Source organism: Camelus ferus, chromosome 13 (genome assembly GCF_009834535.1).
Source record: "Camelus ferus isolate YT-003-E chromosome 13, BCGSAC_Cfer_1.0, whole genome shotgun sequence".
In the NCBI taxonomy this organism is placed as follows: domain Eukaryota; kingdom Metazoa; phylum Chordata; class Mammalia; order Artiodactyla; family Camelidae; genus Camelus; species Camelus ferus.
The window spans coordinates 44,808,916-44,881,004 of NC_045708.1; the positions used below are offsets into that span (position 1 = coordinate 44,808,916).

The 72,089-nt window shown below is 44.3% G+C and overlaps 2 long non-coding RNA genes across 2 annotated transcripts; one reads left to right on the forward strand and one right to left on the reverse strand.

The window, feature by feature from the left end:
* Nucleotides 1-1,483: 1,483 nt before the first annotated feature.
* On the reverse strand, nt 1,484-27,346 carry LOC116668040. Its single transcript, XR_004325096.1, has 3 exons — nt 27,272-27,346; nt 18,326-18,330; nt 1,484-1,494 (listed from the first exon to the last, which is right to left on the reverse strand). It is a non-coding gene; the product is annotated as an uncharacterized LOC116668040 (long non-coding RNA).
* LOC116668043 lies at nt 5,787-23,970 on the forward strand. The gene is made up of 3 exons (XR_004325099.1): nt 5,787-5,853; nt 11,527-11,532; nt 23,960-23,970. It is a non-coding gene; the product is annotated as an uncharacterized LOC116668043 (long non-coding RNA).
* Nucleotides 27,347-72,089: the final 44,743 nt, after the last annotated feature.

The following is a 72,089-nucleotide window of genomic DNA, read 5'->3' on the forward strand; positions in this document are numbered from 1 at the left end:
AAAATATAGGGATTAAGAAGCATCAATTTCTCACAGCACTGCTGCTCTTTTCTTCCCCCTCCCCTCACCCAAACTCTCTTGTCCATCAGTGCAGTGCTCCAGGGAACATGCCAACACCTGCTTCTACCAAGAGACTCTTCGGAGGTGCACACACAGATCTGATTGCATGGGTTCAGTCACACCCCAGATCTCTCCCTCATTCACTCCCTGAATGCTTGTATTTGCCAAAAATGATGCCTGTCACTGGAGAGCTGGAGAAGCAGCCAAGAAACGCCCACCATCACACTCACGGCCTTGGCCTCCTTTCCCTGCCCCCTGCTATGTCTCAAAGAGAAGAGGTGCTTCTGGATATGGACTGGCACCAGCTTGTCTCTGACCCCTCACGGCTTTCTCTTCTCACTCACTATTAGGACTTTCTGTCTCCCCATTTCTCTGTTAACAGACAATGCTGTTTTAACTGATAATTCCCAAAACTGTCATTCTGGCAATGAATATGGCAGTCCACGATATCCCCTTAAAGAGGTGTACTACTCTTAAAAAGAAGAGGTGTATTGGGTAGATTCTGCTCAAAAAGGGCGTGAAGCCTTCTCCCTGCCATTTGGGAAATGAATAAAGCTATGGACTTTGTATGGACATGAATTCCAGGCCCAAGTCTGCCACTAACTTGGCTGGTGTCTTTTTCACAAAGCCATTTGACTTCTCTGAGTTCAGATGCATCCTGCGACACACCATCCAGATGCCCTATAGCCATTGGGAGCATTGGAAGTTGACAGTTCTCGGCTGAAAAACCCTCTGGATTTTTTTCTTGGCTGAAACACCCATGTAGCCGAAAGCTGCATTTAATGACTGGTTGGTCACTGCAAAAGTACAAAGGCCTGGCCCCCTTGACCAATTTGGAACAGTTCTGCAGGGCCATGCCAGCTTCCGGGTTCCCTGCAGGATTAGCTACGCCCTTGTCGGGACTGCATGGGGTTTTAACTCTGCCCAGTCCTCCTCCTTTTACTTCCCTGCAGGTGTTGATCCCAACAGCCACCCCATAAAATTCTTGCACACGAATCTCTCCACAAGTCTTACCCAAGACTCAGAGTTTGCCACCCACCTGGGATACTGGTCCTTAGCTTTCCCATTGATCCATGACGGGGCTGTGCTAGACGTCTCCGTTCCTGTCCGTAAACCTGAGTAAAGCCCAAAGGCCCAACTGCCAGGTGTGTGATATAACCATCAGAGGCAGCAGCAGCCGGGTCTCACGTGCCTCTGAATCCAACTGAACTACAGAACCCAGGATACGGCGCTTCAAACGCTATGAAACAAGTGTTCGTGGCAAACAGAGACACTAAATACTAGGGTCTCCGGGTTGGAGCCCTGTCTCTGCCACTCACTTGTGGGATGACTCCAGGTGAGTCTCTCTGCTGGGCCTCATTTTCTTAATCCACAAAGTAGGAGGTTTTGTCATGTTTCTCCCTTCTCCTCATTTTAAATAAATACATGTGCTCTCTGCTTTGAAAAGAAAAAAAAAAAAGTTGATCTTTGGATACATCAGTCTCTCAATACGAACCAAAATCACACACTAGGTACCTAATTAAGTGTGACTCTGAATGGCGCCCTCTGCAGGCCTGGTCCTTGGAAACCTGTGGTCTGAGGCTGGCTGGCTGACTGTACAGGGCCAGACAGACACAGCCTCCCTGGATCCATCATCCACAAAGGAGAAACCTGCTGCGAGCTCAAGCTTCAGTTTATAAGGTTCTCGTGTATTGGGAATTCTCGTGTATTCTCGACGGGAATGGAAACTAACATATATTGAGTACCCGCTGCGTTCCTATCACTGATTTACATACTTTTATGTAGTTAGTTCATTCAGTTCTAACAACACTCCCTCAAGTTAGGCCATTGCCATCTCCACTTTACAGATGAAGGCTACAGAGGACACGACAAACTAGAGTCACGCGTGGGGAACGTGGAAGGACCAACGCTAGAACCCACCATGGTTCCATCCACGGTGCTAGGAGTGTCTGGTCCTTTGTCTTGTCAGCTAGAGTTGGGCTCCTTGACAGCAGGCCCCATGTTTCTCTTATTGGTCTCCTAAGCACCTGGCACCGTGGCAAGCCTCTGTCATTACTAAATGCATGTTTATAACATGAATTAATTAGACCCCCTGACGTCCCCACTTGCTCTTTCTATTACACTGTCATACAATCAGCCTTGCTTCGTCACCTCTGAATTTTTCTAAAATGATCAATCTTGAGACAGAAGATCAACCCCAAATCATGAAGATGTAGCTTATTACAATCTCCCCACTTACAGGGGGCCACCAGTCATTGGGTCCCTTTGGGATTCTGTACCTGGGTCACTGGCTCCAGCACTGTCTCTTTGCATGAGATTGGCTCGCTTGGGCTGGCCGAGCTAGGGCATCCATTGATTATTCCTAAAAAGCCATTATGTTTCTGAAAGCCGTTACATTTCAAGGTGGTTTAAATACATCCATCTCGTCATTTTTAACCATGCCCACAAAAAGCATCCTAAAGATATTTAATCATTCAATTAGACTAAATGAGGCCAAGGTATACGCTGCTGCCTCAGAGGTTATCATACTTAATAAAACATACTTTATAAACCCCATGAAGGCTGTAATTAAATTTACAAGGAGCCCTCCGCATAACGTGAACAAAGGATGTCTGAATCTCGTGTGGGTGTGTGTTTTGTGGGTGTGTGTGTGTGTGTGTGTGTGTGTGTGTGTTTTAAAGTCCTGTTCCATAAGGATTATAGCTCCCCTGCTGTTTGGAAAAGATAATTTCACTTGTAACACTAATAACTTGAGCAGGGGAGAAGCTGGCCTGGTGAATGGAATGCACTTCACTGCACATCTTGGCTCAGCTAGAAATCGGAAACAGATGGTCCTTGCGGCTGGTTTCCCACTCGAGCCAGCGCGCTGCCAGCCTGTGGTCTTCAGTGAGCTGCTGCTGGCAGTCTGTGACTTGAACATAGTAGGGCAGTGGCAAAAGAAATCAAATCTCTTCCAATGAGCAGCAAGTTATAATGAAATTTGACAGATCTGACATTCTATACCCAACATCTAGTTAGAATATATTAACCTTTTCGTTTTCTTAAGCGCCTTGCCTAGAAGTTGCGAATATACTTATTAGAAGGTTGGGTTGTAGGCCTTTTTTTTTTTTTTCTTTTTTTCTCTTTTAACAGAGGGCAGAGGGTTTAGCCCAATCTTGGGTGGCAACTGGTTAACAGAAAACGCAGAGAAAATAAAAGTCAGAGAATCTCTAAATGGCAACGAGGCCCAAGAACGGCCGCTCAGGAGACAACCAGTTCTTTGCAGGGCCTGGTGGGTGAATTTCTGCTGAAAAAAATTATCAATATTTCTCCTGAGAAAAAAAAAAATACATAACCTAGATCAAAAATCCGGGCCATCTCCGGGCATATCATTAAAATGGATGGGGCTGTCTGGACCCCCTGGCATTTTCTTCAATTCTGCCCTTTTCAGCTTTACAGCATTTGCTTCTGCCATACGGTGAGAAAACCATGCCAGGTGACTTGGGACACTTTTTTTTTTTTTAAGTCACCACACTCATGCCCAGTAATGGTGAGTACCTGTGCAGAAGACTTCACTCCTTTCTTCCAAAAGGGCTAAATCTCCCACCGGCGACTTTGGCATTTTTCTGGGCTTTGGAGATCTAGGCTGGCCGTGCTTTTGTGTAGATTCTTCCTCTGATTTGGAAGCTTGCGTGTGAGTACACACTCGTTTTCAGTGTTAGACAGTGATGTCCTGAACATCATTTTAGGATTTTCCACCTGATTAAGGCTAGAGAAAGACCTAGGTCTCTTAATAGTCTATAATCCCCTCTTCAATACAGGCTTTTTTTTTTTTTTTAAAGTCTTAGACACCCATTGCCCTAAACTGAACTTCTCTATAGTTTCAGCAACATGGTACATTTCTAATTTCATTATTTCCAGAAGCCCGGTGAGTCAAGGCCATACCGATTTATTAACCCCAACATCCAATGATACAAAAGAAATTGTTAAAAATCTTCTGAGAGCTCACTAATTGGAGCAGGAAAAGCGTGGTCTTTTTTGTCAAACAGACAGAGTCAACTCTGCTAGTCCTGCTTTAGTTTGTGTCCCGAGGCAAGGCGCTTACCTTTTTACCCTGATCTGCACATTGAAAATAATCATACCAACCTCCAGGGGTGTTATGAAAGTTAAACGATTTATCAAACCTGAAAGCACCTTAGAAAGGGTCTGGCACAAAGCAGGTGCTAAGTCCTTCCGTGGCTTAGGAGCAGTACCCGCGTGGTGAAGCGCTGGGGTCATCACTCCCAGGCTGGGATCCTTCTTCCGTCTCTAACTCCAGGCCCCTCAACAAGTTGCTTCAGCTCCTAGAGCCTGTTTCCTTGTTTGTCAAATAGGATTAATGATAGATCCTACCTCATAAGGACCTATCTTAAAAAAAAAAAAAAGATCTTAGAAGAGCGCCTGGCTAAGAGAAAGTACTCAATGCATGTTAGCTGTTATTATTACACATTGCATTCAAAATCGAGTTGCTCTTCTCCTAGAGTTTCAAATGTACTCATGGCCCTAGAAACAAAGCTTGCAAAGGAGGAAAAAAAATTGTTGCCTACTTTGCAGAAGTTCCTGTTAAATGAGTGAAGGAAGAATGGAAGGAAGGACATACGTTAATTTAAGACAAATAATAATATAGTCAGTCTATGTGAAATTATCAGTGGATGATACATATAAGGAAGACATCAGGAATTCCAAGTTGTGAGAGGTCACTGAGGACTGGCTTCTTGAAGGAGGGTGTTGACTTGGAAAGGCAAATGTTGTCCTGGAAGGGGCAATGTTTCAAGCCAAGGTAAATGAAAAGGCTGTGTAAATATGAGAAGAATGTAATCACGTTTCAAATCGACGAATATGCTGTGCCTTTTCACTATCTATCTTTTCACCATTTGGGGAGCCCCTACCATTTGTCCAGCACTGAGCTTGACCTCAGAGCTCCTGAAACAAACAAGACACAGCCCCTGCCCTCAAGGATCTCAGAGTCTGAGAGGGGAGGATGACTGGGAGGCAGATGGTTCCAGGAGAGGGTGCTAAGAGCTGAAATAAGCAAGGTACAGATTATTATAGAGACCCCTTTTTTGAGGTTCTCCCTCAACAAAGTACTAATAATAACATAATATCAATAACAAAATAATAATTGCTTGAAAACTCATTACATATCAGGAAGTAGTGACTTTATGCATATTTTTACTATAAACTAACTATACATACATATATATTTAATAACAATTGCTATCTTCATTTTTCTGATTAGGACACAGAGAATCAGAGAGGTTAAGTAACCTAGGGTGGTCACACAGTTAGTAACCAACCAAGGCAGGTTATGGGCAATTGGATTTCAGAAACTGCCTTTCCCACGACTCTACTCTCCAGCCTCTGAAAGTCATTAATATTCCACTTCATTTTGACTTTTAGCAACATATGACAAAACCCAAAACCTCTCCTTGGCATCGTACACCTGTTGGCAGCAGAGTGTTCAAGGCCTTGATCCAAATGCACTGCAGCAAAGACAGATGGGAATCCCCCATCCCCTCTGCTCTCCCAGGTTGTTCCTATTCAACCAAGGTGGGGGCAGGGGGGTAGCTGATTTGGGTAGCATTAGCCATGACAGCCAGAAAGAGGCTGGAAAGTGACTTGTTTTATTATCCCAGAGGCTTCATTTTCTGAGAAAACAATCCCCTTTCTAGGGTTCCCCCAAAGTCCCCCAGACCATATTCCTCATCCATGCCCAGCAGCTTAACCCATCACTTGACTTCATAGCTACGGAGATTCCTACTTCTTATGAAACATGTTCAAAGGAAGTAAGAAAGCCCAAATCCTGCTGGGCTCATTTCTTGATGAGAGTGCTGTTTTTGCCTCAGATTCATTCACGTGCCGTGGGAAGAAGTATTCAAATGACAAGAGTTAAATTCAAAGCATGTAGCCGCTTTCTGTTATATTTTTTTTTCCTGTGACTGAAAGCAAACCATTTACATGTTTGTTTCCAAAAAGGCATCTGTCAGCAATCAAAGGGGAAAAATGCATAAAGCAAATGCAATTGTTTGGAGTAGCATTTCCTGGATCATGTTAAATGCTTGAATTGCTCCCCATTATGCTCACCAAATAATTTCATTTCCCACAATAATTGCAATATTTAACATGTTTTATTTAATCTTGTTTTAAGGCTATTAACAACGGGCCACACTGTGAAAAGACTGATTGCTATATGGAAAAGGAGAGTTTCCACCAGCCTCTCAGAGAACAATGATAAAGTTAAATGCACCTAATTGTTCTGGGTTTAAAACATTATTATCCAATAATATTTCTCATTTCTTTATTCAAAACTACTGTGCCATCTCCTGTAAAATCCTCGCGGGTATTTCCATCATTCACAAAGCGAAATCTGGACTGCGGTTTACCTCATGCCCCATTCATTCATAAATACTGGGCGTGCATAGGGTGTTCTGAGTCTCAGAAATGCAGCGCCTCGGATAAGAGACACCTCCAACTTCAGAGGCTGCTGCGGGACCAACTCAGAAATTGGACCCACAAATTTGGACCCACAAATCCAAAAATATCCACGTGCCTTTATGCCTTGGGAGAAGGCTGAGGAGACTATAAAGCAAAGAAACTTTGGTTTTGTCTGCTTGTCAGAGGCAAGTAGGAGAGGCTGAAATGGAACAAGAGGTCGATTCAAAGACAGAAATGCCACTTCATTTCTTTTTCCCTTTTATCTTCTTTTCCCCGGTGTACGCTATTTTACATTTATATAGAGTTTTCAACTTGTTTCTCTCTTTATTCCTCTAAATGGTAAGCTGAAGAAAGACTAGGTCATTTTAATGACGCTGCCGTTACACAAGGCAACCACCATTTTGACCGGCAAGCTGTGGGCAAGGTCCTGGCAGAAGGTCCGTTTGCTTGTGGACACTGAAGGTAACTTAGGATTCCCTGTGCTGCCACAGACTCTTTCTGAATAGAGAGGTGATGCCAGCGTAATAAAGACTACAAAGACGCTTCTAAGAGGAACGACAATAACCATATTTGATGATCATTCCCCATACCACTTCCTACCCCCCATATTATTAGAAGAAATGCCATCAAATGAGGGATGAGAAGGAAAATAAATGCCTTATTTATTGTGTTTGTGGTTCAGTCTGTAGAAGCAGTCTGTGCCTCATGCTTTAAATTATAAAACATTTCAGGTGCACCTGGATAAAATTTGCTTTGCTGAAATTATTTTTGTCCAAACAGCTGTTTACCTGATGCTAAGTGGTTAAAAGAACACCAGCTAAGGAAGAGGTCAGAAATTAGAAAGCAAAAAAGCCACCAAATTTAACCTCTTCGGAAAATATCATGTGTCCTGAATAACTTCATCTAAATATTTTTCAGTTGAATCATTATTATTCAGTCAAAAATGTGATGAGAAAAATCCGCTGGATAGTTGGGCTCTAAATGCACACATAGTTCAACTGCCCTGGAAAATACTGTAGATAAATTCTCTCATGCTCCGGAGTACCTGAGTAGGAGACCTGCTGTGTAGAGAATTGTAATATTACTGCTAGTTTCTTGGAGATCAAGAGATCACTCATATTCAAAAAAAAAAAAATGGGATGTGTTTGGTACACTGTTCTTAAAAAGGTATTTCTGCTGTTCCTAATTTCACATGATTAGAAATGATAAAATGTAATACATACAAGACATTCTGCCTACTTCTTCCTTCTTAGTCCTAAAGTCAAATGACTTGAAATTCAGCAGTTACTTGGACTTCTCAGTTAAATAAAAAAATTTAAAACATCATTTACAGTCATTCTTATTGGTAGGTCCATGTTGTGGTTTATTTTTCCAGCTAAAGAGAGGATGTGTGGTTAAAAACCCCTGTGACAGAAGATGGCTTGGTTACAGTAAGGAAAACAGATGCAATTTTCCCCGAATAAGGAAGTACTCATGTCAAGTGTAGCCTGAATTGTGTTAAACTGGATTGATAATGACTGATCAATTTATTTACAAAGAATGGAAAAGCCCAGAATTAATTTTTTGTAAAAAAAGGTACATCTAAAAGGAGAAATGGTGCCTAGCCTAGATTAGAACTTGTGAAATATCAGTAATGTCTTTACTCACAGAAAAACACACATCAAAATACAATACCAAAGCTGAACCAAAAATCAAGGGACTTGAACACCATCCTCTCGTGTTTACGTTCCTTCACCATCAAATCAACTAATTATTTTTTTTTAAATCAGGTAAGGAAGGAGAAATATTTTTCCCTGGGTGTTTTTTTTTTTTTAACTCCTTTAAAACCTGTTTAGCTGTCCCCAGATTTAGTTTGAGACTTTTCGCTTTGCTTCCAACGAGATGTGTAAGACAAGAAAACTGAGCTAAACACTTTTTAAATGCACAGCTCACGTTCTTGAGAAAAGTGGCTGTGAAAAACAGATACTGCATCAGACTTAAAGTTGAAGACGCGGGGGGAGTAGGAAGGAAAAAAAAACAGCCCAAAACATCGCATGATAGTCTCTAAACAGTTCCATCTGTCAAGCAGAAATTTTAGGCTAATAGCCTGTGGCGATCTCCCTCCGCAGTCCACTACCTGCCTTTGTCCTATTAAATCTCTTTATTCTCCTTAAAAAAAAAAAAAAAAAAGAGGGGGGATTGGTTGTTGGAAGGAAAGGAAAAACCTTGCAGACCAAAATCATCTGAGTGATGAAGCCCTAATTTTAACTGCCTCTCTTTGATGTGTAGCAGTGGGTTCTTGCTTTTTAAAAAGGAGAGAGAGAAGACAGTGCTCGGAGCAGAAGACTTTTCATCTCCACTTCACCTTGCCACTGGGTCTGTGAGAGATTGGTTCATTGTCAAGGAGATTTTTTTTTTTACCCATGATTCCATATGGTATGGACCGGACTACATGTTGCCCCACATGCCACTGCAAATGTTTTCTCAATTAGGTGTCTTATCTCCCGTGAGTTAGCATCAGATGAAGCTTGCTGACAGCGTAATGGCAGGGAAAGCTTCCGACGGTTCCATCAAATGGCAGCTCTGCTACGACATCTCGGCCAGAACTTGGTGGATGGTGAGTTGGCAGCCGGGCTGCTTTTTTTTTTTTTTTTTTTCCCTTTTCTATTTTCCCTCCCTCTTTGACAAAATGTCCCAGACCTCACATTCATCAAATTCACATTTGATTTTTTTCACACTCTTCAGTGAGGCAGCCTCACACTGCTTCCTCTTGCCATCCTCTCTCTGCCACTCTGCGACTTGAGTTCCCAGGAATGCTGGTCCTGGTTTTCCATGGGACAGTGTATAGGAGTTGTTTGGGTTTGGGTTTTTTTTTTTTTTTTAATTTTTTTTTTTAAAGAGTATCAGAAGTTTTAAGGTAGAGTTGGATATTTTAGGCAAGCCGGTCTTGGGGTAAAAAGATACTTGTCCTGGCCCTCAGGTTTTACTCCCTTTTTCTAGCTTTACATCCCCTTTACTTTTGTTTTCAGGGACTGTGGGGTGCCTGGTTTGTCCTTGGCTGTGGTGTTTTCCGAGGACGCGTGCTGGACACTAGGGAGAAGTAAACCCTGGTGGGTTCCGGTCCTGCCCCATTAATTGGGTTGTCTGAAGTCACCTATGAGAGAACTGTGGTCCCCACGCCCTGTTTTCCATCCAGGGACCCACAGCTCTCATCTAACTTCTCCCCATTTGTTTATGTCAGGGCAGGTCTTAAGTCTCTGAGCAACTCTAGCGCTGAGTGGAAGAGACCCACACACGCTATCTTTTCGATATTCTGGGCACAAATAAAGTTTTAGCAAAGTCCCACCATGCGGCCGCAGAACGAGTTAACTCACGTGTCACGGTCAACCAGGCCAGACCACCTTTGACATCTGTGATCTATAAGAGGTGGACGGAGTCGGGAGGATGCACAATGGCTTATTGTCATGGGAGACGCAAGTCCTGTGAGGAAGGGAGTCCTCAAATCATTACCGCCCTCGTTAGGGTGGTGTCCGTTAAGGATTAATTCGTTAGCAGTGCATTTCTAGTTTTCTGTAATTATTATTCTTGCGGCAAGCGTGAATTCTTCCAGGGAGAGAAAAAAAAGTTTGCCGCCAGGACAATGAATGTATTATCCATTCCTAACTGGACCGTGAACTTCAGCTCATTTCACATAGATATCAGTTTAAGAAAAAAAAGAGAGAGTGGTGTTGAAGGGGGAGGCTGGCGAATGGAATTACAAGACGGGACATGTCGGTTTCATTGTATGATCTGTGGGCCGAGTCCTCCCTTCCCCTTCCTGGACCAGCGGTGGTATCATTTTGGCAAGTTTTAGGAATTCTGAGGACTGAGAGACTATTACAAGTGAGCTTCCGCAGGATTCTATCCGGCTGCTTCTTGGGGTGCAGTGTGTCCCTCCTAAGGATCTTGAGTTAAGGTGGTTGTGGGTATGTGTGTACATGTGTGTTTTTCACTTGCAGTTGCTTAACCGGACGTTAGAAAGTTTACCAGTGATTTCAGCACAATGTTACTTGCAGCTTTTGGTTAACTGGACTAGCAGCAGACTATTCACTTCGATCCTGAACTTTTATTCAGGGCACTTGTTTTCCCATTAGCGTTTCTGCCAGCAAGAACAAGGTTTGCTTGTATGCTGTGATGTTTTCTATTGCCTCGCCTTCTACAGCTTGCTAAACACTAGAAATGAATGTACTGATTGGTTCAGCTATTATTTTCTAAGCTAAGTTGTAAGTTTGTTTTTTTTTTCAAACTGCACGCTGATGTCATATTCTGGGTGACATTCTACTTCCTTGTATTTCAAGAGCTCATAGATTTTATAGACTGTTACTTTTTATGGCAAATTGTGTCATCTTTTTTTTTCTTTCTTTCTTGCAAAGATCACCAAATGCTCCTCTTTTTCTTAACTTGCAAAACTGTCATTTCTTTTATGTAAAATTTACTTGGAAGTTGCTTTTCATTTAAAATTATTTTACAGATGTTTTACCGCAGGGAAGATAAAATATAAAAGTGGTGGAAACATTTAGCAATACAGTTGACTGAAAATAAACAATGCTGTAAGCTCACAGGCTGCACACTACAGGAAGTTTCTCAACTTCAATACTTCTAGAGCTTTTGCTTTGAAAAGGGGGCGAGACATCAGAGTTCTCTTTCAAGAAGTTGTGGAAGTTACTATAGAGGATAAATCAATTTTTTTAATTCCCCTCCAAGGTGTCCACACACCGCAGCATTTTAGATCTGTCAGTTACAAATAATTTTGATGTAACTTTCAGTTCCTGATGGGAAATTGAGGACTTTGGTGAAGGGGGAGAGGGTTAATTAAAATTAAAACAAATTTTGCATTTTCTCCTAGCTCTTGTCTTTCCTTGAATAGCATTCATTCCCTCTCCCTCCGCACCCCCACCTCCTCATTACCCCAAACAATTTTCCCCAACCAAAAAAAAAAAAAAATTTAGATTTGTCCCTAGCTGATATGCTGCTTTAACCGAAGAACAGTACAAGATCGGAGTTTCACACTAAAGGCAAATAAAGCTTTAAAATTACCTCATGCGTCATCTGGCGGCACAGACTCCGGGCGGCATAGTGGGAACCTCCGGCTTGGTCCTCCCAGCATACAAAGGCAACTCAGTGAATGCCCCCTCCGCCCCGTGGAGGGTCGGCCTCAGCTGCCAGCACCAGGATATGCAATTTTGCTTTTTAATGAATCGTAAACAATTTGTATGGCAAATGAGTTTGTTTGTTTTAGTTTGGGGGCATATGTTGGACCAGGTTGTAGACAGCCATTCCCTACTCCAAAATTTGGGGGGAGAGTGGAGAGAGCCCCGGATCATTTTTAGTTTTCTAAATAATAAAGACCCACTGGAATGAAAGAAACTGGTTAATAAAAGACTGAGAATAACAACCTCTCGCCTCTCCCTCCCTCCCCATCCCCACCCCCTCTCCTAACGCACCCTGGCTTACAGTAGGGTTCTAACTGCACTTTTTGCCAACTAACTGAAGGTCGGTCGGCTAAATTAATCGTGGTTTTTTAAAGTGTAAAATTTAGCTTTGTCTTTAAAAGGCTACTTTTGTTTAAGAAACAAGAGTTTTAAATTGAGAAACACTGAGAAGGGCCTTCTCTTTCTTTCTTTTTTTTTTTTTTTTTTTTTTTTTTTGGTTGAAGCTAATGTTGTCTTGAGAGGCTTGGGTATAAGAAATGCTAAATACACTTTTGATATCAAAATGGAGCAAGAAAAAGGTCTTGACATCCAAAAGTCAGATGAAAACTTTTACTCCAACCCAGGAAGTTGTGAGCAGCTGAGACGTTAACAAGCAACCAGGGTTCGAGCATGTACATTTTAACAGTAATTACCTTTGGCGCTGCCACTTATGAGAAATCTTTTGATATCTGAGCCACTTCTCTAATGCTTTAATCATGCAAATCAAGAAATAGATATTACGTATCAGCTTCATCTAGCTCTGCTGTGACATCTCTATTTGAAACCTTCCGACATAAAACTAAGGAAAAAACCCTTGTGAAATTTTCCTTCACCCCAAAGGAAATGGGAGCACCCTGGATGCCTGTATATGCTTCAAAATATAATTCTGCCCCCTGGAATTACCCCCGTTCCACCCACGTGGCATTAAAATAAAGGCAGGATAAACATTCTCCTTTTCTGAATGATTTACTGATAACAGGGTACTATGGGACTATTTTTATGTGAATTATAAAAGACACTTGTCTTGCTGCTTCAGTCAAATTTAAAAACTCATAGTGACTATGAAGTAAAGGCTATGAAATTATCCTGCAGCTTCCTCGCCCCTTGCTACATTCCCGAGCACCTATTTTGGTAGCATTCTCTTTAGAAATCGCCATACAATTTTTCAATGAAGAACTCTCCATCACTTAATCCAAATTTTTATAACTCAGGTTTTGTATGCCAGGAAAATACTTGGGCAGGAAGGATATGCTATGCCTTATAATGTAAATGCCTTTTAAAATATATCTGTATATAGGGGTGTGTGTGTATATATACACACACACACACACACACACACAAGGTACTTCTATGAAATTGTGTTCAACAATTCCTGAAAAACCTCTCAACTCTAGCCTACTTCCCAAATGACTGGCAGCCCTAACCACTGCAGACCCAAGAACTCGCATTTCATGCAAACCTTTTGTTGGTATTTGCTTGGATTCACCTCTTATGTTGTATTTATCATTGCAATTTTTTAAATGTTAATTCTCAACTGAACGGCTTTTGTCGGTGATCCTTTTCCATAGTTCTTTGAAGGCATTGCCTAGTGAAGAATTTTCTATGCCTTTGCACTAGTCCTTTCATGATGGTGATTAAAATGACTTGGAATTCGCTATAACGGCTATAAGTGAAAAGAATTAAAGTGAGGGAATTCAGTAAATAGTAAATCCTATCATATTCTCAGCATCCAGTATTTTTTTCAAAAGAAAGTGTCCATGATAAATATATTTACACAAGTTCTGTTTCAAGCATTTATATACTTGAGCTTATTTTTAAAACACACAGTTGTCTTATTTTTTAACCACCATTATCAATATGTGTGACTCAATTAATATCCAAGAATATGCATTAACTTCAAAGGTCTGTATGTTCCAAACATTATTTTCTCACAGTATTAGCAATAATCAGTTGAATAAAGTAGTATTTTTTTTCTCCCACATCCATTAAGACATTATCCTTATCATTTTCTTCTTGGTTAGCCTTATACAACATTTTTCAAAGGACCATTTACTGTGCTTTGGAAGAAGCAGATACATTAAGCTATGTTCCTCTTTTTTTTCTTTAAATCAAATTATGATCCAAATGTACTTCATTCAGGAATGTGATTGGTTACTTAAGCTAGCCTATGTATTTCTCCTATCTCTTTAAAAATCTTGATTTCCTGTTATTACGCTCCTATTTTTCCTGTGAACTCTAGACAGTAAAATAAGTGCTTTGTCCTTACTTATTTTCTAGTTGATTTTCCTTCACCTGTCCTGAATATTGTCAGGAATGTTTCTAATTTAAAACCAAAAGAATCAGGGGCTGATTAGAAGACAGGAAATTGGAGGATTAAACTGTCTGGTTGAACTTCCTTTACTTATCAGCACTCAGTAACTCACACTGGATTACAAACTCAGCAGGACAATTTTTACAAAGCATTGTTCCTTCTGGATGTTTACATATATACAGTGCATGTGCGGGGTGGGGGTGTGCACGTGTGTGTGTGTGTGTGTGTGTGTGTGTGTAGATACATGTGCGTGCTGTATGTGTCCGTGTGTGCATTCATGAGTATGGAGACAAAACAACCAGCAGCTGGTAGTTATAAGTCGATGCTTTAAAGTGGGATAGTTTTAAACCAAAGGGGCATGAAAGTTCGTTTAAAGACTGTAATCCCGGGATATTCTCGAAACTTTCTTATTAAAACAGTTCTGTGCAGCCAAGCAAATAAGGAGATACTATAAGGGAGAAAGCAAGATGCACTATTTTGGAAATAGGAAATAGATGGCGGCCGACCTTACCTAGCTCATCTCTCCTTCGTTCTGCTCCAAATTCCCAGCACTCATATTACTGAGTAGAGAAGGTGAGTGAGAGGGTTAATCCATAAGGCTTCCAAAGCCACTTTGCGATCCCCTTGGCATAAGCTGAGAAGGGACTCTCTCTTCCTGGGCCTGCAGGTCAGAATGTTCCAGGTGAGTGTGTATTGCGAAATGAGTGTTTGGCAGGGAATGAAATAGCAAATCAGGGCAAGAGGGTCCGGGTTCATCTTAGGCCATTAGATCATTTAAATTTGAAAATAAATAATAAAAACAAACCACTGACCTAGATTTTTACTGTGCCGTGCACATTTGCAGAGCTGTGTTCTAGAAACCATGCTGAGAATTCCTTTTCCTGACCTCACTCTGCTCACCTGCCTTGCCCTCAATAAATCTTTGCTGATTTGGCTTAGGAGAGCTCTGGAATAATATCTAACAGTTTTTCCTGCTCCCGATTGAAATGGTGGATTTTACTGGGAAAAACTGATGGAAAAAATGGAAGAGATGATCTGGCAAAATGAGTTGGTCAGTTAAACCGATAGATCTGGGAGTTGAAGTGTAGGGGCTTGTTCTGGTAGTCCTTCATTCATTCAGATATGTTCTGAGCCCCTGCTAAGGGCCTGGGGCCGAGGTGAGGCGAAAATCAGCAGCTGTTTCTGCCAGGTGCAATCATTCAAGGTTTAAAGGCTCTAGGAAGCCAACCTCTCCATACCTAACTGCAAATTTCATCCTAACAGCAAACAATGGTACAAACTGTCTGCTAGAATCTGTCCTAGTGCTTTACATATTTTTTTTTCATTTAATCGTCACCATAAACTGTGAAGTAAGCATTATTGCCCCACTTTACATACAAGGGAACTAAACTTCTGAAAGGTGGCACACTGCCCCAGGATGGGTACACACCAAGAATGAGCTGCTCAAACTGCATGCCCCTTGGCTTCATCGTGGACCACACTTGTCATAAACAAATTAATTCTTCTAGCATTAGAATGTAATGGCATTCAGAACTTTACAAGATGAGGATCATCCATCCATTTGTGTGATGGCATTGTGGGGGCACAAGTTTGTTTGCTAAGAAAATAGTGGCCAAGAAATTACAGTGTGTCAAAAGCAAGAAAGGACACTGGTCTTGGGAGTCCCAGTCCCTGTTCTGGAAGAGTTGTACCAAAAATAGTTCCCATTATGCTGCAGAAATGTTTTGTATCATCACCAACTAAAGAAAGTCACGAGAGACATGAGAGACTCATGCAAAGGAGTCACATTTTCATCAAAAGATGGATGGGTCAGGGAAACCCACGGTGTTGAAGTTCTTGCTGAATATTAGGGACATTATTTCTCTAAGCAATGTAATCTGTATTTAGCAAATATTTCACTTGCAGTTTTAAATAGAACATACCAGTTTTAAAAGGCCATCCTTCCAAAGAAAGGTTTCTGGTGCCTCTCTCTCTCATCTTTAAAAAGCAGAAACACCAACACAGAACAGTATTGCTGTTTAATATTTTCCTTTGCCACAAGAATCACCAATTAAAGGATTGTTCCACCATAGTCTTCTGTAAGAGAAGTTACAGTGCAGGATATATATTGCATAATGGCAAAGATCTTAATATGCTCCCTACAAGTAAACATCTATTTTCCAGACAACTGCTGACTATAAACAATATGTCTCAGCCAGAGCTCTTGAATGGTGCCACATGTTGGACAGATTTTTCTAGTCCTCATAATCCAAGTTTCTTTCGTGATCCTTGATGCGTACAGGCTACTGCCCTGCTGACTGTTGGAAATGGATGATAATTGGGAATAATGACCATGTCAGAGGTGGGGACGCCTCATCCTGGGTGGAGCAGCCCTCCGCAAAGTCGCAGCAGCAGGCGGGCTCGAGGGTGGGGAGTCAGTGCTCCTGAACAGAACCAGACATTCGATGAGTGCAGCAGACCCTTCTCACCTCAGCAGGTACCACGTTATGGGTGCCAGCTCCCCATGTGACCCAGGTGTAGACAAGGTCTATACCCATCCTAAGTTGGCCCTGTCTGCCTCCCCCAACCCCCAAGTCGTCCTCATCCACCCTCTCCCTCCCGGATACATGACTCCAGTCCTGCTGATAAAATGCCTTGGCAGCTGGGTTTGATCAGCCCCCTTCCCATGCTGAAAAGATAAACATTGCGGGCTTAATAATTGACTTCACCCGTTCATTTAAGAATCAATTAAAATCATCGTAAATTGCTTTGCTGTGTTTTAAGAAGAACAGTAGCCTGGATTCTCATTTTTTGTAAGCGTGTGAGAAACAACCTAGTAACAGGTGCTCAAGTCTGGACTCCCTCCGACTGAAGAGGAGGGAATCCTTGAATGCTTGAAATCCATTGCCCAACACTGGGGTACAGGTGGAGGCAGGACTGTTGGTACACCTGCCTAAGAAAGGAAGGAACAGGGTGGTGCTGATGTCATTTCTCAACTGAAAAGTCAAGAAAGAACAAAGCTTCACACAGGGGGCCACGCAGACATACTGCTTCAGAGCAGGCAGGTCAGCCTCGCAGAAGACAATGAGGATGTAATAAATTAGTGGGGATAGCAGAGTCTGTGACAAACCAGAGAGAGATACCTATTTACCACTAAACAACAGGGAACACAGCACTGTACTAACCAAACAAAACGCATCCGCTACCTGGGGGCCTAAAGCTATTGAGCAGAGACTGTGGATCAGAAGATAGAGTGGGATTCCAGCATCAAAGTGTTTCATTCCACAGAAAGCAAGGAACTTAAAGGCAAATACCCCTGGGGAAAAGATCACAGCTACATAAACCACAGAAACTCCACTGCAGGTTCGGCCCATTCACATCTGATCTTTTACTCCTGGCGGGCTTTTGTGAGTGGGAGGAGGCAGGCAGAGGACCATGTGAGTATCCAAAATCAGGGAAAGGGCCCTCACGCAGGGAAGGCGGTGAGCAGAGAGGGGAGCTAGGAGATACTGGAGGACGTGGAGGGGACGCAGAGATGAGAACTTGGTGGTTGCACCAGACCTGCCTTGCTGAGCCTCACCTGCCCACCCCAATTCCCTCGACTCTAGCCCCAGATTTCTCAAAGTGGCCTGGGAACCCCTAGGCTCTCGTGGGCTGTGAGTTCCAGAAAAGGATTCTTCACTAGCACACGCTGTAGGTCCTCATGCCCTATTTTCTCCACCCAGCAAATCTACCCTCCTGCCAGGCCCAGGACAGATGAAGCCATCCCAGGCTCCCGGAGGTAAAATGAGTCACTTCCCCACCCCTCCCAGCTCCACAGCCCATTGCTCACAGTATTAGGACACTGATGAAATAGTTGGAGTTTTTCTGTCTGCTCTCCAGCCCTACTGTGTGGCTTGGCCCCAAAGTCTCAGTCTTATATTACTTTTTAGCTCCAGGAAAAGAGAGAAAAGGCGCATGGGAAGTATCCCAAGAGAGTGGTTTTGTGCAGCTCAGTCGGCGGCTGCAGGATTGAGAGCAATTAGGACTCAGTGGGCCTTCCACGAGTGTACTTCCCATCCCGAGCGCAGGGGATCAGGCAGCGTTTTTGCGGAGATTTGTCCCTGCAGGTGTGTGCACTGCTTGCCATGTGTAGGGACGGGGACCAGCCAGCGCTCCGCCCAACTGTGAGCTAATCCTCAGAAGCCCCAGTGACCCCAACATCATTACCTCTAGGCCCCCAATGGGGAAACTACGTAGAGAAGCCAGTAAGTAGTTGGCGAAATTCTGAAGCCTACCCTGTAGTGACCCCAATATGCCCAGCCTGCCACACTCTGACTCAGGCTCAAAAAAAAAAAAAAAAAAAAAACAAACAAACTTGTGATAATTCAATGGGGACAAAGTTTCACTCCATTTTATAAAGGAGAAGGGGGAGCCCCAGAGTCTAAAGCTCCCCCAAAGTCAAAATCATCACCAAGCCCAGGTCCAGGACTTGAGTCTTTGGTGATCCTTCCACTAAACGCCCACTGCACTTACTCAAAGGGGTATGGCGCTGTTTCATTAAAAACAAGGGCCTCCCCTCCCTCACCCTCTGAGAATTAGAGCAGATTTTGGTTGTTTTCCTGTTGTCTGTATTTTTTTTTATTTTTGTGCAAGAAACGTGTATTTTTTATTTATAAAAATGATATCTAACTAAATCATACACACTAAAGCTATTCATTCCCGTGGATGTCATGAAAATAGACGTAGCACCAGCCACAAACATGCAGGGACATCATGGGAGCCTGGGCTTTGAGGACGTGCATAGTTTCAACGTTGAGTGACACCCACTTATTCATCAACTTCGGTACTTAACTGCTGAGTTGAAGATTTCCTTTCCTCTAATGGGGCATGTGGTCCCTTCCATCCCCAGTGTGGCGTAGCAGTCAAGAGCACAGACTGCGGATTCAGGTGGGCCCGAGTGCATCTTGGCTCTGCTTTGGATGGACTATATGACTGTGGACAGTGACTACAAATTTCTGAATCGAGTTCCTGAAACTTGGAAGTACAATCATCACAGTGCCGTTGTGAGGATTAAATGAAACAATGCGTTTTGCCCACGCCAGAATCCCGGGAGGCATTCTAACACCTTCCTCTTGCTTACTCCACGTATCTAACTCGAGAGATCCCGTCGAATTTACCTCCTAAATAATTTCTAAGTCTTCCCACTTTCTCCATCTCCACCACCCTCCCCCAGTCCGAGTTACCATCATGTTGGCACATATTGGCCAGTGGTCTCCTAACTCGTCTCGTTGCATGCATCTTTGCCCCCTGTAATTTATCCCTCACACTGAAGGCTAAAGGATCTTTTCAAACACAAGTAATCTGTGATTTCAATGGATTACCCTTGCTCTTAGATTACACAGTTCGGCGTGCTGTTGCCTCCCCAAGCCTGTCGGGGGCCATTCTTCTTCTCCCTAAATGTACTCTAGCAGTGAGTGAACCTTCTTTTAGTGCTTTGAAATCTCCAGAATGTCAGATCTTACAGTCTTCTCCTTTCCCTAGAACACATTCTTCTGTAGTTAACATTTCCACTCCTACCATTCTCGATACAAACATGGCTTTGTCAGGACGCCACCCCTGTCCCCAGACAGGATCTGAGAACGCTGCTGACTGGCTCTCGGAGTCCTCCAAGTCCCAGCAGGGCACTTAGCACTGTTGGCAGTCACAAACATACGAGATTATTTGATTGCTTCTTGTTTCTTCCAAAAGACTGTAGGCTCCATGAAGGATAATGATTTGCTCATCTGTGTTTTCTTGTACCCAGAACAGTGCCTGGCACATAGTAGGTGATAAAACTTCATTCAGTGAGCAAATGAATGGTACAGGGCCCACCATGGTGAGCAGTCTTCATTATTATTATCATAATTAACATTTTACATATACAGAGAGGTATTTAAAAGTAGATATAATATCCTTTCAAGAAAACTCATTTCTCCCTAGCAAAAGGATTAGAGAAATGGAGACTTAAATTAAGAGCTGAGAGCCTCAACCAGGGCTTGATTCCTGGCTGTTTCACATCTTAAGAGTGAAACTTGGCCATGTGATTTCACATCTTTGATTGTTGAGGGTTAAATGAGTTAATGCCATTGATGTGATTAGCATGGTGCTTGGCATACAGTAAATATTTAGTAAATGGTTTATTATTACTATCATTACTGTGGATAATCCCAAATCTTCCTCTAATTGTATGGTCTTTAGAAAGCCCCTTAACCTCTCTGGTTGTCAGCTTTATCACCTGTAGAGTAAGAATGCCAACCTCGAGTGGTTCACAGGGCTGTTTTAATGATCAAATAAATCAGCAGGCGGAAGAGTTTCTCTGAAACTTACAAAGCGCAAAAGACGCGTAAGACACCACTATTGAGAAACCTAAGAAACACAGGTTCTAAATAAACACATTCAACCCAAATTCTCATGCTCTTTTCAATATCTTATCATCACGATAGCCTCTATGGGGAGAATGAGAGTCTGGTTCAACACACCTACTCAACAGTGCCTTCGAGTAGTTGATACCTGAAGGTATGGGCGTGAGAACAGAGACAGTGCCGTTTAAGAACATGCGTTCTAGAGTGACAACGCCCGTGTTGAATCCCGCCTCCAACCACCTCCCAGCAGTGTGACCTCAGGCAAGTTGCTTACTCTGTTCATCTGTAAAGTGGGACAGAGGATAATACCTGCCTCGTAGATGGCTGGAAGGATTAAGTTGTGTAATCTGCGTGAATCACTGAGAACAGCACCGGACGCATGATACACACATAATAAGCCTCAGCTGTCATTGAGACTGTGATCATTTCTGCTGTTACCATCATCATCACCATCCTGTGATCTCCTGAATGTTGACCTCCTGTTGCTTTACAGGAGATCAGTATTCAGGGGTGCAGGAAGATAGCAAGACCGTTAAACGATATCTAACAGACTCATTCCTCCAAGATGGTATATTTGGATTTAGAGACAAATGTGTTAGATTAACCTGGCCTATCAACTCAGTTCGGGCAACACAAGGACCATGTGGCTCAGACACCTCAGAAACGGAGAGAATTTATGAAAGAACATCCTACTGACAATAGCCTCATCCCATGCTGTGGGAATCACACATTTTGTGATAAAACTTCATGCCAGCAAATGTGCTCCCTTCTCAAGATGTAATTCCATTTCCCAAGAAAATTCAGTGAGAGAGGCCCACAGAAGAATTCCTGTGTCCCTTGAATTCATGCTGAACTACAAGCATGCTTTCTGCCCTTGGAATTTGTCACATGTTCGGTTCAGCCTAACAGCCTTTACTCAATAGTTTCCACAGAGCAGCAGTGACCTCTTATTCCCCTGGGAGAGAGAACCATGGCCTGTGTACAACTACCTCACGAGTTTTATTTATTACTGCAGGCCACAGTGAAAAACAGTAGCAGTGTCTCTTTATCCAAGAAAACTACATTTGGAAACCATAAGAGTATATTCAATATTAATATTAAAAATAATAATAATAGACAACGTGTATTAAGCACATCTGTGTGCCAGCACCTCTACCAACTACTTCACTTGCCTTGTATAAGTTTGTTCCCACAATAGCCCTGTGAAATATTCCCATTTTACAGATTATAAACTGAAATGTTAAGGAACTTACCTAAGTTTAATTCCAAAAGTCAGTAAGTGATTGACCTGGGATTTCAACCCTGGTCTAAAATGCATGTTCTCAACCGCCTGACTGTACTATCTAATTTAATGTGTTGTTACATTAATGTTTGCTGTTTAAACTTCATATCAGCTATTAATCATATTAATATTTTTCAGCATGGAGAATAAGAACCATGGAGCTGGCATTGAGACCCAGGGCTCGAGGTTGTAGCACTAAAGACCTTCTGAAAATTGTAATAATCAAGCCCCTTTAGGTGCATCCTTGGTACTGAGTCAATGGAAAGAATTGGAGAGGTCTTTTTTTTAATTGAGTTATAGTCAGTTTACAATGTTGTGTCAATTTCTGGTGTACAGCAACATTTCTTCAGTCATACATGAATATACATATATTTATTTTCATATTCTTTTTCACTGTGAGCTACTACAAGATATTGAATATATTTCCCTGTGCTATACACTATAAACTTGTTTATCTATTTTATATATATCAGTCAGTATCTGCAAATCTTGAACTCCCAGTTTATCCCTTCCCACACCCCTCCCCCCTGGCAACCACAAGTCTATATTCTATGTCTGTGAGTCTGTTTCTGTTTTATATATAAGTTCATTTTTTTTTTTTTTAGATTCCACATATGAGTGATATCATATGGTATTTTTCTTTCTCTTTCTGGCTTACTTCACTTAGAATGACATTCTCCAGGGACATCCATGTTGCTACAAATGGCATTAAATTGTCATTTTTATGGCTGAGTAGTATTCCATTGTATAAATATACTACAACTTCTTTATCCAGTCATCTGTCGATGGACATTTAGGTTGTTTCCATGTCTTGGTTGTTGTAAATAGTGCCGCTATGAACCTTGGGGTGCAGGTGTCTTTTGTGTGTGTGTGTGCAGGTGTCTTTTTGAATTAGGGTTCCTTCTGGATATATGCCCAGGAGTAGGATTGCTGGGTCATATAAGTCTATTTTTAGTCTTTTGAGGAATTGGAGAGCTCTGCTTTTAAAGGGCTTCTAACTAGAAGTCCCTAATTCAATCCTTCCCAATATTCTGATACTTAAGCTACCAAAGAAGACAAGACTTCTTAAAAGTACTGACAACTGGTTCTAAGAAATTTCCCACTGACATTTCTGGTAGGAAGTTCCACTAGCCACACATCTATGATATTGAATAGAAACATACAATTAGTGGTCCATGAACTGCTCTGCTCCAAAAATAAAATAAAAGTCCCACAGGCACATGGCAATAGTTAGGAAGATCTTTTGTCACTTCCCCTACCTCTTTCTGCTAATTCAAAAACACAAATTCTGCAGCACATGGAGATAGCTGTTCCTCTTTTGCCACTAAAATTTCTGCACTCACTGAGATAATGTAACTACTGCAAAATAATTGAATAGGGATGACAGAGAAGCTGGTGGTGACACAATGCATCCTCAGAAATGTGGTCCCCATTTGTAAAACCCAAAAGACAGGGGAAGAAATGGACGATGCTCCAGGGTCCTTGCATGCTGGGAATTGTAGGTCTATGTATTTCGTTTGCTCTGTATATTAGGGAGTCAGGCATGGGATAAGAAAAAAATTCTTGTTACAGAACAGCAAAATAGCCAAAAGATGCTAATGTGCTGGAAATCAGGCCAGGACATTAATCTGATATACAATAGAGATCTGGGAAGAGGATTTTGGCAGAAGCCAACTGGAGAGCAAGTGGTGCCAGGAGCAATACACGCACCTCATATATAAGAAAAAGCCAGGTCCAGCTAGTTCTCTTCCTATCTGAAGATGGATAAATAAAAAGGAACATACAAAATAGAAAACATTAAATGCTGCTGGGCAAGAGTAAAGGGAGACTCAAAAAGAAAAACATCTGAAAATCATAAAGATAGAAACAGAAGGAAAAAACAGAACAATTTGTACTCTAAAACAAGAGAAGAGAGCTATTAGAAAGAAAATATGTGATCAAATAAAAACTAGAGGATAAAATTTTTAAAGAGCTAGACAAAATCACGTGGTAATTCAAGAAAATTAGCAATATTAAGTCTACTGCAAGGCAGATTTAATAGTGTGAAAATTGATCCAGTAATTTCAAGGGCAAACTTTCAATAACTTGCCCAGACACACACAAATCACACTGAGTGTAAAATTTATATGACAGAGACTAACACCTGTCCCCAGAAACCGAAGGTCCAAGTCAAGGATTACAAAGATATTTCCAAATAAAAGAGAACAATTGGACAGGAAGCAATAATCAAAGGCCATAATAGAAGGAAAAACAACTCTCTGAACTAGAGGGGAAAGAAAAGGGAGCACACGTGAGATATTTATAGGCTGAGCCAAATTCACTATATTCCAGGCAAAGATCATGAGAAAGCCATGCCTACCTCGCTCACCTGCTCTTCAGGACAGGAAAAAACATCATCTACAAAAGTGGATGGGAAAGGAGCAAACATTCACTAAATGCCTGATCACATAGAAGAGATTCTAAATTCCATTTAGAATTCAAATTGTTGACCCTGAGAATTAGAACAATATAAACCTAAATCTGGCTGTTGGAAATTAAAAATTAGGTTGAAAAGAGAATAGATACCTTCTCAGTTACTAAGGAAACAAAAAACACACATAACATTCTGTATTTTCAAACCCCCAAAGCAAAAGAAATGGCAAAAAAAAAAAATCAAAATCAAAAAGAAAATAAATTGTGTTGAACAAAATGACAGAAATAACAAAGTCATCTAATGACTTTAAATACATATGATAAAAGGCACACGTTAGGAAACAAAGATTCTCAGACCGGAGTGAAAAAGATAAATCCATCTATCTGCTGCCTCTAAGAGACACACCTAATACAAAAGTGTCCACATTAAAAATAAAAAGAAAGGCAAAGAGTTATTGAATAGGATGAAATTAAACATAGAAGAGACAATATTAATATCTGGCAAAGTAGGCTTCAAGGCAATAGTAATTAAACATGGAAAAATAGATTACTTATTTATGTTTACAAACTGAAGAATCGCATAATGAATCTACAATAGTAATTAATCCCTTCATGCAGCAATTAACGTAATATCAAATGATATAAAGCAAAAATGCTCAGAAAATTAAGGAGAAACTGACAAGAACACAATCTGTGTATGTAATTTTAACGCAGATTTATCCACTTTTTCTAGTTCAATTAGAAAAGCCAGAAATAATAATATGGATATTTTAAACAAATATAATTAATAATATTAAGGCTACTAGATGATGTTGACCTCCTACACACACAGCATATGCCATCTTTAAAAGCATTCGTAAAAGCTCTACAAAAATGTATTATGTCATGCAGGTGTGTGGACACCCACAACAGTAAATTCTAAAAGTAGAAAGTACACAGACTTTCTTGTCTAGCCATATATAATGAAGCTATAAAGTAATATCAAAGAATAGTCAACACCATACTTAATGGCAAAACAAGAAGCATTTCCATTAAGATCAGTAATGTAAACGTGCCCAAAATTATCATTATTTTTTAATGTCCTGGAAGTTCTGACCAACTTAAAAGATATGAAACATAAATACAAGGTATAATTATTGAAGGAAGCTAAAAGCATTATTTTCAGATGACCTGATTAAATATTTAGAAAATCAAAAAAAATGTAAAAAAAGAAAAACGGTTGCAATTAATAAGCTAGAGTACGTAAGTGACGGCCATGAGAGAATTATACAGAACAATGGCAGATGAATGACATAATGGGAAATGACTCCATTGCCAATCGTAACAAAAACAAAATCATGAAACACCTAGAAGTAACCCAGCAAGTAGTATGCTCAACCTGGATGAATAAACTATACATCATTGCTGAGAAGAGTTTAATAAATATATCCCCAGTGTGCGGCTATAACATGCTACATCCTAAAACTGCAAATGTAAAAGTTTTCTCTCAAATTAATTTATAGGTTCAATGCCATACGTGCCAAAATCCTAAAATATTGCAGTAGTTTGTCTGTTGCTTTGTTGGAGTTTATTGGAACTGAAATGTCAGAGAATAAACATTTTTACTTTCGATTTCTATATAAATCTGAGATGATTACTATCTTCTTCATTAGAATGAGGTGTTATTATACCACGTTTCAAGGATAACGTTATCACCAAATAAAATGCATTAAGTTTCTAATGTGGGAGATACTTGACTCATTGAGGATAGGAACTCCTAAGAGGTATCAGAAAAGACTGAGGCCTCAGAAGGAACCAGGATCGTGGAGGAAGTTATTTCATCTTCCCAGGGTTTTTTGTTTTCTTTAGTACCTGGATTATATCGTATTTGTTGGAAATCTGTGACATAAATTTAATTTTCTTTATTTTATGGATAACCTTGTTGAGATGCAAAGAGATTCAGTAATTTCCTGAATGTATGCAGATCACAAATAAGAGGTATGGATGAATTTTTCTCAAACTGGAGAAGCTGCAGGCCTCGATAAGCCAGCAGGAGCACTTCCTCGGTGGGCGCGAGCTCAGTAGGGAATGCTGGACCTCACCCACCACCTTCCCAAGAGCCACATACATCACATCACACGAAGTGGGATCCTTAGCTGGTCAGGTTGGGGTCTGGGCTGGAGTTCAGGCTAGGTTTCAGATCAGGTTGAAGTTAGGCGTACAGTGAGCAGGGCAGTTGAAGCTGGATTTAGGGTAGGGCTAAGGTTTGGGCCCAACTTAGTTTTAGATGCAGGTTTAGACGTAGAGAAAAAACATCACACACTCCTGGACAAAGGAAACAAGCCATTGTATTGGAAGAGGGCTTCATTCAGTGTGGCCAACATGAAGCATGCAGTGGGTGTGACTGATCTGAGAGATCTGCATTGGCAGGAAGCTGAAGATGGTTTGTAAGTGCCAAGGAATTATTTTAAATTTTTAAACGGAAAGTGATATGATGAGATTTATCTTGTGAATAATAGCTCTGGCTACTGTGTGGACAATGGATGGAAAGGAAGTAAGACTGTGGGAACAGAGGCCAGCTGGATACATCTCATACCTTCTCTGACCAACCTCACATCCCACTGTATTTCTCACTCTCTCCTCTGCACAGCCGTAGCAGCCTCCCTGCTGTCCTGCCATCGGGACCATACACACTTGCCTCAGGGCCTTTGCACTTGCTTTTCCCTCTGCCCGGAATGTTTTTCCTCCAGATATCTGGAGTGTATTTCCTTTGAGATGTCTGCTCAAATGCCATGTGACAGGTCCCTTCCCTGACCACCCTAGCTAGATTAGATACTGCCCATACCCAAACATACTTCCTTTCCTACTTACCAATTTTATTTTTCTTCCTTGTATTTTTCACCATTTATTTAGTGTCTGTCCATCTCCACTAAAATAGAAGCTTTAGAAAGTCAGGAATATAGTCTCCTTGACTGCTCTATCTCCTATATCTCGAAAAAATGCCTGGCACATAGTAGATACTTAATAAATATTTGTAGAATAAGTGAATTTTGAAAATATTTATTGAATGATCATGATATGCTGGTACCTTCTAGTAGGGGACACAGACAAGGGAACGGATAATTACAGTTCAATGCAGCAACTAGAATGATAGAGAGTTGCACAGAATGCTAAGAAAGAAGCCAAAAACTGAGTCTGGGACTATCAGAGAACACCTGAGGAGGAGAGGGACCTGAGCTGGACGGTGAAGACCAAATAGAAATTCAGCAAACTGAAGGGGGAACATGGTAGAGAAGTAAATAGAACCTGTAGAAACATCAGGAAAGAAGAGCAGGGAAAGCATCCAATGTGGTCCATCCAATGTAGTTAGAGCAATTTTTCAAGGACTTGGCAAGAGATGCACTGATGGGGTAGTTAGAGGAGGGAGGATGTTAAGGAAATGCTCTTATTTTCAATTGGTGTTTAATCAGCAGTAGTTTCACTGGAAATTTCTGTGCTCCATCCTCTTGTCCTACTCGGTCTTTAAACCAACCAGTCAATTATGAAGTCTCTAAGGAGACTGCTGTGGAAAGAAACAAAGGGTTGAATAATTTTTTTAAATGAACATCCTTCCCATCCAAAAATGTACTTGCTTTGAAAGTGTAACCCTTAAAATGTTGACGTCTTTTTTCTAAAAAGAAGAACACGCTCAGGCTTGGAAAAGTTTCCATCTAGAGAACATTAATGTTCTCTATAGACCTTTTGCCTTTCCTGAAACAAATTGCTCCCTTCGGTTGATCCTCTGGGCACTCGTCACTGTCTACAAAAATATCTCAGTCAATCGGTACTTTTGGAGAAGGGCTGGTCTACTTGATTTTATTTTCTAGGTAGCTGAGAGTTAACCCAAAGGCCCTTTTGGTTTCCACTCTGGAGGCTAAGATTTCTTGTCAGATGTGATAGCATTCTTTCCTGCCTCAACAGGACATCATGCTGAGTCTGTTTAATGCCTGAGGACTTGCAGAGCTCACCCGCATTGTTCTGAGCATAAGTTAATGACTTTAAATTTAGAAACAAGAGGAAATTTACACTGGGAGCTATGTGAGCTGCCAGGCACTGACCTGACGTTTTCAAACACGTTGACCTATATTCTTTCAAATGTAAGTGTGGTTATTCCCATTTTCCAGACAAAAGAAATAAGGCTTCACAGAGTTCATAAATTGCCCCGTATCGTAAAACTTCCCCAAGATGGTCTCAAATCCCATGGTCTTTCCTTTGAACCTGAGTTGGGGACCAAGGCCCTAAAAAGTAGTTCTAAAGAGTTGGGGCTTTCCCTCAACAAACACCCTGAGGCCCCAGATTCAGCCAGGCAGGAGCCAGCAGGTGTGCTTTGAAATATCTTCCCTGTGGTGTTAATATACCAAGTAACACTTTTGAAAGAAAAAAAAAAGGTTTCAGTTGAAGTCCTTATGGTGGCCTCTTATCCTATGACAATAATTAGAAAGCAAGAGAAAAATGAAGACTTCCACTGAATTTAGTTCAGAACAGTCAGGTGTTTATTTTACTTTTGGACGAATTCTCTTGTTACCACAGGTCCTGCGGATAAAAAGGAACCTGCAGTGAGCTAACCTGGAATAAGACAAAGGTGAATTTAGGTTGCAACCATCTCTGGAAGACTTACTAAAGGACTGCAGTCTCTCAGCTGCAGATGGGGCTGGTGCTCTAAATTCTCCACCCCGACTCTGCGGGACCTTGTGTGCTGTGATGCAGTTGTGGATTGAGTGCTCGTTCGCTTCTTCCTTCCTTCCTGCGTTTGTGTACTGAGTGCCTGTGATGGGCTTTGGCATCAGTGAGGAGCGTAGATCTCTCTACCACCACATCATGCCCCTGTCTGAATACCGTTCTTTCCCTTTACCACTGTCTACAGGGACCCGAGGGCGTGCCACACCTCTCCTGTACATCAGCATTCTGAGCAGCTGAAGGTGCCCAAAACTCCGCCTCCTGAAAATGGGGGCAACTACTCCATTTGACCTACTTGCCTGCCTCCCTCTTTCCCTTTGAGTCCCATGGCAGTACAAACTAAATAATCTACCACTCTACCTTGTTCACATTATTTCCTCACTCCTCACTCACAGCTGGGAGGTAGGGATTCACCAACACACTCTATCTGAGGTGCAGAGTGTAAGTTCTTTCTATTCTGAGCTACCATCTGGGTGAAATGCCACCTGTGGGCACGTGTGTCCCTCACCTTGTGAGTGAGGGAGTTTACCACATTATCAGCCTTCTTTCTTGAGTCCTGGTGGAGTCCCAGGGTTGACTGGGTTGAGCAAATGTGAAAGTTTGAGTTGGTTTACTCATGCCCTGACTCATCAGGGAAGAAAAGAGAAGATTCCAAGAAAAAGGAAGAAGCAATTGGAAAACAGAGACTTAAGGCTCCAAATGAACCACTTCACTTTTCAGAGATCCACTCATGCATTCTGTTATCTAAAGCACTTTAAATATTACAGAAGATTGTTCTTGTCTCCCAGTCCCCAGTCCAGGTGCCTAAGTAACCAACCAGCACCTTTCAAATCTAGTGCTTGCTATCTTTGGTGATTTTTATTTTACCTAATCTTAACTTGAAATGTCTTCTCCTGGGCTTTCCCTCTAACTTTGGAAAACAACATTCATTGGATGTGCCACAAGGAGAACTGTTTTCTCCCTTTGGGGATGAAATCCGCATAGGTCACCCAGTGTGTGTGTTTCACGTCTCCAGCAGCCATCTCCAAAGAGCACAGAGAGACAGCACATGCGTCCTCCACAAGCCCCCTGAAATTATTACAAGAATACTTCTGGTTATTTTAGGAGCATCTTTGTTTGGGTACAGATACACCACGTAAGACCTCTAAATGGCTAGAGATTGTGCTGGTCTTTATTATCTTAAGCCAAGTTTTGTCAAAGTATATTCTGTGGAACACTAATTCCTAATTGTGTGAAGATAAAAAAAAAAAATTCTGTGTTTGAATAGATTAGGAGTCTGCCTGACCAGCCAGAGTTACACTTATTTATTGACTGCAGAATTTCACAGTGCTGTTGTGCTTGTGATTCTCCAAGAACAATTTTGTAATATGCAGCACCTCTCTAATCTTGCTGTGTGCCCTGGGGCTGTTACTTTACTTTTGATAAGCCTCCAAAATTAGAAGTTTTGACTAGATTATTTCTGGTACCTACCATCTTCCATCCCTTAGGGTCTATGACACCTCTTCCTTGAAACAAAGGTTTCTCCTAGAAATATTGCCTATCACTTCCCACCACTATCGAATAGAAGTCCCTTCCCCGATTCCTGTGTTCCTGTGGTCCAGCAGGACGTGATGGAGGCTGTCTACTGGGGAAGATGCAGAGAGAAACTTTATAATCACTTCCAACTGGGGGAGAGGGAGAGAGAGAGAGAGAGGGAGGGAGGGAGAGAGAGACTGCTTGGAACTGCTACCAATCGTGATAATAATAAAGACTGTGGCTCTTTTTGTTCCTTTCCATCCTTACCACTGTGGCGATGATCTTTATCTGAAATTACAAACATTTTCTGTGACAATTTGCTTCCACCCAGCACATCTGGTATCTGGCCAGAAACTGTAAATTGATGCTCCCCACTCTAGTGTCTGACTTGGGGAAGGGGATGGGAAGATGGGGGGAGCAGAGGAAATGTGGCTGCAGAGACAGACCCCGCTGAGGCATGTAAAATGCATGCTCCCCTAATAGGAAGCAGAGCAGGCTGTGATAGAGACACAGGGACGGAGAGGAGCAGCTCCTCCTCGTCGTGGGGAAGGGGAGGGGGGAGGAGCTTTGGTGCCCAGCCACCAAAGACTCAGGACCCAGCAGGCAGGCCTGGGAGGGTGGAACAGGAGCAGGGTTGCCTGATAAGATAGCGACAGAAAACCAGGAGATAAAGGAAGTCTGGCCCGCAGCAGCTAGTCTAGGAAGCAGGCAAGGGATCAGCTGACATGGACGGTGAAGGGTGGCCGATGCCGGGCAACCAGAGCTCTCAGTACCGGCGGCAGGGCTGTGAGGGGCAGGGTGGCCTGGAGCGGTCGGATGGGAGCACCGTGGCCTTGCCAACTTCCAATCAAGATGTACATCTTTTACTTAAAGGGAAACCAGTGAGGCATTCAGCCCACCAAGCTAGTGGCTGGTTGGCCAAGAAGTATTTAACCTTACAGGTGGACAGATTCTCCAGGAGGAATTTGGCACAGGAAAAATGGCTATTTATATCAAGGCGTGGTTATGGAAAAAGAGATCAGAAGGAATTCCAGCCACCCCCCCCACCCCCGCTCTCATTACTATAGAACTTCACACTGTTAACTAAGAGCTTCCCATACTTTCATTGACTCATTCAACAAGGACTCATGGAAAACCTATCGTGCTCCAAGGCTGGCATGGAAAGGCCACAGACTGAGGACATGTGCCAAGGAACAGGACACTGGCCCTGGTCTTAAGGAACTTTTAGCAATTTCCTCACATGTGTTGACTGGACAAAATTTCTGCCTTGCTTCCTTCCCAGGTTTATTGTAAGAACCTTAGTGGATGTGGAAGCAATGCTGTGAAATACTGAAAACAATACAAACAGAAGGGAAGTATTATCATTATCCATGTAATTTGAAGTTCTGGGAATTTAAGTCTGAGATAACCAAAATTCAGTTCTGCTCCTTTGCTCTGGATTCCTACGTTTTGTAGATTCCTAAACAATCATATTGAGTCCCAGTTAGCATGAATGAAATGAGTCTATGTCTTAAACAATCATTAGGCACCTGATTTTGCCTCCTGTATTTATGCCCTCATTGTAACTAGGGAGGAAGTAGCTAAGGGCGATGTCCTTTAAGTCAACCTGGGACAAAAGGTATTTCTCTGCCCGGCATGGAAATGATGTTAAAAGTGACAGGCAGAGGTTTAGGGGAACTACCACTCTAACCCAGAGACTTTATGCTCCACACTGAAGACCTGCTCATATTCAAAAGGCATTCAGAACAGAGACTGGGAACTCGTGGCCCTGTGTGCCAGGCGGTGGGACCTACCGACAGGCTCAGGAAATGTCACACCTTTGGGTCTGTGCAGCTGCCGTCTACTTCTCCATCCCAGGGAGCCGGCCAAGGGGCCATCAGCACCCTCACCAAGCACACTTTAATTTATTAAAGTATCATGGAAGATTAGTCCTGTCCCAAGGTTACAATTATTGTCACACTTCTAGCCCACTGCCCACTGACCTTGATGATAGGGTTTTGTAATTGCAGTAAAATATACTTGATACATATAACATGAAAATTATCACCTTAACCTTTTTTGAGTGTACAGTTCAGTGGCATTAAGTACATTCACACTATTGTGGCAACCATCAGCACTATCCATCTCTAAAACTTTTTCACCTAAAATTTATATGATTCAGCAATTCTACTCCTGGGTATTTATCCAAAGAAAACAAAAACACTAATTCAGAAAGATATATGCACCCCAGTATTCATAGCCACAATATGGAAGCAGACTAAATGTCCATCAACAGATGAATGGATGAAGAAGATGTGGTAAAAACACGCACGCACGCACACACACACACACACACACATACATGCACAACGGAATATTACCCAGCCATAAAAAAGAGTGAAACTTTGCCATTTGCAACAACATGGATGGACCTGGGGGTGCCTTATACTTTGTAAAATAAGTCAAAGACAAATACTACATGTTTTCACTTATATGTGGAATCTGAAAAATAAAACAAATGAACACTTATAACAAAACAGAAACAGACTCACAGATACAGAGGACAAACTAGTGTGGGGGAGGGGCAAAATAGGTGAAGGGGATTAAGAGATACGGACTACTAGGTATAAAATAAATAAGATACAAGGATGTAATGTACAGCACAGGGAATATAGTCAATATTTTATAACTTTGTATGATGTGTAATCTATAAAAATACCACATTACTGTGTTTTATACTTGAACCTAACATAATATTGTAAGTCAACCATACTTCAATTTAAAAAAACTTCAATCCCATTAAATAAATAGTAACTCCCTGTTCTTCCCTTTCCCCAGGCCCTGGTAACCACCATTTTACTTTCTGCCTTTGTGAATTATGACAATTCTAGGTACCTCATATAAGTAGGATCATAGAATATTTTTCCTTTTGTGTCTTGCTTATTTCACTAAGCGTAATGCTGTCAGGGTTTATCCATGTTGTAGCATGCGACAGAATTTCCTTCCTTTTTGAGGAAGAATAATATTCCATTGCATGTGTATGTCCTAGTTTATCCATTTATCTGTCAGTGGGCATTTGTGTGGTTTACACCTTTTGGCTACTATGAATAATGCTGCTATGAACAAGGATACAGAAATATCTGTTCAATTTCCTCCTTTCAATTATTCTGGGTATTTACCTAGAGGTGGAATTGCTGGATCATATGGTAATTCTATTTTTAATTTTTTATGGACCCACCATAGTGTCTTCTACAGTGGCTACAGCATTTTACAGTCCCAACCGCAATGCACAAGGATTCCGATTTCTCCATAGCCTCGCCAACACTTGTTACTCTCTGTTTTTCTGGATAATGGTCATCCTAATATGTGTGACTGGTTATTTCATGATTTGATTTGCATTTTTCTAACAATTTGTGATGTTGAGGATCTTTTCCTGTTTTTTGAGGATAGATTTTGAAGTAAGACTCTGCTTCTTCTCCAGAATTTCCACCATTCACTGCCACCTCTTTTAAATGAGAAGCAAGTCTCTCTTGCGTTCCTCCTCCAGCTGCTAATAATGTGACTTTCCCCATGTCGTCTCTCACCCTGGGGCACCATCCCTGGACCTGAGCATGGTTTACTCAGGTTAATATCAGTGTGTTTGCCTCCCATGAGTACACCCAGACTAGAGGGGCAATGAAGGCTGGCTCTGTGCTTGGGAAAACTAGCCACTATTTTTAAAGTTACCCCCAATAATCTATTGATGAGTGAACGTGTTTTCAGAGAACCTGGAATCATTTCATTTATTTTTTTCGTTCAGTAGTGTGTACTTGTGACCAGCACTGTCCTAGCCAGTAAGAAGACAAAGGCAATTATGATACAGTCCCTTAGGCTTTTGGAGGGCTTGGTGACAGTTGGGTGACATACCATTCACCCAGAGGAACAAAGACCGCCTCGGAGAGCCATGTGTTATGCATAATTACCCAGCACAACAGCTCTTCATGAAGAAATGATTTTACAAGTCACTCTTTTATTTACTACCTCATTCTCTTCCTATTTTATTTAGGTCATAGTAATCCACACAAATAATATTTTGTCCTTGGACAGTGTCAGCAATGATTGAGAGCATGCACTCTAGAGACAAATGGACCTAGTGTCCAAAAGTATTTCCTGTGTGACTATGAGGAAGTTACTTAAACTCTCTGAGCCTCCGTTTTCTTGTCATTTTTAACAGATATGAGCTTATAGTGCTTAGCACAGTGCGTGGTGTGTAATAAACACTAAAAAATGTTGGCTTTATTATGAGGTAAATGCATCCCCTTGTTCCTTTATTTGTTTTTAATTTTTTAACTTTTTGTTTTTGGCAGGGGAAGGGAGGAGGAAGGTTCTGATTCAAGTTTTGTTGTTGTTTTTTTTTTTTTTTTCCTTCTATGGCTATAGGATCCTCCTAAAAATAAAAAGCCAAGGTCTTCCTGAGCCCCCCTGGAGTGTCTCCATGTATTTCCCATGGGGCCAGGTCTCACTGGGACTATGACATATATTTTCATCAATGTGATTTCAGCAAAATGAATGTTTCCCCCTTAGATACGCAAACCTGAAAAGCAAAGTGATTATCTTGCATAATTCCTGAAAACTTCTTTCCCCCAAGAATCCACTGTGTCAAATTCAGAAAGGGTATGACTTTCTGGTTGTAGCAAACTGAAGACATACTTCAGAGGACGTGAACCTGGCAGGAAGTTAGTGATTCTTAAGGAAACCCCCAATTTGGGACCAGCTTGAGGTCCATTTTCAGTGGGCAGCCTGCTCGCTGTGTGTGCCGACTTGGACCTCAGGTTCCTAAGCAGGTGTCCTTGGTTTAAAATTTAGCAGCTGAGAACTTAACCTGAAACTTTGCCCTGGGTAACTGCTGTGAAACACACCTGTCTGTGTTGGATTTAAAGTTTGGGCTACTTGGGAAAGTTGTCCAAGCCAACTTCCCCCACCACAGCCCAGGAGTTTGGATCAAGGAGGGTGCTGCATGTCAGCTTCAGTTCTAAGCTGCCCAAGTTTTGCTCTTGGTTATAAAATCGTCCAACTCCAGAACTCACTTCCCCTGGGTTGTGACTTTCATTTGTTAGTGTTCCAAGCTCTAGCCAAAAGAGATACGTAGAAGAAAGTTTGAGATCATTATTCTTAGCCCCGGCAGTTATATTTGGCAGTTTGGGGGATGAAAAGAAGTCCATGGCAGGGAGGCACATCTTCCAATGCCAGCATTGACTCTTCAGAACCTCTACGTGCTACAATTCACTTGTGTCGTCACTAAAATAAAATTTTAAAAAGAGAGAGAGAGAGAAGGAACACACCTCCCCTCCCCTAAAGAGAGCCAGCACCTTGAGTTCAATCAACTAGAGGGCGGGGAACACTGAGTGTCTCCATTTGTAAAATGGTAATAATAACAGTCACCACCTGCTTCCCAGGGCTGGTGTTCCGGTTTGTGTTCCTTTCGGGGAGGGGCTTGAGGTCCTTGAGTCCAAGGTGTGGTGCACAGCATTCTAATTCCCACCGAGGGTGACATATGGAGAGGGAAAGAAAGTGTATAGATACGTATGTTTCTGTTTAAACTCTGTGTGCAGTGCTGACTTTTATCTTATTTTGCCTTTAAGCTAAACTGCATGGGTCACATTTAGAGCATATGTTGTTATCATTCGCCTTTTTTAGCTCAAGAAAATTGAGTGAATAACGGGTATTGTTTTCCTACTTGCCGTGGTTAGAATTGTTGCACATTTCAAAATCTCTGGCTCGACACACAATACAGCAGATTCTTTTATTATTATGCCCAGGGTGAGGGGGCTTCAGTTTGGGTTTCCCCCACCCTATCGTCCATGAATAGTATAGATCCAGTTTTGAAGATTTTGAAATTGGCACAGAATTACTTGACAAGTGAAAAATTCTTTTCACCTTCCTTGAGAAAAAGAACGGACAATGACACCATCTCACTGTTGGCTACCCATATGCCTCTCACTCACAGCCTCTTAATTGGTCTAATGTGCTTTTTCGCTTTTTGCTTTTTTTCCTACAATGAGCTTTCACATTGGTGATCTTACATTTTAAACTCTTGCTGGGGACCCATCAGTGTTTAGTTAAGACAGAACTTGCATTTCTGTCTGCATTTGATTTAAAATAGAAACCAGGTGGTACAAACCCAAAAGGTTGGTGGTGTTCCTTGGATGTAAGACATGAAATGGGTTTAAGTAACACTGTATTAGTCATGAGGCAGAAACGGACTAATGTTGACATGACTCGAAATTCACATTGTTGAGTAAGTGAATATGTGAGAAGCACTTGCTAAACTAAATGAGTTTTGCAGTTGTATGCACATTTGTGTAATCCTGTTTATTGATGCCTGAAACAATTTGCAAAATAGAAACAAATCCACGAAAAAGAAATATGTTTGGAATTATTTGTTTATATGACAATTTTAAAAAAAACACACACACACACAGGAATCCAACTGCCACATTTCATGCACTAAATATACCATATGTGGAAGATTCCCCTCAGAAAATTCGACAGCAACCTTTACCATCTGATGCAGAACAATAAGGAATAACCCTACGTCTTTGATATGCTCTGTCAATTATTTTAAGCACGAGAGTTAGTTTTGTAAATGTTTTTAGCCAGACAGAGTATCAGGATACCTATACTATTGTCTTTCGTGTTTAGAAGCTGATGAAGAAAAACAATTTCTCCTGACATGATATGAATATGGGTAATGACATTGATAGAAAAAAAAAATAGGAAGAGTTGTACATTTTCCTGGGGGAGAAAAGAATCCATGTGTTTTTAAGGAAATGAATATAGGCTTACGATGGGCCAGGCACTGTTCTTAAGTACTTTACAAATACTAATTTGTTTGATCTTTATTACAATTCCTTGATTACTGGGATTATCCCCAGTTGTCAGATGAGGCGACTGGGGCACAGAGAAGTTCAGTAACTTGCTCAGAGTCACGCAGCCAGTAAGTAGAGGAGCCAGGATTCCAAGTCTAGCTCCAGGGTCCGAGCTCGCAGTACCACACTGCTGCCTCTCCGCAGGGTAAAACCTCCACGTTTTAGAGATTTTTTTTTTTTTAAAGAAGATTCCGGTTCCCCGTTTAAGTTGGCACCTAGACAACAGCACTTTATTTCTGGAGCTCAGATGCTAACTCACACAGTCTGCCTCTGGGCCTGCTGGGAGTCCCTGGACCCGAGGGACCCTCCCTCTCGTGCCCACATCCCCAGGCCCCGCGTCTGCGGGCGAACACTTGTTGCCGTCTGACTCACTTAAGAAGTACAAGCAGCCTTAGCCCCACCAGCTGCGCTCCCAGACTGGAGCACTTCTCCAGACTTGAGGTTAATCACCTGCAAATTCCATTAGCTTCATACAGAGTGAAAATAAAGAACAGACGGCTTCACATGGGAGCCTGAAGTCAGGTGCGGCTCCCCCAGGCTGACCGGCAGGTATCCGTTTTTTCCCCCAGCCTCAAAGGAACAGAGCCTTGGATAGGAAGACGGATCAAAGGAGGGCTGTTCCAGAATACCTCTGCTGATGGAACAGCTCTCAGAGGGTGCCCCCTCCACGTACACCCTGACTCCTTTTTTTTTTTTTTTTTTTTCTGGAAAGACGTAGAATTTGGAACTCCTGTTTGTTGTATTCCAGCTGCTATGAGGACGTTCCCTAGGAGCACTGGGGGGTACGCTGCTGTGGAGGGTGCTTCATCCTGATGACAGATTTCTCTGCCCACTACACACGATGGCCCAGAGTCTGGTTCAAAACGGCTGCCGTGACTTTGAGGTGGTCCTTACTTGAGGCCGTGGGGTCCTTTTCATAAGGCCTGATGTCGAATGGCTTTCAAACACAAAATCAGAGCCATGTTCCAAAGATCGTTGATGTTTTTCAAAGAAGAACAAAAGTGGACTTGCTAGGACATATTCAAACACAAGCTGTTAGTTTCTCATTAATCTAAGTTGACCAAACAAAAGCTTCGCTGGTAGAATAAAAGAAGTATTATATGGCAGGGTTGAGTACGCTAGCCATTTCCTTAAAAATGCACAGGGCTGTTCGGCTCCTTGTGGGAAGCCTCCCCGTGATCAGGTGAGAGTTCAATTTCCGTTTGACTTTTTAAATGCCATCTGGTCATTGTCTAAACACGCTTTTCCCATTCCCTGAATCCCTGCCCCACGCCATTGGCTGGGTTACTGTTTTGCTTTGAGAATTTTCCCGTGTCTAATTACTTACCTCTCCCTACCCCAGATTAGGGAAAATATTGTCACCGTTAAAAACAGAAGAAAAACGCAATAACCCCATTGCTGGGAACTTGTAAGCTAAGCAACCCCCATCACAACTGGCCCCTTTCTAATCATAGTTTGTGGAGGAATGAAAGATGCAATTGTCTGGAAGGGATGAATATGGGATCCATGCTGGCTTGGGGGTCAAAGGTCATCACATGCAAAGGTCCCTTTCTCTCTGGCACGGCGCCCTTTGTATAGCATAGTTTGGCAGCTCTCTCCTTGCACTTCGGCTACCTGCCAGTGCAGCTGGTACTGTGTCTGGTGCAGACAACAAAGCGTCACTCAGCAACCAGCAGCTCTGCATGGGGCCGCTTTTCTCAGATGACAAAGAAGGATGGGCTATACATTCTGCCATCGCTGCCCATTAAAAGGACTCTTAAATTGCATTACTACAAGTTATTGTTAATTATGTAGTAGTCACTGGAGCTGTAGGCGCTTTCTGGGGAGGGTGATGGGGCTATACGCTGAGGGAAGAAGGAAGTGGGGGAGGGGTGACTGTGGCGAGAAGGGGTACCCAGCGTGAGGATGGGTGGGAGGGAAAAACAACTCCTCTGCCACCTCAGACCCTAGGGGCGTGAACAGGGGAAGCCCTCGGTTTTGACGACCAGCTCTGAAGGTTAGCGATGTTGCTGAGGAAGAAGGAATCCCTCGGCTGAAAGAGTCTCTGATACAGGCAGTTTGGAAATTGTTCTGCCCACCCTCCATTCAAAAAGCCGTATTGGAGTTTTCCAGTGTTTTCATTTAAGAATAATTTTAAGCAATTTATCACTTGGCTGTAATGCATTCGCTCTGGGCTGAAATCAATAAGGGCTGCAATGTGGAGATAAGGCCTGTTTGAAGGTTGGGGAAAGAGGGCCAGAGGTTGCCTATTGTCAAATAGCCAGAAAATTAAAATTACAGTGATGTTTACCCCATTTGGCCATCTGGGGTAGAAATAGAGCTCCATTGGCGTCGCCCAGGTTTTTCGAGGGTGGATTCTTGGAGATATTTTTATTGCAGGGGTCCAGCTCCATCCACACTGTTTTTAGAAATCGAATCAGTACAGCCATGTGCCCCTAACCGAGGAAAAGCCTCTCACTGTTTCCGTTAAATTCTTCTGTAACGTGTCGGGTGGGCATTTGTTTTCTCTCAGCGCTGTCTTTCTAATGTTTCCTAAAGGCAGTGACTGAGGTTTTGCGACCTGGTCATTCATTTGCTTGTCCCTCCCCAGGGAATAAACACACACATGCATTTTCCAAAAAGGTGGAGCATGGGGCTCTTATCAGTCTTCTTTGGCTTGTTTTGAGGTTTTTGGCCATTGAAATGAGATGACGCCGCTCTCCAAACGTCTGGCAAGTTTTTCACGATGTGTACCAAACTCTAGCAGGGAGAGGATCCCAATTTGATGTAATTTCGTGGCAACAACACAGCGGCACGACTTCTTACTCCTCCCCATCCCCCACGCCTCTCCCTCGCCACCCACCCCCCCCTTGCCCCCGCACCCCAGCTCCCTCCTGCCAATCCTCTTCAGATTAAAAGAAAATCCAAGGGAAACAGGACACAATGGGGGCAGATGAAAGTCCTCAGTCTTTAGTTTCTGTCTTTCCTTCTTGTGTCTAATTTTCCGCTTCTTGGTAGTTCTGATCTCAGCTATTTGCAATAGTTATATATAATTTAACATTATACAAAAGTATTGTCATATCAAACATCATGAAATGGATTCCAAAAACACCATCTGGTATTTGGGAATGCACTGTGAGTTGGGAACGTGAGAAGAGATATTCTTTGCCACTTTGCTTGGGACCCAGCCATTAGCAGTGTAATTGCCAAGAAAAGGTGACAGGCTCTAGGCTTAAAACAAGTGGGTTCCTCCCCCCTCTCGCCTATTAACTCTTGCGAGTCCTCAACCATATGAAAAAGGACTCTGAGGACAGAGCAATTTAGAACACAAAAACAAAAAACAAAAGAAGGAGGAAGAGAAAAAAGACTGTGGAATCTGATGAAAAATAGAAAGCAGAAGTACCCACTGCCTTGTTGTACTTGTTTTACGGAGAGAGTAGAATCCGAAGAAATAATGTGAGTCAGATACAGGAGGGTGGGGACTGGGGACGGGTTAACTGTGCTTTAAAGTTCTGGGGTTTTTCAGTGGATTTACATGATGAGAGTTTTAGTCCAAAGCTTGTTTCAAAATCCTCATTAGTTTCCTCTAATCCACCTAAAATTATGAAGACCTAGATTGTGAAGGTCGTCTGTGACGAGTCAATCCAATTTCATGGAGGTTTGCACCCACTTCTCTCTACGGAAGAGAAAATGAGTAACTTGGAATTGTGCTCTGTGTCTATAGTTGCGGGGACGGCCACATGAGAGAAACAAAGAAATGCAGAAACTGTCCACTTTTATAGACCTGTACTTGGTTTCACCAATTTGAGATCAGAACAGTTTAAAAAAAATCAATAAATAAAGCACGCCGGGTAACAAGGAAAAGGAGTTATCCTACTGGATGGAAATTAGAGACAGGACTTCTTAGCAGGAGATAAAAATAAGCGAACAGCAGGAAAAAAAAAAAAAAGACAAAAAACACAGCTACTTAAACCTCTCCTTGCTATGTTCAATCTGGCATTCACAACCTGGGTCTGTCTCTGTTTCCAGCTACAAAAATAGTTTACGAGGGTCACGGTCTTTTTTCCCCTCCGTGCAGTGTGTCAGAAGTCGGGATGTGCGACCCAGAACTGCCATTCCATTACACAGAATAAAATGGTATCTGCTGGGTGGATGGAGAGGCTGCCAAAGAAGACACAGTGAAAGCTAACCCTCTCCGTCTAGCTCCTGTTTTTAAATATTTATATCTCTGGCAGACTTTTGGGGGGTAGAGGAAACTGCAGGCTCTTTTGCTATCTGTCATTTCACCCAGGCACAGGAGAGAGAGTCTCACCACTTGATTTTCCTCGAGTTTGGCACCAGGAACAGGCGATGGCATTTCTTCGGGGCGGTGAATTTCTCTTTGTGGAAAAACCGGCCTGGACCAAGGATTTTTACAAGAGCCAACAGCAGCTTTCCAGTACCCGCCTGGGGCAGGGCCAAGTTCCCATTAGCACTGCTGTTACAGCTCTGGCCTGCCTTGCAATCAGCCAAGCAAGCCTAGGAGGGAAGCCGGCCTGGGCCCGGGGTGCTGGGAAGGGTAAAGCACTGGAAACGGGCACTCTGGCTCCCCAGCTGGCCTCTGTCATTACCTTTCTTCGTGAGCATCCGTCTCCCTCTCCCCACTCCCCAACCCCCTCGATTTCCCTCTCCAAGGAATCAGTCACCCCAGTCAGTCCACCATTACCTCTGCCACCTCCATCAGTTCAGGGCCTGGAACGCTCCGTGAATCTTGTAATGCTGTGGGACAGTCTTGCATTGGGTGAGAGGGTGGTCTTTAGAACCAGGCAGACCTGCATCTTGCCCATGGCCAAGGTACGTGGCCTCTGCCACAAAACAGGGTAGCTCATTTCTAACAGGAACATCTTACGGAGTACGGGAGACAGTTTGTAAAGGATCTAGGACACCACCGGTGACCTAGGGAACACGCAGTATCCTAAGGTTATTGTTAATATTAGCAAGAAATGCATCTGGTTCCATCAGGAAACCTTTAATACTTCCCTCTTTTTCTACCAAGTGTTGTGTTAAGTGCTCAGAATGCAGAGAAAGAAAAGATACAGAAGCCACCCTCAGCAGGCTCTCCATCAGATGAGACTGGTTCATCAACCACAGATTAATTTTAACTTTCTTCCTCTAGTCTCATGCCTTTGATCTCTGAATTTTTACAGTCTTTCTACAGCATCTTTTGGCAAGAACAGTAACCACAATTGTAATAATAGTGACCATCAACTTGACCTTTGCCATGTACCAGGCCTTTTACATACATTAGCTCATTTCATTCTTTAGGTCTATACCCTCAACCATGATTACAAAAGAAAAGCTGGAGAATTGGAAAAACTAAGTAGCCTGCACAGGAACAAACAGCTGGGAATACGTAAGGCTCAGTGAAGAGCAGGAATAATTTCCTTTTGTTTTCTTCATGGGAGAAGTGACCTTGCTCAAGGTTCTCAGATTCTTTTCTGATTCTGACAGTGACTAGCCTGTCATTTGTTTCAGACCTAGGCAGGATGAGCCATAGGGGCATGCAAATTACTTAGTCACCAGATAGTTTTAAGCTTTGGGTGTCCCATAGGCTTTGGGTGTTCTGATAGAAACAAAAATAATCCAAAACAAATTCTCCCCTCAAGGAGAGCAAAGTCCAGAAGAGTAAAGAAGGACGGAGTATAAGAAACTGTGGTATGCAATAAAAGAATGATATGTTCCGTTAGAGAGTTTCAGGATGCGTTGTATCAAGACTCCGTTAACCTCCCGCTAGGACTGGGCTGGAATAGACTATCAGGCAGAGTTTGAGCTCAGGTGATAAAGAACGTGCAGAAATAATGAGGAAAGGTGCTCCGGGTGGAGAGAAACATCCGAGCAGAGGCCAAGAGGCAGGAATGGGTCAGAGGTGTGCTGATAAGAGTTCATGGAACTAGACCTGGGGAAAGCTTTTGAAGGCTTGAACTTGGATAGCCAGGACTGAGAGGAGAGGACGGATGTCAGACGAAGCGGTACCTTGCCAGATTTTATGCACTAACTTGTTGCTTAAGAAATTTTCCTTGATGAGGACCACGTATGCTGTTACTTAATAGATATTCCCGAGGAGGAAGACATGTGCTGAGTTGATGGGGAAAAAACAACAAACTAGCACCCAGGGCTCAGTTTTCCTGCTGGTTCCCACGAAACCATTCATTCACGTAAGCATCCAACATTTATTCAGCAGATACTCTGCACCCTATTTGGCACTAAAAATCGAAGATGAGTAAGATATGGTCTATTCCTTTGAGGCATCCACCATCCAGGAGCAGAGGCAAGCACATAAGATAAGAATTCTAAAATGGTACCATGGGGTGGGGGATGGGTATAGCTCAGTGGTAGAGAGAATTCTTAACATGCACAAGGTCCTGGGTTCAATCCCCAGTACCGCCATTAAAAATAATAATAATAATAATAATAATAATAATAATAATAATAATAATAATAATAATAATAATAATAATAATAATAATAATAGAAAAAAAGCAAAAAATAAAATGGTGTTGTGGGACAGTGCAATATTGCCAAGCAAGAGGGTGGCCTAGAGGGTGAAGTGCCTACTGTTGCAGGGGCCAGTGAGAGAAGGCAGAAAAGGTCCGCTTAGGGTTGAATTTCATGCTCTTCCTTCAAGTAAAAGCACTTTGTGAATCTAAAAAGCACGGTGCCAATGTTACCTGTCATTTTCTCATTCTTTTTCACAACCACTGAGGTTAAGTCAGCCCAAGAGGAAATGAAGGCTTTATTTTTAGAGCTGGAGGAAAATCTTAAAGATCATAGGATGCACTGGCTTTTAGAATGAACGAGCATGTCTATACGTATATGTGTATGTGTGTGTATGTGAATGCAAACATTGCTATTATATTGACAAATATTGCTTTATAATTTTGGATTGATATCATTTACATATTCAAGTGCCACCAAAAAGAGCAGAGTTTATTCAGATCCACCCCAACATCTGATCTGGAAGTGATGGATGCTATTTGCCCTCATCGCCTCAGTAGCGTCTGCATTTCTGTATTTTGTCTTGAATACGTGGCCATACGAAAGTTCTGACTGCACTGATAAGCAGTCAGAGTGGTAGCATCTGTGGGCGTTTTGTTTGTTTGTTTGCTGTTAACAGCTTTACTCACAACCTCGAGATACTCTTCCTTTCCTCTGAGCCAGAACATTGAAGGCAGTGTAGCAAGACATTTCAGTTTCAAAGCTGAATCCGTAATGACACGTAGGATGGTTCTCTATCTTCTTTGACATAAATACGAAAATCAGACGTGAGGAGCCCAAAACTTACACTGAGGCTGCAGTAGTCTATAAAATGATCCATGGAGATCAGCACGTCTCAAATTCACAAGTGTCTGAATTGAAGTGTTACGCCCTAATAAAAGGATTGGCCTAAGCAACTGACTGGATATTTATCTGGCATGTAGTCGGGGTACCTGTGACCCACTCACACAATTTTAGGTTGAAAGTCTGAATTCCAGAAAGACCACCGCAGAGCTATAATTTATAATCAATGACATATTTATAAGGAATGAAGTTGTATGTACAGACATTTCTGTTAACATTTTGATGGGAATCATTTTTTAAGTATAATTAAATGCATCCACAGAAACTGTTAAAGTTTTCTTCTGAGACTATACAAAAATTAGTAACCTAGCAGCTCCAATAATTCTGTTGGCAGTCTAATATAATATAAATATAAATGTACATATAACAATATAAATATAACATGTACACACACAGACTTAAGTATATTCATGGATTTTTTTTTTATTTGAGGGGTGGTAATTAGGTTAATTTACTTATTTGTTTTAATGGACGTCCTGGGGATTGAACCTAGGACCTCGTGCATGCTAAGCATGTGCTCTACCACTGAGCTATATACCCTTTGCACTTTATGGATTTTTATTTCAGTTTTCAAAATAGTTAAAAATATATTACAAAATGAAATTTGCATCTTGCACTGCCACAACAAAACAATTTAGTTCCATGAAAACAATCTGAAAGCCATTGGCCAGCCTAGATGTCCCCAGTGGACCACATGCAAGGTGATTTAAGGTGGGACACAGACATTGTTATGGCTCTTCCATATATATACTGGCTCTTCCACTTTCCATCATGATATACATTTTATTTTCTTCCTAACTGGTTTAGAACCATATAAAGAAAAACACTAAGTAACTAATAGCACAGGTGAGTATAGAAAAAATATAATAGATAAATGACTGCTGTGTGGCAAACTCTAATCTAATACAGCCCACTTGCCAATCCAAGTGGAGCAATGAAGGACCAAAAAGTTGTTCTTTGGTGGCAGATGAGGACTTGCCCCCATTTATCCTCACTCTTAATTCAGGAAGTCTATCTTTTCCGTGCTGTAAGGGCAAGACTTGCATGCTCAGCCCTTAGGTCTGATGGCTTCATCACCTACATGTGTGGCAAACCGAAAAGACTTACATCTTAATTGACGATCTACAGATAAGCCGAGGCCGGGTGTCTTTAAGGACTTCTTAGTGCTTCCCTGAGTGCATCTGAGTATTTTCGGCTGCTACCTATGGAAAGTAGGCTTAAAATATAAATATAATATAAATATTTTATATATAAATAAAATATAAATTATAAATGGCTCTTATGATTGAAAAGCCCAAAGATAGCATCATCTTCAGTTACGGTTTGATCCAGCAACTCATAGTCACCCAGTTTCTCCATTTGCCTTTCTTGGAATCCTAAGGCAGGGATCTTTCCAAGTTACTTCCTCATTCATATCTAGCGGGACAGAGTTCCAGCATTCCCAAGAAAAATCGAAGAGCTACTCTCTAGATCCGTATGGTCCTATGGCCCATCCTTAAACCAAAACTGTGCTCAGAGGATGGAAGACACTGCTTGAACAGACCCAGTTATGTGTTCCATGCCTAGAGTGCAGCCTGGAACCACTGGGCTCTCCAATAGGCTGTTAGAAGCTGTTGGGATTGAAGACAGGTGAGAATAAAGTCTGGCAAGGCAACCACAAATGTCCTCAGCAGTGGAGAAAAAGTAATGTTACTGGAGTGGAAACCTTTAGATTTGATCTTGGAAAGACTTTGGATATTTCCCAGGATATGTCATCTTCTTCAGAGGTATTTATGAAGTGTTCATATGCGAGGGGAAAAAGTGGTGTACCGCCAGCCACCCCGGGCGTGCGCTCACGGCCAATGTCCACAGGATATCTGTGTGAATGTCTCCTTGCTGAATACCACTTTGGGGAGAGATTTCCCCACTACATTCCAGGCTGGGCCATTGCCCTACTTAAGAATGTTCTTACTAGTGGCTTTTTGTTAATGGGAGTGTGGGGGTACAAAGATAATACAGTCTGGAAACCAAAAAGAAAAGAAAAACAAACCATAGTTTCAATATTTGAAGTTGAGGTTTGAGGTGGAGGGAAATTAAATGGCTCTGGGAGGAAAAGCACTGCCTTCCAATAAAGATGCTGGCTCCCCTCCTCGTTTTCCTGTGTGTTTAAGGCTTCCTGCAAAGCACACACTTTAACTCCCTACCACCCTGAGAAAGCAAGCTACCTCAAGGGTAAACCTTCTGCAGCTGAAATTTCCATCCATGGAAGTCAGGCTGCGTTTCAATAGTAGTCCAAAGGATGTGGCTCCCATGCAGGTGAATGTCATCTGACACCTAGGCCAGTGGAGAAGGATTCGAGGAAATATCGGATCTCTTCCAAAGCCCCTTGACCACCTAAGGCATCAGTGGCTGCTTCTGACCCCTTGTAAGTGGAGGATTGAGCACCACATCAACTAAAAGGGGCTATTCACTTTAATTACTTTATCTAAGCCTCACATTGAGCCTGTAGGCTTATTTACCCCATTTCACAGACAGGTAAACAGAGGCTTAATGAAATGAAATGAATGGTTCCCAGTGGTTCTGACCACAGGCTATGGCATGACCTTGAACCAGTCCCTTCTTTCTCAGAATCCCCGCTCCTCTATGAAAGGAAGCCCTTGGCCCTGGAAATGACTTCCCAGCTGCCTCTGGTCTCTGAGGCCTCAGACTGTTTGTGTTAAGCCCTCCTCTTCCAGTCTGTGAGGTCCAAATCCTGGACAGATGTCTCTCACCATATGCTGGGGGTGATTTAACAAGGCCAAATGGGCAGCCCCGTGGTTAGAGGCGCTCTCCATTACATACACGCCGGGTGCTGCTGCCCGCCTGGCTGTCCCAGCCCTGCCTGCTCCTTCTCCGTGGCAGCCGCCTGCAAATGCAGATGCCAAGCAGCGGAAGATATTTTTAAAGCTACAGCATCTGGCTCCTTGGCAGCCTCCGCCCGCTGGTGGGCCGGGTGTTTTGGAGTTGCCTCTGGGCACTTCACATGGTTTGGCATCTGATCCATTGTCTGGGCTGCCTTTTAGAGCAAGGCTTTTATTGTAAGGTGGGGTGGGGGTGGAAGGAGGGTTCCCCTGAAACCAACTTTTGATTATGACCTGAGTCGCCCCCTCCTTGACATCAGTATGTCTCTGGATCTTTCGTCCTGGTGGGGATTTTTTCTGTTTAAAAAAAAAAAGTGATGAAAGAATGAAAGAAAGAACATTTCCCCTCTGCCAGAGTGGGTTTGAATAGAAAGCTGTTCAGTAGCTGTGCAGCTGCCCAAACCTTGCCCACCGTGTCCACATTCTGACTCTCTCAGAACACGGCTTTCTTGGCATTCAAACTTCCCGCAGGCTGGACTAGTCCCCAGATGTCTCCCCAGAGAGGTGGGGGATTTCTTTTCTTTCTTTTTTGATTCCTCCTGTTTTTGCAAACGATGCTGACGCTTCCTGTCTATATCCAATAGCTATTCGGAGAGGGGAAAATGGGGAAAAAAAAAAAGGACAGTGACACGTAATTCTCCCTGGCAAGCTGTATTAAGTTTTTTCTTTTTCTTAGAAAGGTGCCTTAGAGGGAACACCCGCTCCCCAGCCTGGAAACTCAGGCTTGGGGATTTGGCCCTGATTCAGAAGAACACCAGTTTGAAGATGACTTCACGTGAGGATTTCAGGCCTGGTGACAAGAAAATGATCTCAGTTGGGGCAACAGGCTCCCGTGTGATAGGGCTGGGCAAGGCACCAGGCTGCCCCTCACCCGTGACTTGGCGAGAGCACTGAGTGTGGTCCTTTCTCCAGCCCGCAGGCACAGGGAGTCCCTTGGCTGGGCCACCAGTGGGCAGGGGTGAGTGCTGGGGGCCCAGCTGGGCTGGCCAGAGGGCTGTTTTCAAGTATTTATTGGACATGCTTGTCTCCTTACCTCATTCGGCTGTGTTGATAAGAGACCCAGGAAACCGGTCCTCACCAAGCAGGGGTCGGCCACCGACGTGGAGGGCTGAGAGGGAGGGGAGTGGAGGGCTGCATTTTCTCCACTCACAGTCAAGAGGAAGGTGGCAGTGGTCTCATCTGAAGGGTGATAGGGGACATTGCTAACAGTTACTGAGCACTTAGACTCGGCACAGTCCTGTGCTTTACCCATGGTAGCTGGTTAATCCTCCTCACAACCCCAGCAAGGAGATTTCACCATCCCCTCTTTACTGGTGTGGGAACCGGGCACTGATGGGCGAGCTAACTTATCCAAGATCACAAGCTGATACGGGGTGAAAGAAACACTCTAGTTCCAAAACCCACCTTCTTGACCATGAAATAAAGATTGAGACAAATGAAGGCTGACACGTTTTGAAACAGCACTGAAGACCAAGTTCAGCTCGGAGCTGCTGGTTCTTTTTGGTCAACCTTCTCTGGAGTGAAAGGGGATTTATGAAGGGTGTTTTAAGCAGAAGGTGGGAGTGATTCAAAATATACAGCCACTCACTCCTAGGCTTTTCGCTGTGCTTGATGAAGCCTGTCTTCCTTCTTACCCACGTTGGCCAGAGGGTGTGCTGTCACACTGGCCACCAGGAAGGAGCTTCATAAAAACGGGAGGTGTTTGAGCAGCAAGAGCCGCCTCCCGAGGCCCTGGCGTTGGCAGAATTTTGAGTGGTTGCAGGAAATCCAGTTAAAGCGGAGGCTGCTGGAATTCATTCATTCATTCAAAGTAGTTATTCAGTATCTTCTATCAGCACCAGAGAAGGGGGATGAGGGAGTACCAGGTGAGGGAAGGGTTCCACTTAGATGAGGTGGTCAGAAGAGTTTAGTGTGAAAGGTTGAGATCTGAGTAAGATGCTGAGGGAGGTAAGTGATAAGCCATGAAGGTGTCCCGAGGAAGAGAGGGGACAGCCACTGCAAAGGCCCAAGGTGAAGCATGCCAGGTATTCAGGCAACATCAGGGAGGCCCGTGTAGCCAGAACAGCGTGAGTCAGGGGAGAATAGTAAGAGATGAGAGATCAGAGCAGGAGTGGAAGTGGGGGAGATTGTAAGCATGATCTATTTAAATAAGCTTCATTCAATGAGATACTCCCAGTGTCCCCAGGGGAAGGAACAAAATATGAGTGACAGGTAGATGGTTCTCCAAGGCTCAGGGAACTAACAAGCCTGAAGGCCACAGGGGAATGCAGTTGGCCCCTACCTTGGCTTGGCATGGCTTGGCTCTCTTATGGTAAATTAAGACCAGACCACAGGAATTGAGGCTTCTATGCAGTGGGAAGATGAACTTGACAACCTCACAGGAATGCCAAAAGGCTCTGCTCAGAAGAAGAAAGTGTGGGGCTTCTTTATGATTTAACACCTGCAACAATGCCTGCCTTGTCTGCTGCAGTGCCAGGAACGCCACCATGTTTAGCTCTTTGGATTCTGAAGGCAATAAATGGAGGTGAGAGGGCACCAAAGGCGAACCCTACCCATTTCAAAATAACTGTCAAATATTGGAATGTGTCTCATCCTCTCTTAACTTGTTTTCTCAATTCTAAGGCCTCTTTTCCAGCATCTTATAACTTCACCCCCTTGGAAATGCCCAGCAAGTATTTTATTTGGTTTCCTGAAATGGTCAGAGCTACTGGGCCCAAAACTCTCACATTCGAAGCTTTTGAGGAGGGTGCCAAGGGTCCCCTCTCTATCTATGGTTATGTCTTAGGCTAAGCATGCACCAGCCCACCAAACCCAAGAAGAGGTACATTTTTCTGAGTTGTACATCAGGGCGATAAGCCCTGCTCTGTCACTCAGCAGCTGTGGGTGGGACCTCTCTGGGGCTTATCCTACAATATGGATTGTAAGTCCTGCCCAGCAGAGATTTTGTGGGATTCAGACTTAATGCCTACAGGGTACCTGACATAAAGCAAAGCAGAGAGAAAGGAGGGAAGGAATGCACTCACACCTGTGTCTTCATCTGTAAAGGGAAGGTGTTGTCTGAATCATTCACCCGGCAAAAGTTTTGAACACCTTCTCTGTGACAGCTGCTGTGCCAGCACCCAAAAGCCCCAATATCTGATACCCTGTGGGGAAAATGTAAAGATGGAAGTCTGACAGACTCCATGAGGGTCTGGGAGGGCCCAACTGGTCAGTCGCCATCACTCAAAGGTGAATTTCAAGACCACTCTAGGACGAGTTTCTGTCTGACGCTTTTCCCTTCCTGGTTTTCATTCATTGCTTTATTGCTATGATCCTCGCAAGTATTTTAAATAAGCTGTAAAATTATGGTATCAGTTTATAAATGGAAAGTCCACCATGTCTCATTTTGATGACCATTATATGATAGACAAATACGCATTATTCTGTCAACACCGTCTCTTTAGTGCCCAGTTAGCTCCTCCCAGGACTCACCATGAGCTGTGGGTCTCAGAGCTCATCGAGGGGGTACACAGTGTCCACATTGCTAGTGCAACTTACCAGCTACATAACATGTCAGGGATGCAACGTGCTCTCTGATGACTTTTTTAAATAAATTCCTGGTATGAGCATCGATTTTTTAACTTACAACACTAGTGAGGATAAAATTGTGCTTGGGGCTAGACTGCTTCATCATAGCAGCTCTAACCAGCCGTTTTAATGTCCTCTTGGGGAAAAATGTGTTTGTTTACTTATTTATCTACTTGCTTACTTACTGCGTATTTGGTATCAAAAACATTTTCCAAAGTACGTTGCAAGGAACATCAGTTACACAGGAGTTACTCCAAAAAAGGGTTTCATGGTTGAGTAAGTTCAACAAAGTGAATCAGGTAACTTGTAAGCTCACAATGGAATTCTGGTTTGCAGCATCCTAAAATGATAAAACCAGTTAGTTGAATAAGTAGGACCTAAACAGGGAGTCATCCTGAAAGCAACTGTGGGTGTTTTATTTTTAATAATCCCTATGAATTTGTATGGTGGGGGTAGTGGTCATTCCCCTGCACTCAGATGAAAATTCAGGCAATCCGGTGACTTTTCTGAACTGCTTAGGCAATGACTCAATTTAGAGATTAGAATGTATCTGTTAATACTCAGTCTTCTGGGCTGGCTCCTGCAGGTGGGTGGCATGCTCCCACATCTTGGGTGTGACTGGTTTTCTCTCTCTCTCTCTCTCCATCTTTTTCCTGAGGCTGCTTAGGCTGACTCTGACCCCTTTGTGGTTGGGGCACACCGAGGGGTCAGGGTGGGGGTGGGGGTTGTTGGAAGAAGGGTGTAGGTAAGTTCCTCCTTGATAGGTACTTTCATAAGATGGCTTTTCGATCTCTGGGCCTGGCAGGGGTGAGAGATGCCTTTTTTGTCATGTGCACTTTCAGAGGGCCTCGGAGGACCCCCTGTTAGGCCCACTCCCCAGCTGCCTCTCCCTTGATCTGATTCTTATCAGCTGCAGCCACTGATGCACATCCCCACTGTCCTTCCTTTGAGGGCCTCTCCCTTGCACGCTGCCCTTGGAAGCAGGACCCCTTTTTAAAGGACCCTGCAGGAAGCAGATGGAAAAGTCAGACGGGGTAACTGAAGGGAGTTTAAGGAAGGAACTGTTTACAATGGAGTGGGCAGGGTAGGACAAGACCAGTAAGAGAGGTGAAGTGCCCTGAAACTGGCAAGAGCAGAGAGCTATTACCACCCCTCACCATAAAGGGACAAGTCAAGGGAAAAGCTGCAGGAGACGGCCACCTAACAGGAGCCTCCACAGCACAACGTTTGCCAGCCTGGCACCCAACAGGGAGGCAGCCGGGGAACAATTACCCTGACCTCTCTCCTCACATTTTCCGACCTCCCATGCTGCCTCCTATTGACCAAATCCCACCAGAAGTCAGAGGTCAGGGAGCCCTGTCAAGGTAGCTGATAGAAACCAGCCTCCTAGGGCACAGAGCAGCGTACTGAACGATGGAGAGCAGATTTAGAGGAGCAAACAGAATACCCATTCGTGACCTCAAGAAAATGCCCTTAGTTACATGGGTTCCACAGCTTCGTGGACTGGCCCCCACCTGACACTTCTGCTTCGTCTTCGACTGCATTCTCTCTCCCCCTACCCTTTTTTTTTTTTTTTTTTTGAGCTTTAGAACCTGGTTTTATTGAATGCAAAATGCTCAAATGCTACGCATTTTGTACTTTTCTAAACATTCTTCAACTGTCAGCTATTTAGGTTGTTTTTAACTGTTCCAATAATGCTGTAGACACATCCGTAAATCCTTGTCAGCCTCACTGAGTATTTCCTTAAAATAGACTCCCACAAATGGAGATTCTGCTTAAAGAATTGTATGTGTCCATTTGGGCTGCCATAACAAAATACTGTAGATTGGGTGGCTTAAACAACAGAAATTAATTTTCTCACAGTTCTGAAGGCTAGAAGTCCCAGGTCAAGATGCTGGCTGATTCGATTCCTGGAGAGAGCCCTCTTCTGGCTTGTCCGTGGTCACCTTCTCACTGCATCCTCACGTAGCAGAGAGAGCTCTGGTGTCTCTTCCTCCTCCTGGCAGGGCACCAGCCCTGCTGGATTAGGGCCTCACCCATCCGACTGCATCCTCTCTTCATCTGCCACTCCGGCTATCCCGGACTTCTCTCCATTGCCCTAACCACGGGCTTGTTCCCTGTGCCTGGAACGTTCTTTGTCCACCTTCCACTTAGGATATCTTTTTCATTCTTCATGGCTCATTTTAAGCATCACTGGCTCATGGGATCTTTCATTTAAAAACCTGTACTTCTTTTACACATTGTTTTGTGCATTTGGGGTTCATTCATTACTTTCAGTTACAGACAATTCTCTCTTCTCCTCTGGACACAAGCTCCTTGAAGGCAGGGCTGCTTTCTCTGGGAGCCTGACACGCAGCAATTCAGGAAGAGTTCACTGAGCCATCGGCTTCCTCTGCCTGGGCCTCAGTTTCCTTGGTCAGAAAACTGAGGACTTAGTGCAGACGATGTGAAAGGCTTCTTTGAGCTCTCAAATTCCATGAGATGTAAATGCTATTCCCACAGGTGAGACCCTCTTGACTTCTCTGTCAAGAAATTCCTTCCAAGTTTATACATTAAGCAGGGAGTACAGTAGTGGGGGAAAGGCTAGGAAATCTCAGATTACTTACAAGAGGCAAAAAAAAAAAAAAAATAGCATTACAGTGGATGTATACCATTTCGCAAGGAAATGAGCAATCTCTTCTTTGATGGACTATGTGAAAGCTAAACTGGAAGGAATAATTAGATTAAATGGTGATGTAAACTGGAAAGGAAGCATTACTTCCTGCCCTGCACCAAATGTCTTACAGGTGTCAGCGGGACCCACCAGCTTAGTAATTAGGGTGCTTTAACTGTCTCCACTTAACTATGTGCAAGTGATTGAAAACGGGAGCCTCACTGGGGCTCCTGGCCACCAGGAGACCGTTTTGGTGAAACGAGCTTTGTTCTCCAGGACAAGGGGTAAAATAAAAACTAGGATTTATGGTAAATGGATGTTGTAATGGCTTCTCTTTTCCCCCACGTGGCCGAGGGCTCTGCTAGCATGGGCCCCAGGAGCCCTGGGACCCCAAAGAGAGCATACCTGAGGGGCCCCCAAACGTGGAGCTAGGAGAGCTGAACTCTGATTGGAGGGTCAGCCAACTTTTGTCAAGACCTGATTCTTCCACTAAGAAAGTGTGCAATTGTGGGAAAGCAAACCAGAATTCCCTGATGCACAAAGGGGACATGGTGACATTCCTGACACATGGAGGGTTCTGGTGTGCAGCGGAGGCACCATCAAATGATGGAAGCACTTCCGCTTTGGAGCCAGCCACCCTTACGTTCCAGCCCAGGCTCAGCCACTTTCAATGTGGGCGACCTCCGGCCAGTGACGTATCCTCTCTGAGCATCGGCTGACTGGTATGAGAGCTTGAGTATATAATACGACCCACATCGCAGGCGCGCTGAGCAGTGTCTGAGTTGGTTCTCTGTAACATGGCAGCAATGCCAAAGCTCCAATAAATGGCCCTCCCGTTTCCTAAACATCGGTCTTTTACTTCATTCATTTATTCATTTGGCAAATATGTACTGAGTGCCTACTGTGTGCCTGGACTGGATTATACAGTAGCAAGGCAGCCGTGGTCCCAGCCCTCAGGAGCCTCACTGCCTGCATGAGATCGGGGAGCACAGACTTCAAGTAAACTGACAAGTCTATGCAAGAAAACGCACAGCCCCTGTGAGAGCAGTCAGTGATGAGGGCTATTTGGATGACAGCTCAAGGAAGGCTGCTCTGAGGAGGTGGCATTTAAGCAGAGACTTAAAGAATGAGCTGGCGTAACCCAGGGGAAGCGTGGGCAAGGAGTACACCAGGCGATGGGAAGAGTATGTGTGAAGGCTCAGAGGTGGGAACAGGCTTGGACACGAGAGAAGGCCAGGATGGCGAGAGCTTTGTTCACAAGGGAAAGAACGTCGTGCGGTGAGGCTGGCGAGGTGAGCAGAGACCAGCTCAGAGGGAGCTGATTCTACACGCAGGAGGAACAGCTCCCCCCAGACTCCTTGTATGGGGCAGAGTCCCTGCCTGGGTCCCTGGCTCGACGGTCACCAAGGCACCCTGGGAGAGCAAGCGATGCCTCGTCTGGGTGGGAGATCTGTGTCCTAATCTCAGATTTGTCACCTAATCCTTGTAAAGGATATCTTTTAGCTTCATTTCTACACGCCTCAGTTTCCCTCCGCCCGAACAAGATACACTTCGGCAAAAATCCTCCAACCTCGAATTCTCAGATTCCAGATTTCAATTTCTTGCCCACTTCCTTGAGTGTTACAAACATTGGGACAGTCACCTCCAGGAACAAAGAGGAGGGAGCATCTGCTCTGTTCAGTCCCGCCCCACTGCCATCCCCGGGGATTCTCAGGAGAGGCACTTAGAAAGGGGAAGCAAACACAAGGGCCCCACAGAGGATGTGCTGTCGGTAAGGTAAACAGCTGTCAGGGACAGCATGACAGTATATGGGGCTCCTGCCAGCCTTTGGGGAGGAGAGAGAAGCATTCTGCTCCCCAGGAGTGGAGCCTGTAATGTGATCCCCCAGGGTGGAGCCTCTCTGAGGACACCTGGAACAAAGAGACCCTCAGATTTTCCACTTGGGCCTGCTCTGTTCTGTAATCATGTTAACTTCTGGTCCAGCGGTCCTTAGACTAGCCAGACCTCTCCCCATATTGGCTGGGTGGGCACAGGCTAAGTCAGGGGAAAAGTGAAGGCAAGAGTCCTGATGGGTCAAATCTTGCAAAAGGGACACAGAGTGCTGAATGGAGGCACTGGCACAGCTTGGCCTCCTATAAGTCTTACCAGATCATGGCTCAGCCCTCCACATCACCTGGGTGGAAGATCACACTACTCCAAGAGATCAGCTAGGATCTAAAACAAATGAGCATCATTCCCCTAGGATTCACGGAGAGCTGCAGTGTGCTAACCCTATGTTAAACCCTGGGGCGACAAAGTCAGAATCTGCCTCTATCTCTGAGAATCAGAGTTTATAGCTTAGGTAGGCAACGAAGGCCAGCTGGCAAGTGGGCCTGTAAAACAGTCAGCCTAACTGCAGCACGGCTCGAACTGTTGTGGTGTAGAAAATGAAGCCGCCAGTAGGGCTGGAGTTGAGGAGGACAATCTGTAGAGGTAGCGGGGCTTAAAAAAGGACAAAGATTCTCGCACAAAGGAAGGAAGAGGATGGTCCCAATGGTGAATTCGATCCACGAAAGCAAGGAAGTGAGAAAGAACACAGAGAATTTGGGAGAAATCAAGGAGCCACTACAAAGTGCCGGAAGCTTGAGAACTCAACACCTAGTCCAGTTTGAGGCCCCAGGCAGTCCCAGGACTTTGACTAAACATACTCTGTTATGGGTTGAATCCTGTCCCCTCGAAAGATATGTTGACATCCCAACCCCCAGTGCGTGTACCTGTGACTTACTGGAAATTGGGCCTCTGCCAATATAATCAAGTTAAAATGAGATCATGGGGTAGACGTAACCCAGCATGACTGGTGTCCTCGTAAGAAAGGGAAAATGCCTTATAAAGACGGAGACACACGGGGAGAACACCTTGTGAAGACGGAGACAGAGATTGGAGGGAGGCCTTGCAAGCCGATGGGCACCAAAGATGGCACCAGCAGCTAGGAAGAGTCAAGGAAGTATTTAGAGGGAGCAGGACCCTCCCAACACTTCAGTTTTGGGCTTCTGGCCTCCAGAACTATATGACAAGACAGTTCGGTTGTTTAAAGCCACCCAGTTTGTGGTACTTGTTACAGCGGCCCTCAGACACTAATGCACACTCGTGTAGTCTCACTGAAGGCGCCACCATCCATCACAGGAACAAGGTGAAGGTGTAAGAAATGACCCCCTAGAAAGAAGTTTGCACTCCCCAGAAGGAATTACACATAAAGAGACTGGATCCCCACATCCTGGAGAATACTTGGCAGAAAGGAGGTAGCAAGTCCTTTCTGAGAAAGAACAGAGGGGACCGTTTGGTTCATGGGTGAAGGTATAAGCTTTAGAGTCAAAGAGGCCAAGGTTGAGCCCCACTCTGTCCCCTACAGCCTGTGAAACCTTGGCCGAGTCACTTCCCCCTCGGGGCTGTCATCTTTTCAGCTGTAAATGGAGATGCTAACTGAACTGAGCTCATAAAAGCAAATGACTTTTAAAAGAAATAATGCACACCAAGTCCTCAGCACAGAGCCTGGCTCCCACCTCCCCCAGTGTCAAGCATTAGCTTGGGGGCCCCCCAAAGTCACACACTTCTTCTCACAGCTGTGTTTTGTCCCGTCAGCCTTCACAGGCTTCAGCCTCAACCAGAACACCTCCATCCCTCTCCCCTGACCGGAACTCCTCTCAGCCTCAGGGCCCACTCCCACCCCCTCGGCATTTTCCTCCTCTGAAACCCTGTAACCCACAATGGTCTTGGCCATCTGACCCCTCTTTGGCCATCAAACACCAAAAAGCTTGGGGTTTTTTTTTCAATATGCTCTGCCTCCCTCCCTAGTTTGTTACTGCCAATAAAAGCCAAAGAAAGAGAAAAAGAAAGGACATTTACAGTCTTTAGTGCTTACTCGAAGCCAGACCCTGTTCTGAGCACTTTATATTCCTTACCAGTTCATTCAGTTTCACTTAACTTCATTCTCCTGCCACCTCCCTAACCTACATCTCTAACTTCTTTACCTCCTCCTAGAATACACCTGCCACATAGCAGGTGCTCAATAAAAGCTGCTCTATGTGCGAATCCCTTCAGTTCTCCTCTGAGTCAGCAGGAGACAGGAAAAAGCGAGTCTAGGGCTGTGGCCAGCAGATAGGGGAGGGGGTTCTCCTTTTGTAATGGGCTCGGGAGCCCAGAATCTGCACGAGCCCCTGCCTAGCACACTTTTATCGACTCTTCTGCCCACACTGCTGATCCCTGCCAAGCTCCCCGCCCAAAGACTAATCTTATTATTGGTAACCTCTTCCCAGCACTGCGCACCGCAGGACAGCCCATTAGGGCCTGATTACTGCTCGTCGCCGCGCGGTGGAGGGTAACTGGATCCCCAGCCCTGTGCTAAATGCTCCATCTGGAGCTTCTCTCCCTGAACACTGATGAGGCCTGCTCCCTCCGCATCCTTAAAGGTCTTCTGAAGGCCGGCTCAGGTTTCTGAAACCTGCTGGTCATGAAGATAGCACCGTGGCCCGAGGTTTCTACCCACAAGAACCAAACAGGATGGCAGAGACCTACTCTCCCCAGGCTCGTTTCTCACCTGCACCCTCTGACAGCACACGTCTTAATTCTCTATCTTCTGGAAGATTTTCTCAACCAATATTTATTGAACAGCAACTCGAGGCCAGGTATTGTTCTGGTCCTGGAGTGAGAGCAGCAAATAGAACAGAAAAAAAAAAAATCTCTGGGGGGAGGGTATAGCTCAGTGGTAAAGTGCAAGCTTAGCATGCACGAGGTCCTGGCTTCAATCCCCAGCGCCTCCGTTAAAATAAATGAGTAAACCTAATTACCCGCCCCCCAGAAAAAAATCTCTGCCTTTCAGAGCTTATGTTCTATCAGAAGGAGAAAAAGGATAAATTTCATTTTGAAAAGGTAAATTCCAGAGATTTTGTATCTCAGTTTGCCAGGGCTGCCATAACAAATGGAGTCGCTTAGATGACAAAAATGTGTGGTCTCAGCTGGAAGCTAGAAGCCTGAGGTTAAGGTGTGTGCGAGCGGGTCCCTTCCTTGGCTTGTAGGCGGCCGCCTTCTCCCTGTGTTTCTTCCATCATCTTCCCTCTCCGTGCAGCTTTATGTGTACTTTTTCTATTTTTCCTTTTTTAAGGACATCAGCCTTGTTGGGTTGGGGCCCATCTGAATGATGTCATTGTAACTTGATTGCCCCTCTAAAGACGCCATCTCCAAAAAGGTCACATCCTGAGGTACCGGTGATTAGGATTCGAACCTACGAGTCTGGGTTGGGGGGGACACAAGTCAGCCCCCGCCAATGCTAGAATAACGTTCTTAGAATTACAACGAAGTCCTAGAACTAGCATTGTAACTTAGTAAGTGCTGTGGAAAAAATAAAGCAGGTAAGAGAGAGAGGAGTGCCAGGGCTTGAGGGAGCGTTATTAAACAGGTGGTCAGGAAGGAACATTCTAGGCAGAAAGAGAAGCCAGAGTAAATGCCCCAAGGCGGGAGCAGGACAGGCAGATTCTGGGAAAACAGAGACTAATGTGGCTAGAACAAAGCAGACGGGATGAGGAGTTGGAGATGGGGTCAGACAGGGCAGGGAGGGTGGGGAAGACTGTGTTCTTCAGCCTTAGCATCAATGGAAATCTCGGGGAGACTGTAAAAGGCGCACGATCTGGTTCTGCTGTAGCATCTGAAGAATTGTTCTCCTGGAAGTTATGGTGTCGGGCAAAGAAATCTGTCTTCACGATCACATTCCACTTTCTGCAGCTTGTGTGGGGCCTGTTGCATCTTTCGCTGCAGTGACCCATTGGCCTGAGACCCTGTTCTCAGGGGCACTAGTGCAGGATTTTTACAAGGCTGCATCTTCCTGTGTCCCCAAGATCCATTTCCTCAGACTCCCTGGACCGGGAACATCACAGGCCTTCTGCCGCGCATACCAAATTGGCCTCCGTGGACCAAAGCGTTTTAACGTTCCCACCACGGGGCTCTTCTTGGCCTCTTGTTTCACATCACACTACAGATGCGAAGAGGAGCGAGCCAACCTCTAAGCTAGCACCAGAGATCATAAACGCTTCAAAAGTGGCCTTCTTAGGGAACAGAAGCCCATAAAAGCTTTTACTAACAAGACAATAAAAGGTGGAAATAGTTATGTTCCCAGACTGTGGCCAAGTGGTGTGTCATTAGAGGCAACAATGTTTGCTTCTGAGAGTCATCACCACACTCGGAGGAGTCTGGAAATCCCCTCCCTTCTCCTCCTGACTGAGCATGCTGACTTGGACTGCAACAAGTAGCTGTTTATCTTAAGAATTGCTAACATGGACTGAGGGCCTACAACGTGCCAGGCATGTTGTAAACATGTGCATTTAATCGTCACAGATATTAACTGTAGATGTGAGTATTCCTACTTGACAGATGCAGAAACTGAGCCTCAGACTGGTTACTTTGCCAAAGATCACACAAGTAAGCTAGTGAGTGATGGAGCTGTGTCCTAAACCCAGGTTTGGGTGATTTCAAAGCCTATTCCCCTCACCAAGACATCTTGCTGCTGCCCAGAGACTCAATTTGCGGACTAAATGTCTCCCTTTGATACGTTCCCTCATTTAATATGTATGTGAAATTTCCTTGTATGTTTCCTCTCTCTGATTAAAAGCTTATCACATTATAAAATTCCAACTAAAAATATTAAAATAGTACCCCATTGTTTCTTCAATATCCATCTCCCATATTACTTCTCTATGAAGCCTTTCCTGATAACCCCATTCCCCCAACAAAAGCTGGATGTATTCTCTCCATACTCTGAAACACTAGTAAAACAAACATAAGTTTGGAATTAAATAGACTTGTGGTCAAAGTCTATCTCTGTGATATTGAACAAGTTATTTACCTCCCCTGAATCTCACTTCCTCATAAATGCAATAGGGATTAAAATGTGCATCAACAGATGACTAGATTTAGAAGCTGTGGCATATTTATACAATGGAATACTACTCAGCCATAAAAAAAAATAAAATAATGCCATTTGCAGCAACATGGATGGACCTGGAGATTGTCATTCTAAGTTAAGTAAGCCAGAAAGGGAAAGAAAAATACCATATAATATCACTTATATTTGGAATCTTAAAAAAAAGCCAAATGAACTTATTTACAAAACAGAAAACAGACTCATAAACATAGAAAACAAACTTACGGTTACTGGGGGCGGGGGAGGGGGTGAGATAGGATAAATTGGGAGTTCGAGATTTGCAGAAACTAACTAATATATATAAAATAGATAAACAATAAATTCATACTGTATAGCACAGGGAACTATATTCAATACCTGGGAGGAACTTATGGTGAAAAAGAATATGAAAACGAATATATGTATGTTCGTGTATGACTGAAGCATTCTGCTGTACACCAGAAATTGACACAACATTGTAAACTAACTATATATATACATATATATATATATATACATATATATATATATAAAATTCATAGCTCATATGGTTTTCATAAGGATTGAAAGAAATGTGTGTAAATAGCTGGCCAATAGTAGTTGCTCATTAAATGTTAAGTACCTTCTCCCACTCTCTTATGACCCTGAGAACTATGGTGCCTTATTGAACAACTATTAGTTGCTTGCCTTTGAAAGCATGGTCTGTGTCTTTACCCATTTTTGCAGCCTCCATTATAACAGCTCATAGCTGGTGCTTTAGAAATGTTTATGGAATGGGTTTAAGTTGCAATTTACTAATCTTTCCCGAAAGGAAGTTAGAAAGAACGGGAGGAAGGGAGGGAGGGAGGCAGGAAAGGAAAGGGGGAACATCCCACCAAGGGAATGAGTGGCAGTAAGAGAAGCTACGGATGGCAGCCCACACAGCCAAGGAAGGCGGATATGTCACACGGGCGAATTCATCTGTTCTCTAAAGTTGTCAAGAGCTAGCCCCATTAAGAGCCGCATCCCTTTTTATCCACATATACCAAGCACACAAACACTTGCGCCTTTTAATGGCCTGTGTTAGAGCCAGGACCACTGTGAGGAGTATCTCTATAAGCATTAAGAAGTTCCATTTTGTTCCCTTCCCCCCCACCTCACCACAAAAGCCCCAAATAGGCAGGTCATGGCGCCCAACAGGTCAGGGTCAGGTCCCTCTTACTCCGCTCAGCAAAGGAACACCTAGTTCCAGGTGCCAGGCTTTGCTTCCTCTCAATCTGCTGGTAGCGAGGGAGGGAGGGAGGGGAAACTGAGCCCTCTGCTCCCATGCCTCCTAATTCAATTAGAACATGCTGACTTCCCTAGCAGGATTATCGCTGTCCTTCCCCAGCGCCTTTCCCTGTCAGGAAGTCACCAGTGGTGTCCCAGCATTTGCATGTTGGACTCCTCCATAACACAGAAATCAGTTAGTAACCTCAACAACCGAGTGCAGAGTTCATAATTTTTATCTTTAAATTCATCTTGGCCACCACTTTGCTCCCTCCCAAAAAGTGTTTTAACACTAATGAAAACACTCCTTTTTTGCATGAGCATCATTCCAACATTTCATCACCAGTCTCAAGTGTGAGGCGTCGTGGGCCATTTCTAGCAACACCGGGCAGGAAGAGAGAAGGAACAGGCACGTGTTCCACTCATGGGGTGACAGTGTTCCCTAAGCCACACCCCAGTCCATCAGAAACGTGGTGATAAAAGATGAGATAAAGTAGACAATTCATAATTTATGGGGGAAAATTTAATCATATGTAAGCTGAAATTGAGACATGTATCTATAAAAGTATTAGCAGGGGATACTGGAAATCCCACAGAGCCCTCGCTGCAGTCAGAGTGAGCTTCCTAAACCACAGATAGGATTACTTCATGACCTGCTTACAACTCTTCAATTGCTTCCCGTTGCTGTAAGGACCAAGTCCCACCTCCTTAATGCGGGCTGCGAGACCTTGCAGGCTCCCCTCCCTGCCCGCGTTCCCAGTCTCACCTTCCATTTCCACTGTGCCACACACACGCGTGCACATAAACCCACACACACACCTGCTCATGCACACACATACACATGCACACACACACGCCTGCTAACACAAATGCACCAAATCAAGTACACTCACTAGCACACACAGACACATGCACCCAAACACACATGCAAGAACAGGAGCACACACATGCCCAAACAAACACAAGCACACGTGCACACTTTCCCAATACGCCTATTGATCTTTCAGGCCCCAGAGCAGACGTTGCTTCTTCCAGGAAGCCCTCCTAGAAAACTTGAGGGTAGATTAGATGCCTTTCCTATGACTCCCATGTACTTCCCTTTTTTAACCTGTCTACACTGTTTTGTAATCGCTTATTTACCTACCTGGTTCCTCTAACTAGACCACCGGGTAAGGACTCTGTGTGGACTGTCTACTGCTGCAGCCCTGGGGTCTAGGACAGGACCTAGCTCAGTAAATATTTGTCAGATTAAATTTAATTGAAGGGACAGAATTTAACATGACCTGGAAAATCTTAGGCAGGCCTAGCATGTAGTAGGTGTACAATAAATATTTGTCAGATTAAACTGAATTAAACCAAATATGACTTAGATAATCTCAGGAAGGCAAAACTGAGATTGACTGTATTTCAGGAAGCTGATAGCTGGTTACTAGTGTCAAATCCTGTCGGCGTGCGTGATGAAACATGGTGCTCACCAAGGAGGAAGGGCCGTGGTGGGAGAGGGAAAACACTGCCCAGAGGCAAGAGTGGGCTGTTTTCGCCCAGCCCTGCTCAAGGGGAAGTCAGAGGGTGAATCACTGGCTGCTGAAGAGGGGGCTTCGCTGTGGGCAGAGGGTTCACTGGGGTCTCAAGGTGCTTGGCCTCCTTTCCCCAGACTCCATCTTCACCCAACATCCCAGTTTCCCTGCACATCTCCCACAGGGAGACCACACGCTGACCCTAACATGCCTGTCCCGTTGGCAGCTCTGTCTCTCACTGAAAATGAATAGATGGGCCCAGCTCGTGAATGGTCTCCCGGAAGCCGGGCTAGCAGGACTCCGTCCCGAGCCCCGCTCCATTCTGCGTTTCAGAACACATTATCAGGTTTCTCCATGTGCAGAACTGCCCAGCCTGGGCGGTCACTGGTCCCCCCAGAGCACACTGCTCTTTTATTTTTTTTCTGGACACAGTGGGAAGCAAACCTAAGACTTGGGGAACACAGGGCCTTCGGGAAATGACTCTGCCCCAGAAGCTGGCCACCCTGGAGCCGTCAGACAGTGGAGGCCCCGTGGGGGCGCAGGCAACGGCCGGCAGGCTGGTGCTCAGGGGGGTCAGACAGGGGCTGGAGGTATAGTCTTTGGTGGCAGGAACCTGGCATATGGGCCAGGGTATCAGGCAGTCCCAAGCTGTGGGGAGGGGAACAAACATGCATTAAGTAGGAGATTGGGGCAAGACTCCATCCGGGAGCAGATGGGGTGAGGAGCGGACACTAGTAATATCCTAACACCGGCTTCGGTTTGCTGCGAACTGACTTTGTTCCAAGCAATATCCTCGGTTTCTTGATAAACATCTAATTTAATCTTCCAACAGTCCTACGAGCCAGGTACCAACAGCTTCCTCATTTACAGTGAGGAAATCACCCTGGATACAATACTGAGGTTGTCGGTATATTTGCATGACCGATATGCAATTGCCTACATTGGGCTGTCATTTACCTTCTTCAAAAATGGCAATTACATGGGGTCCAACCGGATAGTCGCCGTCTCCAGGAGGGTTGGCCCAGGAACTTGGACAGGACTGGTTGTGCTGGTGGGAATGAACAGAGAAGCCGGAAGTGAATTAGAGGAGGGTCAGCATGACACGAGCAGCTGGGACTGGAGGGCACAGTGGCCACGGTATGGGCCATTCCAAGAGTGCCGTTGTCAAGGCCCCGGCAAATCATGGCGGGGTTTCTGGCCGAGGGGTCTGGTCCCACAGACTAGCCAGGTGTTGTTTACCAGGCCAGTCACAAGAGAAGACTGAGCTGCCCCCTTTCCCAACACCCAGAGGCCCAAACAGCCGCTCACGTCTCTGTCAGCCCTGGCCGAGCCTCTTTCTGAGAACAGAAATCAGATCACATGTTGCCTGGAGTCAGATATGTGACCAGACTCCATGCACTGTGCAAGATTTCACCGATGATGAAAATAACTTTCTCCTGCTGCATTTAACATCTGGTGTCACAGATTTTTGCTGAGAGCCATAAAATCACTAAGTTACAGAGAAAACCTCATTGTTGAAAAATACATTTATGGAGGGGCAGGTGGCAGCCGGTTCTGGGCCTGCCTCAGAGTTCAAGGCAGCCCTTTGTGTCCTGGGTGGAGGAGGAACTTCACGAGGCCTGGGGATGGATCAGGGGCAGTGGAAAGATTCACCCGGGCTGGTGACTCCGTCACTGAACAGCTGAGGGAACTTGGCATGGTTCTTTGACCTCTCTGAACTTCTCTGTTCCTATCTACAACAAAAAAGCGAGGATAAAAATAGCCACCCGCCAGGGATACTGTGTGGACGCGATGTGATAGTGCCTGGCCCGGGAGCAAGTGCAGCTTCCTGTCTCTGTCTTTTCTTTTTCATTTTTCCTCTCTGACATTTCCTCTCAGACTCCAGTCTGCCCGTGCACTGCGTCATTTGTCGAAGGTTTGTCCCCATGACGCTCCTTCAAGCTTGGCCCAAGTGGGTCCAGCTGGCCCCCCGTGCTGTAATCGGGATGGAGGCCCTGATGTCCTAGTCTGTCTCTCCCAGGAAGACGGAAGTTCTCTGGGGAAAGAGACCGTGCCCGTCCACCGGCGTCTGGCACACAATAGATGCTCGGAAATTCACTGAATAGAGGTGTGAATGGGATGATGTCAGGAAGAAGCGGGAAGGGAGCAGGTGGTACCCTGATGCCTTCTGTCAGCCAGCACCACCCAGCAAGCTGTTAGACCTGGGGATCCAGGGGTTCGGCGATAAGAGGGGGTGAGCCACAGGGCCCCTCAGCTCAGCTGCTGAGCAGGGGCTGGGACCGGAGGGACCACTCTCTGCGGCAACTCCTTCACTGACAAGGGGGACAGCTTCTGCTTGTCATTCTCACAGCTGCCTTCGAAATTCGCACCAAGTGTCATTTCCCCTGCGTCTAAATGCTGCTGCGGGTGGAGTGTGAGAAGGGAGCATCTCAACGTGGCTGACCTTGGAGCGCACCCCAGTTGGTATAGACGCTTTCTCAGAGCGCATCCCATCTCCTATGTTTCTCTCCCTGCCCACCTCTCTTTCCCCCTCCTCCTCTCTCTCTTTCTCGGCCTCAGTGTACACCTTTCTGTCTCTGAGTACGTGTGCACTGTCTCCCAGGCACTCGACACTCTTTTTTTTTTTAATTTTTTATCGAAGTGTAGTTAATTTACCATGTTAGTCTCAGGTGTAGAGCAAAGTGATTCAGTTCTATATATTATATATAATCTTCTCGGATTCTTTTCCATTATATGTTATTACAAGAAACTGAATATAGTTCCTCATGCTCTACAGTAGGTTCTGGTGTTTCTGTCCTCTCTCTCTGTCCCTCTCTGTTTCTCTGTCGCCCTGCCTCCGTCTCCCCATCTCCCTGCCTCCGTCTCCCCATCTCCCTGTGTGTGTCTCTGTGTGTGGGTGTCTCTCTCTCTGTCTGTCTCCACCCTCCTGCCGCCCCCTCCCTCCCAGCCTCTCCCTACCTGAGCCGCTCCTCCAGCTGTCTAGGGTCCCAAACAGCCCGGCCACTCAGCACATATTTTTAACTCCCACTTACTATCTTTGCCGTCGCCATTTCTGGCTTCAGGCCACAGCAGACAGAATGTGAGAAAGCAAAAACTAATGAGCTTCTTCAAGAGAGGAGAGGGAGCTTCTGTTATTTCACTTAGTCCTCAGAGTTTAACTTCTGGCACTTCCATCACATCTCCAAATGGTAAGTGAAGGTTGTTACTTTTCAGCGTGGTTGGGCTGGTGTAGCACATTTCATCAATTAAAATGCACCCTCGGTGCAAAATCACAACAGGGCCGGCAGGAAGGGTGCTAGTGTGTGAGGAACTTGTTTTTTTTTCCGAAGTTACTTTTGTTCCGTGCGGTTGAGATCTGTTCAAGGCAGCCTTATGCTCCAAACAACAACACCGTTCACGGAAAGCAACGTGGGTGTGATCCAGGGCGACGCCTGGCCCTGAGGGGCTGAGGCCCCTCTGGTGGAGCAGAGGTCTCTGGATTTAGCTCGGGCTCTGCTAAGGCTACCCAACCTATGGGATGACCTGGGTAGGTCACCCAACCTGCCTGGACCCTGCTCCTGAATCACCCATCCCTCACCATAGGCCACAGGAGGAATTCTCTTACTGGAAAGATCTTAAGAAGTGAGAATGAATGAATGAATGAATGAATGAGATAATAGGCTTCACCAACTTCCCTCATTTTCATTCACTCAGCAGGTTCTGATGGGACATTACTGCCTGCCAGGGGCCATGCTGGCCTCAACATTTGGAAACATTAGCTCCAAAGATTTCAGCCTTTCTCTCCATCCTGCCCGCCACACGGGGGATGACCAGAGTCACCATGAAGGATAAGCCCCTCAACCTTCCATTCTTTCTACTTATAATAACTGCGTGAAGGGAGGCACCTTTCAACAAATTACTGCTGTTTCCTGGTTGTCAAAGGAATACCCTTATCATAACTAAATGTAAATTAGTCACAGTCCTTGCTCCCAAAGATCACCACTGTCTTCAAAGGAAAGTTATCTCTAGTGTCACCAGAAACAACAAAGAGGACTACTAAAAATAGCTGAGTCCCAGGGAGAAAACCTAAGTTTAATTTCACATGTGGGCTGAGCCCCTGCCTTGCCCAGGGGGCCGACTCAGAGCTGTGAAATTAGTACAGTGGGGTCTGGCCTTTTAGGGCTTGGGTAACACTGATTTATGGGTCACCTTTACCCAAAAGTTTAAAGCCCAAGTCTAAAATCTCTAAACCAAGACTCTAATTTGAGAATGGGCTCCGTATTCAATTGTCCGGGCAAGTGTTTCACCCATCCTGACGTGTCCTGCCCATTCCACTCCCCGCAGCATCGATGCTCTGCCATCACCGCTGCTCACCCCTCCTGCTCTGCCTCCTTCCCAGGGCTCCGCTTGCAGAGCTGTGGCTGCTTGACAGCCTTATTCTTGTGCAGCATCAGAGAGATTCACAGTAACATCCGGGCAGGACGTGAAAGATGAACAAAGCCGGGTGGTGGCCCATGAGCCTCACCCCACACTCTGCAGGCTCCTGTAGCTGCAGCCTCTGATAGCCCGGTAGCGGCTGCTCCTGAGTGCTCTGGACTGGGCAGGAGGTGAAGGACACCCTAGGAGAGCCCCGGAGGGGGTTGCTCAAAATGCCTGTCCCTCACAACACTGAAGGTGAGGGAAGGTGGTAGTCAAACGAATCTGGGAAGTGCTTCTGACTGCATCCCAGTCACAAAGCACGTTAACACATGGAAGGCTCTGAGAAATCCACTGAACTCACTTTACCCCAGCAACTCCCAACCGTCTGACCATGGATGCTAAAACCACTCGGCAACATCCTTGAAAACTCATTATGGGACATCAGTGGCAGTTAATGTTATTGTGTAAGTTATTCCTATTAATATTATGTGAATCTTATAAAAAGAAACATTGAATCTAGTGTTATTAACAACATCCTTCTCTACTCTCACCACGGCCAAAGTCATTATTACTATTGTGTACAAAGTCGCCACCGGTCTGGCCCCTGCTCAGTCCAGCAGCCCCACCTCCCGCCCTCCCCACACTTCAGCCTTCCCAGATTGCTTGACATGCCCCCAGACGCACACGTGCTTTTGATTGCCTTTCACTGACATGCTCATCTACCTTATCTGTGCTTCCAAACTGTCCCCATCCTTTAAGGCGCAGATTTTCTCCTCTGTAGCGCTGTCCCTGAACATCCCAGGAGGAGGACACCCTTTCTTCTTCTTTCCTGATGTTTTGCACATACTTCATCCACTGAGTAGGAGTTTTTGCTTCCACATCTGTCTTCCCTGGCAGACTGGGAACTCCCAGAAGACAGAGACAGTGTCTTATTCATCTTTGCATTCACAGGATTCAATAGAGTGACTGAGTCACAGCTGTTTCCAAATAAAGAGATGAAAATGGACCCGCGTTCAGAGATCAGGCAGAGCTCAGTGAGAGAGACAGATGAGGAGGATGCTCGAAATAGGGGAGATGTCGGCAGCAGTTGGCATTTGGAAGCTTTGGCTGTGATAACCTGGTTTCAGTAAAGTCTTTCAACAGCACTGGCAATTTCCAGTCTTGTGGGTGGTCTGGATGGGGGACTGGAGAACAGGTTCCCAGGGGACTAAACTTCAGACAGAGCACCAGGAGGTCAGGATGAAGTCAGCCCTAGAAAAACCAGGGGAACTCAGATGCGAACCTGAATCATTGAGAACTACTCCCTAGGCTGACTGAGCTAACAGCCCAGAGTCCCTTAAACTCCCCTTAAGTAGGGAGAGGGCTGAATCCAGATTCTGGGGCCAGGCGGAGCCCACAGGTGCAGGTCAAGTGGCTGCACCTGGGGGATTAGAGGACTCCAGGGACAGGATGCCAGGCTGACCATTAAGGCTTCCAGATGCTTCTCTGTACGTGGCCCTGCTAGGGTTTGCTTCTGTCTCTGTGATACAGCCTCAGACTCCCCAACACCGTGAATTTCTACATTCAGAACCCCAGGCCAGAAATGTGGCTTCAACTCTCTTTGAAAATCATTGGGGCCCTAGAGTTTACATCCCAGGATCCAACTCATGGAGTTGTCGTCCAGGGAGCTGTCCGCCACGGCGTGCTCAGAGCCAGGTCGGGAGCCTCCGTACAGACTCAGACAGTAAAAGCCAGCTCTCCAAATGGTGTTTGGATGAAATTAAGGTGGATAGTTAATGAGTGGGATTCTTTCACAAGAAAAGAAAAGTTCATTTTCTCTCCCCCTCCACCCCAGCACCTCCCTCCCCGAGCAATAATCCTTAGACGCACAGCAACTGTTACTGCTCTATTCTGAATCTAGGTCTATGCCCCTGACCTCAGTTGGCCATCCTCACCCTATTTCTTCTCCCAGAGTTGCTCCCTGAAATCCACGTGGTACTTGGGTATCTTAAAAGCAAATCATCTTGAAATGTGAAGAATGCACAGAGATTGGTAACCCCAAAGCCATCTGATTTATTTTGCTTTCTTTAATGTCACAGTCATCCTCTTAGATGAGCAGCACTTCCATTTTACAGATGAAGAAACTGAGGCTAGGAGAGGTTAAATAATTTTCCCAAAATCACAGTTTTCTTCCCTCCAGTTCATTTCCATTCCTGTAGCCAGAGTGATTTTTTTTTTTTTTTTTGTGGCCAGGGTTATTGTTCTAAAAAGGAAAAGTGATGTCACTCTTGCTGAAAACCCCTCAATGGCTCCCTACTGTCCTCAAGGCAAATTTTCCCTCCTTAGCCTGGTAAACAAGGCAACTCACACACACACACACACACACACACACACAAACACACACACACACACAAACACACACACACACACACACACACACACACACACACTGTTTATGTCTCAGTCCTATCTTTCCCAAGCCACCCTGACCTTGACCCCCAACCTTAGGCTCCAGAGTCTAGCCACACTGAGTTACATGTTGTTTCCCAAACACACCGCTGGTTCTTTGACATGCTCTCCCAGCTGGCTGTCACTATCTCCCTACTAGAACGAAAGCTCCTTGAGAGAAAGAACTTCGTTCTGCTCACCAATGCTGTAACCACAATGCCTACCACAGTGCTTAGTGCACAGTGGGTCTTCAGTTCTTGCAAACTACTCTCTCACACTCTTCGGGGCCCATCTCATGTGTCACTTCCTCCAAGAAGTCTTCCTGACACCACAGTCAGGTCCCAATCCCCCTTTACCCTTCCCTCAGATCACCACATATTTAGGTCTGTCATAAATCTGATCAGACCCTACTGTGATTTTCTCTGTACTCACTGCCTGACACACACTAGACAGTAAACCTGAGAGCACGATTATGTCGTGTGTATCACCGCGGTACCCACAGAGCCAAATACAGACAGAAGGTGGAAGTCAGAGGGGGGACATATGTCTCTGGAACCAGTGTGTGGAGCCACCACAAAGATGCTACCCTTGAAAATTCTAGAGCAAGATTACCCGAATGGGTGGAGGGAGAGAACACAGATTTATCACCTTAGCTATGGGTACCATTTGCTTTTGCTGAGTCACTGGCCAAAGACAATATCCGGCATTGACAAGCTTAAAATATGAAGGGAGGAATGATCACAAATGAAGTGTTGGGACTGGGGTGTCCACTCACCGATGGCTTTTCTATTTTGATGCCATTCAGCAACCCCTTTCCTCTTGTAGTGTTAGGACCAACATGGTGGAATTAGAAAAGTGACATTGAAAGCATTTAGTATTTGGACAACCTGTACCAGTTAATGTCACTTACGGACGTTTCCAGTCAGCTGTACTCCACCAGCTTTGGACCCAATTAACAATTCTGCCCCCAGATAAGCTGTAAGGTGTGTTTCAGGGTCCGTGAGTGAGCCCATCCTTTTGACCTTCCCACCAGCGTGGTTCTTCTCCAAACTCTGACAGGTTGCCTTCCACAGAGTGGAATTCAGGGCATGTGTGTTGGTGAAATCCTCTCTCCTCCTCCTCTACACCCCAGCTTAAAATTCAATCTTTAGGGTTTAGAAATTCCATGTAATTCAACAAATAATTGTTGGAATTACATCCAATGTCCCTAGACTGTGCCAGGTGATGAGAAGGGACTAGCATTTTCCTGAGCACCTCCTCTGTACCCGGCACAGGGCCATTATCCCGTTTCATCCTCACGCCAGGATGGAGAGGTAGAAATTATCAACTCCGTTTTACCAGAGGGATGACTAAGCCTTCCAAAGGTTTGGGCACGTCTTCAAGGACGTGTCATTGGCAGTTGGTGGCATGGAAATTCAGAACCATGTCTGGAGGGGTGAGTAAATAGCTCACTGGTAGAGCACATGCTTGGCATGCACGAGGTACCGGGTTCAATCCCCAGTACCTCCATTAAAAATAAAACGAAACGAAACAAAACAAAACCATGTCTAATTCCAAAGGCCACACATCCTTTCTACTTCATCTGCTGACCTCCAGCATTTTGTCTTTTGACAAAAAATATTTTATTTTTTACATAAGAGAAACATAATGTATAATAAATTACTTTATATTATATACTATGCTTACCTCAAACGTATAGTATACAATAATATACTTAATACTGTATAGTACATACAAATAATTACATAGTACAATTATTATAAATTATTCCAGATTTATTCTATGTAAATGCACACGTCCCCTTGGGACAGATGCAAAGAGGAGAAAGGAAGGGCAAACATGAATGATGTGAATAACCTGGCGGAGAGTGTGGCACAGATGCTCGGGTTGGGTGAGTTTCAGTGGGTTTCAGTGGGTTTCATTGGGTGC